The 72,089-nt window shown below is 40.3% G+C and overlaps 1 protein-coding gene, 1 long non-coding RNA gene and 1 other non-coding gene across 5 annotated transcripts; all 3 read left to right on the top strand.

Annotated features, from left to right (window-relative positions):
* The first annotated feature begins 24,209 nt into the window (after window positions 1-24,209).
* LOC129437308 (uncharacterized) lies at window positions 24,210-27,042 on the top strand. 3 transcript variants are annotated; one of them, XR_012367797.1, is made up of 8 exons: window positions 24,210-24,768; window positions 24,863-25,151; window positions 25,270-25,307; window positions 25,484-25,565; window positions 25,682-25,717; window positions 25,903-25,987; window positions 26,125-26,249; window positions 26,374-27,042. It is a non-coding gene; the product is annotated as an uncharacterized lncRNA (long non-coding RNA). The 3 variants fall into 3 exon arrangements; XR_012367795.1 differs by having other exon boundaries at window positions 24,214-25,151; XR_012367796.1 differs by lacking the exons at window positions 25,484-25,565; window positions 25,682-25,717 and having other exon boundaries at window positions 24,222-25,151.
* A 9,304-nt stretch (window positions 27,043-36,346) lies between these two features.
* LOC141361652 (uncharacterized) lies at window positions 36,347-42,891 on the top strand. Its single transcript, XM_073863236.1, has 7 exons — window positions 36,347-36,714; window positions 37,234-39,055; window positions 39,143-39,349; window positions 39,547-40,016; window positions 40,508-40,761; window positions 40,849-41,094; window positions 41,315-42,891. Exons 2-7 carry the CDS (start codon window positions 37,570-37,572, stop codon window positions 41,961-41,963), a joined length of 3,312 nt encoding a protein of 1,103 aa, XP_073719337.1. The 5' UTR covers window positions 36,347-36,714; window positions 37,234-37,569; the 3' UTR covers window positions 41,964-42,891.
* A 1,709-nt stretch (window positions 42,892-44,600) lies between these two features.
* On the top strand, window positions 44,601-44,674 carry trnan-guu (transfer RNA asparagine (anticodon GUU)). The gene has a single exon. It is a non-coding gene; the product is annotated as a tRNA-Asn (tRNA).
* The last annotated feature ends 27,415 nt before the right edge of the window (window positions 44,675-72,089 follow it).

Genomic DNA, 72,089 nt, shown 5'->3' with positions numbered 1-72,089 from the left:
ATATAACAGTTCTTTTGGGACAGAATCACTTTCGTCCTTCAGTTGGTGATGCTGCTGAGTAAGAACTTGAACTTCAGCTTGAGCAGCTTGCAAGTGGTTTTTGTAGACCTTGGACTTGGCATCATGTTCTTTCTGTTCTGCCTTGGCTCTTACCAGAAGACTTTCGGCCTGCAGGAGCTTTCCCCACAGCTCCTCTTTGGCAGTCTTTTCCTGCTGCTCTCTGTGCTCGGTGTCTGTGTGGAGTTGTGACATGGCCTTGTGAAGTTGTCTCGCCTCGTTCTTTATCCTCTTGTGTTCCTCCTCAATCAGCTGCTGCTGATCCTTGGATTCCTGTGTCAGCCAATCTAGACGAGTCTGCGCGTCCTCCTGAGTACTCCAGGCTTCCTTTGCTTGGAGCTTTAGGGTTGCTGCATCCGGTTCCAGTTGAGCGACGTTCCTTTCGTCCTGCTTAAGCTGGATGATGAGGTTGTGAACAATGGCACCTGTGATCCTTCCCATCTCCTTGTGGCTGTGTTGAATCACGGGCTATGATCTTGTCCAGGTTGCCATCCCGTTGCTCTCGGTCTCAGCGTTGCAGATCGTTGGCAACATTGGGCAGGAGGTCAGATGTCAGATCGCTGAGCCATGACTCCAGCTGGTCACAGTGTTTGGCAGGGCTGGGTGATCTGGACACGGCGCACTGGTGGGTGACAGAACACAAAGAGCCAATACAAGTCCGCACAATTTTAACAAGCTAAAAAAAATTAAAATATGGGCAATGCGGGTCTAACTGACGTGATCAGCTAGTGGCACAAAATAAAAACTATTATCAGGGTCTTGCTGCGGCGGCGCAGATAATTAGTGTGGGCAAAAAGGGAAAAAGTTTAGTGAATGGACAATGTGTTTTAACCTATTGGTCGCTTCAGACATTTGGTTAATCGGTCACATTACTAATACATTTTCTCATGAAACTGAACTGAAAATAACTGAAAATAAAATAAGACAGCCAAACAGACAAAGTCAGAAGGCTGAAAAATGAAAAGGATAGGAGATGAAAATAGAGATGAGAAAGGGTTCCCTGTTTCAGCTTAGCAGGTTCTCTACCCTAGATTTAATGACAGGGCCTTACAGGGAGAGGGCACTATGGAGTCATGCATGCTAGGGGAGTGGCTTAGCTAGAGTGGCTGGGCTAGACCCAATCTGAGAGGGATCTGGTGCCTCTAGTGGCTACAGAGGGGAGAAAAGTGCATCTCTTTGCACTACACTTGTTGACTATTTAAGACAACCCAGGGTGGAACACAGAGACAAGGCGCTTCCCTGATCACGCAGCCAAGAGTGCCGGGCCTTCTGCCCTCCCCACCTCGACTGCTCAACAGTCACACCCTTCACACCGCCGGGCGGCACTCAAAGGTGTCACCCACCAAGTGGCACTGCCACTAGGGCTTTTATGTGTCAGCTGGCATGGTTAGCGATTGGAGTGCCCGATGGCAGAGGTCGTGCTGCGTCTTGCTGCCTAAGGTGCTAAAGGAGGGAGCTACCACAGCACCTCGACTGTAACACACTCGAGTCAGTTCAGCGGGACCGGTCTCTTGTAGAACTCACCGCTGGCGAAGCCTCTGATTTATCTATCAAGGGGCTTATCACATTGCAACAGTTAAAAACATAAATTAATTCACTGAGAATGGGACTTATGGGGCTGGATTATATTCACAGTAGAGAATTGATTCAATTAAAATTTAAAAATAAATCAAACTGCATTAAATTTAAAATCAAACTTAATTAAAAATGCAATCACTACAATAGAAAAGAGAATAAGAGGTAGTAAGGAGAGAGAGAGAACAGCAAAAATGAAATAAAATAAAATAATAAACACAAATTAAATAAAGAAATAATACATTCATAAAGCCACAGCAATATTAATTATTATTATAATTTAAGACCATAACATTTAATATGTAGGAAATCAAACTAGCAAGTAGTATGATAGCCTAGTTATTAAAGTAAGATCAAAATAGAGGTAAGCAAATCAGGCTTGACTCCTACATCCCCAAAAGAATGTATGAGGACCAAACAAGATTTTCCCACCAGATGGCGATATTTCGCCCAACAAACAAAGAAAGCGGAAGTCAGGCGTAAAGTGAGAGAGAAGGAGAAGTGTTAGACACTCAAGACTGAGAACTAGGTAGTACGCTTTAAACTGACAAAGATTCGCTTCCATACAATAATTACATCGGTGACTGCTGCGTTGCTAAGACGATGGATGTAATTTGAGCTGTGTTCGTCCGGTGCACGCTGTATTAAAAGTGTTTTTTAATACGACTACCTTAAAGAGTCGGTTACGTCCTGAAAATGATACAGGAAATTACATTTTCATTCATACCAATATAAGAATGGACACAGTTGTCACCCGTCGGGGATGGACCACTAGTGTCCCTCCCCTGAGTTCCACCTCGAGGAGGTCCCCAAAGATACCCCAATGATCGACACACGAGAGAGGATAAGTATTTTAAAACAAACTTTATTTAATTTACTTAAAATATTCTTGGGAAGGGGGAAGGGGAATCTAAAATGACGTCTCCTTGGTGTCTTTGCAGGCAGGAAGGGCCCGGGTACCAGGGGCAACGTGCCCACAGGAGAAAGTGGGGGAGGGGACTTAGAGCCCCTTTGTTACCACGGCTGGTAAGTATATCCTCCTGGGGCCTCTTGGCCTCCTCCAGGTGATGTTGATGCGTGGCGCCCTCCTCTTCTCCTGGAGGCAAAGACACAAACATACTATGAGTGTATGGAACGAGTATGAGCTGCTACCTACAACCAGGCGAGGACGATATTCCTGAAGTCAAGGTTGGGAATAATTTTGTCCCTCTTCTCCTCTCCACAGGCTCCCTGGGTGGCGTCTCTTTCTCCAGGGACTGAAGATGGCCACCACACACTACAGCTGAAGCCGTGTTTCACTGGGCACGCCGTTCTGGGCTTTACAGGGCTTTCAAGGTAAGTTTAGCGTTAGCTCGGTTCAGTTACTTTCGGGTCTCACTGGGCGTGCTGTTCTGGGCTTTACAGGGCTTTCGAGGTAGGTATAGCGTTAGCTCGGTTCAGTTACCCTTGGGTCTCACTGGGCGTGCTGTTCTGGGCTTTACAGGGCTTTCGAGGTAGGTATAGCGTTAGCTCGGTTCAGTTACTCTGGGGTCTCACTGGGCGTGCTGTTCTGGGCTTTACAGGGCTTTCAAGGTAGGTATAGCGTTAGCTTGGTTCAGTTACTCTGGGGTCTCAATGGGCGTGTTGTTCTGGGCTTTACAAGGTTTTCGAGGTAGGTATAGCGTTAGCTCGGTTCAGTTACTCTGGGGTCTCACTGGGCGTGCTGTTCTGGGCTTTACAGGGCTTTCGACGTAGGTATAGCGTTAGCTCGGTTCAGTTACTCTGGGGTCTCACTGGGCGGGCTGTTCTGGGCTTTACAGGGCTTTCGAGGTAGGTATAGCGTTAGCTTGGTTCAGTTAATTTCGGGTCTCACTGGGCGTGCTGTTCTGGGCTTTACGGGGCCTTCGAGATAAGTATGACTTTTTGCTTCACTATGGACAGTGTCTTGCTTCAATTGCTATATCTGTATTTCTGGACTACACAGGTGGGTATTTTACAAGGAAAACCATACATCACCTTGGCTTCGTTCAAGGGCTGGGGAGGGCAGGCGATTACCAGCTTCACACAGCGGGCAATTTTAAGTTCTCTCTCTTGCAATACTCAACACAATATTCACAGCAGTTCCTTACTTCGTATAGTCGCCACGCCGCCACCGGCGGGGGAAGGAGATTAATGAATCGCAGTCGGGTATATATAAGTATAACAGCCGCCCTGCTTCACCAGTTCACTTCTTCTAATACAGGGCTTTCTTGGCAACCTAGGGAGTGATCACTGACAACACTGGCACAGCACAACACTACAATTTCTCAGGTGTCTACACGTCAAAAGACTCACTGCACTCCACACACTAGAATAGTCCTGGTTAGTGAAAGGGCCGGTGCAGAGGATGACCAGGTAAGTACGTCGAGACTACGACCTTTCAGCACACTCCGTCCTCTTCTCGTTGGGTTCCAGCTCACCCACCGTACCTCAACACGGGTGGGGCCGCTCACACACTGATTGATTACTCAAAGGATACACTGGGGTGCAGTATTAGCAAAGGTATGACTGACAAGGCAACACAAGATGAACTCAAATGTAACCTCCTGCACTTAATACTTCCCTCTTTCTTCCAGATGTCTGTTGCATCCGAAGCAGGTTATACACAGTTCCTCCACTCCTTTCCCTTCGGTCTTCCTTTCAACATGCACAATCTTTTCAGAATAAACAATCACATCAGCACAAATACTTCAGACAGGATATTCAACCACTTATCTCTATCCTTTTTCAGCCCAAATCCTTTGCTTCGATTTCGCTCAGCCTGCAATGTCCACGTTAATGCACCTCTCCAACACACCAAACACTTCTGTCTCACCCGCAGCATTGCCGGAATAAACTTCTCTCTTCCTGTTTTCCTGATGCTCTATTTATACTACTCCTCCTCTCAGTAATGTCCAATCGTCCATTGCCACGTTCGCCTTGCATACCTGTTTAGAATAATCCCAGATTTGTTTGCCAGGAGTTGCCAGAACTGGCTGTGTGTTTCAGGGACAATGGTCCGGGTGGAACTATTTCTGCCATTTTTAGGTTCCGCTGCATAAAGTCACTCCGTGACATTATCGTCTCAGTGGCATGTGGATGATCACATACAACGTGTTCTTATATTTTAATTAGTGCACTTGCAACATAATTTACTCCCCTACCTGACATTACCTTTGTGCACAAAACACAGTGGCTTTGTGTAGTAAGATTATACAAGTTAAGTTTTCACATATAAAGTTGATCCTGATTGGTCATCTTCTGTGCATTCGAAAGCGCTCATGCAGATAGAACCTTATAGAGCCAAGTTAGAGTTCGAACCTTTTTGTTTTTTTCAATAAAATTCCCAAAATCTACATTACTTTAAAAAACCATCACATAATGCAAATAAGTTGTCACAGAATAAGAATATGTGAATAACTCAATTTTTACAAAAATGTCAGATATAACCTTATAATTCCAAGGGGATGACCTAAACCTTAAGGGTGGAAGGAGTTAACCCAGCAGAGAATTGCTCCTCAGCACCACGTCGACGGGGCAGTTGACTGGGTCTGTCAGGTGAGCTGAACACCAAAAGGTGAAGTTTCTCTACTTTAGGGCATAAGCTTCCTCGTTGAGGGAGCTCTGAAGTAATCATCTGGTTCCCACAACCTCATTTGGGAGCATGAGGTCCTTCCAAAGGAGTATGGTAGGCAGAGACTGCTGCCATCTAGACGGTTTAGGGTTAGATTTGGTGTTTGCGTTAGTATGTCACTTTAAATTTTGGTTTATAGTATTTTTTCTGATTTATTCTTTTATATTTTCTAAACTTTAAACAATTGTTGCCTGGCGTTGGGGTTAGAGTTTGGTTTGGGTAGGGATGTCATTTCATGTAAATCTAACCCTAAACCGAAGCGAAAATGGCAAGAAAATAGGACAAAACAGTTGAGCAACCAATCCGTGAGAACGCCACGGAACAGACAGTCCGCAGCAGGGCCACGGAAAAACGCGGAGATCCATGAGAATGCCACGGAAAAATTAGCACAAAATTCCGTGACTATGCCACGGAAATTCGTGAGATCAGGTTGACTCTCTAGTTCGTCCTCTTTATTTCTTGTCTCCGGCTGACTCATCACATGTCTCGCTGTTTTAATGCATCACATATTAGATATAGTGCACACACGCATTCATTTGAAGCTTTAAAAATAGAAAAAATTCAAGCACATAAACAAAATAAATAAACACCTATAATATAAAACACACATAGGGTAAGTGAGGCGTTGACACTGGGTTGATTCCATGCTGCACGCCTTGCTTTTTTAATGCACTGCACACTAGTTGACAAACAAATGCTTGAGTATAATGATGAAAGGAATAAAAACAACACAGGCTAAGCGGAGCATGTGTGTGGGTCGGACTGGGGATGGATTTTGGGGCCCTGTGCCCCGCAGCACCACACCTTGATAGCTTGTTAGAAAATGACAATGGCGGGGGTATATCCTATGCCATGGCCATGAGGGGGGTCAGAGGCAGTTTTATAACACCTTATTATTAATATCTGCAATAATATTATCATTAATGTACAATTATTAATACCATTGTCAATACTATCTGTAATATACTGTGATATTTTAAAGAAGAAAGTAGACAGACACGCTTATTGCAATGTTACTTAGTTCTTTACTGAAAACTTCCGGGTGAGCGGGGAAACCTCGTACACAACAAATGGGAGTTGCCAAACGTGCCAATCACTCAGCACATCTATTATACTATCATTATTAATATTATTACTATCATCATCCCTATTTCAACTACTATTATCATTATTATTATTGGATGTATTAAGATTACCATTATCAATATTACTATTATTTTTATGAATATTATTATTGCTATTACTACTACTATTACTTATTATTTATATGATTCATTTTTTTATCTTCTTCCTGATCCTTCACGCTCCCTCTAAGTGCAGATGAAATTAGTATTTTTGTTAATTTGTTTATCATCACTATTATTGCTATCTGTCATTTCATATTAATATAATTTTTCATTATTATTATTGTTAATAATATTCCTATTATTATTATTATTGGTATTATCACCCTCTTGATCAATTTTGTTTATTTACTTACCCTTTAATTATGTCTGTTGTACTTTTGCTCCTTTATTCATTTCACTTCTAATCTGTAAATATTGTAATTGTCTGTTTGCAAAAAATAAATAAAAAAAATAAACCACTGATGTGATGTCTGTCTGGACAAGCACATGATGGCTCCTCAGGTCTGGAAGAAATTGGGAGTCCAATCATCCACCATCATTCCCAGGCAATTTAAGTCCCATAGCCGATGATGAGTTTTCCCAGCGATTTTGACCCTCTTGGCTTGCCATAATCGCACCAACCTGTGAGGGACGCTCTTGTTTTCAGCGTCACATGTTTACAACGCACACCCAACACAGGACCTTGGGACCGTGAGCTGGGTTGTCTGCGCAGCAGAGACCAGGGAGGTGGCAGTAAGCAGCAGTGAAGCCAAGCCAGAGGAAGCTGCAGGCGGCTGAAGAGCTGAGGATTCCTTCTTCCTCTTCTTTTTCCTTGGACGCAGTGCAGAGAGTGTGGCAGAAGAGGTGGGAGCCGCGGTGGGAGCGACAGGCTCCGTGGAGGACCACTTGGATGCCGCCATCCACGAGGTCCTCCACTCACGCTTACCCCGGAGGCTGACAGGCTGAGCAGAGCTTTCGGGAGCCAAGCTGGTGAGTGCCGGATCCTCCCGCATCACCACACCAATGACTTGGCCCTATAGGATCGAGGACATTGGGGCTGGGGATGCGGCTATGGCTCAATAGAGGAGATCCATGGGGTCAGTGTACACTCCCTGACAAAAGTCTTGTCGCTTGTGTACAAATTGACCTGAAGTGCCGCTAAAATTTCAAGAAATGGCTCATTTTAATCCCAACAGCTTTTGCAATAATGTTTCAGTGCAAAACAAAACTGTCAAAAAGTATTTAAATAATCACAGCTTGGTAAAGCCCATTGAATCAATTTTTGCAAAGACAGAAGTGTTGTCGCCTTGTCATATGAGCTTCATCTGTGACTAATAATGGATCAATTAGGTCTCAGGTGTGCATAAAAAGAGTACACTAGACCTTCGCATCAACTGCAACTAGACCTCTGCAAACATGCCTAAGAGACATGAACTCAAAGTTTTGATTATCAAGAGGCTGAAGACCAGATCCACTGCTGATGTGGCAGACACCTTCAATGTGTCTCAGCATCAAGTACAGAGGATAAAAAAAGATTTGAAGAGACTGGAGACATTTTTGACAAGCCCAGGTCAGGCAGACCCCGGAAGATTAATAGTTAATACCAGGTGTTTCTACATAATAGATAAGCGACAAAACTTTTGTCAGGGAATGTAGTTAGATTTGCCAACTGGACACAAGCTGGGGTCTGATCAGTCACATTTGGATCACCTGGATGAGGGTGTATGATGTTGAAAGACCCAAAATACCCAACGATTCCAGGAACATCACTAACCAGTAGCATCAGTAAATGTATTTGCACAAGGATCACTTTTGTCCTCCGTATCTCCTGTGTAACGACTGAGCTAGATCAGACACAATAACTACTTATATTTTATAAATATAACAAGACCCTCACCCAACCAGCAGGCCAGGGACCAGGGGTATCTAACACTACCCCCAAACTGCTTTTAACACCCAGAAGCAGAACCAGGTCTCTGTGGCAACACATGGCAACACATCAAGATTAAAGTTTTACGACCACAAAAGAATGTGGGAGATTTTGAGACAGACAGAGAAACTTTCTACTTAGTTATGCATATATTACCTTATAAATGTATAAGGGAAATGTCTTAAATATTTTTAATCTCATCATGGATTATGTTCTTGGTGTTTATGTTATATCAGTATATTAACCCATACTAGTTCAAAATGAATGTTTAGTATTACTTACTTAATCCAAATCATATCCAGACCATGTTTTGTATCTTTGTGTTCCTTTTTTTGATTTTCTGAATGATAATATGCATTATGTTTTGGAAGCTCTTCTTCATATTAATATTATGAAACTCTTTAACATTTCCACATCAGGCCTTGTCTTTTCATTGACCAAGGATCATCTGCATCAAACTGGTTTTCTCTCTCATCAATCCTTTCAGCCAAGATCAACTGAAGCCATATCCAACTACATCAGGACATTTTCTTTTAATGGGCAAGATATGCAAGTATCATACTTAGTCTTATTCACTGATGCATCACGCATCATTACCCCCTTTTAACTAAGGTGCATTTGCATTAAGTAACTGATGGTTCGTTTTAGATTTTGACCTGCTGAATTACAAATACTACCATAACTTCATTCTTTATTCTTTTCTCTATTCTTTCTTTATTCTTTTCTCTTTTTGGAACCGCTGAAATTCCACAAGGGGGCGTATTTGTTCCTTAGATGTTGCACAATAAACATGACGCTTGAATATATCATTATAAATCGCGAATAAAAAGTGATAATCAAATGAATGTCCGGTATAGTGAACTAATTGTTTACAGTATTTATATCCTAAATTGCTCGATTTCCTTGGACTTTTAGGGATTTATGAACAATTTGTTTTGAATAATTTCACCGAAGCAGATAAAGGGAAGATTTTAAAGGTAAGTAAATATCCTAAATCGGCGCCGCCTGGTTCAGGTAACTAACAACTACATTACAGTTTTATGACTGCTCTAAATCATATTATGCTTTGTGTGTGCGCTTAATGGAATCCTGAGAGTCTAAGCATTCAATCAATGTGCCGCATGACTGTATATTTTGAAGATTTAATGCTTCAAAGTTGCCAGAGATTGTGTTTGTCTGTCCCATAGATTGGATCAAGGAGGATACCATCCCAGACACTCAAAATGTTCGGCCGGGTTGTCCAGCTGATCATAAGTATGTACCCATACAACATAGAACACTGCTTATTACCAAAGCTCATGTCTCCCCAGGCACTAGTTACCCCGGCATCCAACAAACCCTCTTACAGCTGAAACATTGCTTCTGGTGGCCCAACATGGCAGAGGACATCAGAAGGATCGTGAGGGGGTGTCAGAAGTGTGGCGAAAACACCTTGACAATTGCTCTGTGAAAAACTTCATCCTCTTCCTATTCCCTGCCATCCCTGGTCACATTTTGGAGTAGACTTTGCTACAGATTTGCCTCCATCCCAAGGAAACACCATTTTTGTGGTTTTGGATGCTGAGATTAATACCCTTTAAGGGTTTGCAGATTGCCATTGAAAGTGCTCCTTTTCTACATGTGTTCAGAGACTGCAGCATCACTGAAGACACTGTATCTGACAGAGGTCCACAATTCATCTCTCAGGTATGGATGTCATTTTTTAAACTCCTTGATGTGACCATTAGTTTGTCCTCTGGTTATAGCCCCCAGACCAACGGCCAGACCGAGCGGAAGATCCAAGAGGTGGGTCGCTTCCTCCGAACCTTCTTCCACAACCATTAGAACTCCTGGGAACTCCTTACCCCCTTTCACTGCGTGCTTGGCTACCAGCCACCCATGTTTCCATAGACTGAGGAACCCTGCGAAGTACCATCTGTGCAGCACTGGTTCCAGGAGAGCGAGAGGATCTGTGACTCAGCTCACCACCATCTACAGGCAGCTGTGAGATGCCACCAGCAGCAGGCGGATGCCAGACGAGCCCCAGCGCCTAAGATCAAAGTGGGGAATCAGGAAATCTACTCTGTAAGAAGCTGAGTCCCAGGTTCATCGGCCCCTTTATTGTCACAAGTGAGGTCAATCTGGTAGCGTTTCAGCATCTTGAACCTCACTACCAGATCCACTCTGTCTTTCATGTTTCACAACCCTATCCATATCACTCACCTGTCCCTTCTGTTTCCCCCACAGGACCTGGTGAAGAAGCCCCCCTCTCAACAAGGAAGCCACTGTCTACACTGTCCAGCAGCTCCTGGATTCCAGGCGTCAGGGTGGGCGGCTGGAGAACCTGGTGGACTGGGAGGGTTTCGTCCTGAGGAGCGCTCCTGGGTGGCCCAAAACAACATCCTCGACCCAGAGCTCCTGCGGGACTTTCACCTCGCCCAACTTGGTAAACCCACTCCAAGACCCAGAGGCCGACCTCCTCGGCATCAAAAGTCCCAAAGGTCCTCAGGAGCGGACCCTCAGGGGGGTACTGTCATGGATTTGCCAGGTCCTTCCTCACTCACCACCCAAGCTCAATGATCATTCACCTGAATACTGATTTGCACCTGTTACCCCTCATCACGCCACCACTACATAACAAAGCCACACACGGTGGTCCGGTTCTATGCAACTGCTGTGTATGCTTTGTACAGGACTATTTTCGGGCTCTGCGTAATATCATTGCGCCTACTGCAGCCATGGTACAGCAGCAAAGTCCTTGATTTTTACGCCAGAAAAAGAGTATTTTGCTTATTTTTGAGTGTGAGAGATTTAATGGATTGTGCTAAGCTATGCTAAAAGTGGTGCTGCCAGATTTGGAGATCAGCTGATCAAATGTCAAAACTCAAGGAGAGCTGAAAATTTGCATTTTTTTTTTAAGAAGTGGAGTGTCCCTTTGAGCAACAAAAATGAATATGGAATAAACGGGATAATGGTAACACTTTACAATAAGGGTGCACTAATAATCATGAATTCATGCTTAACTAATGCACAGATATTACTGAATTAATGTATTACTAATAATTATCTAAGTTATTCATTAGCTATTCATTAATGATTGCCTCATTAGCAACTAATGAAGAGTCTTTCTGATTAATATATTAGTTCATATATGAATTGTTATTAATAAAATATGTAATTGTGGATTAATTTCAACATCACTTCTTTTATGAACTAAGAGTGTTAATTAATTTGTTAATTACCACAATGAGCCAAAGCCTTATATTTCGACTTCCAGATAATACAGGTAAACTAATATGCACGAACACATCACCAATTACAGCACTAGTAGTGTGTTAATTAATACTATTACTAAATAATGAGTTAATAATGATGTGCCTCAACAAGTAGTCACAACATAATGATATATTTGCAAACCATTAGCTAATTATTAACTAATAATTAATGACCATCACTAGAGTCTATAAAAGCCATCCACTAAACACTGTCTCCAAAAACATTGCCAAAAACACATCTCCACAACACACCACATTCAAACACAACATCAAAACATTTACAAAAACAATATAAAATGAAATAATACAAAAAGAAGACTGATAAAAATTAGACAACACGTCAAACAGCGGATCCTGAACAGACCCATGTCAGCTCCTCAGACGCGCCTTTACTGAACGGTTGAACCATGCACAACTGTTAATTGAGACTTTGTTTGCTTTAACACGGTTGAGCTGAACCGTCTTTTGAGTAAGTATTGATTTATTGATGCAATTGTGCCAGTAAACAATGTTTTTTTAATCATCCTGTATACTAATGATTGGAATGACGTTGATATTGTAACAGATGGTTAGATAGATTCACAACACATACACAGCTCATTCACTGAACATCCATTTATTTCTTATTCACTTACTTTCGATACATTCACTATATAAATCTTACTGAACTGGTGTGCCCTCTAGTGTCATGGAGGTTCCACTACATCCCCTCCTTTTAGTCTAAACATCTCTTTATATTAATCTGCATACTTATATACATATAGTTGCATTATTATTTTTCTTTAGCTAGAACAACAATTTCACACATATAACATTGAACTTTCTTTTCCTAAGCTGGAAGCCAGGGTAGACTACCTGGACATTCCTGACACCGCTGAAGGGATTATTCTGCTTTTTTCTTGACAGCAGGTCTTTCCTATTCTAATTTTTAATTATAAGTCCAGTCTTTCTGGTGGACGGGAAATCCTACCCGACTTTGTAACTGTTCCCTGGACATCTTGATGAGTTGGTCCTGGAAGAACTGTAAGATGAGTCTTTTCTTCTGAACACTTTCAGATCTGGCCATTTTGGTGTGAGAGATTTAGGTGGAACTGGGACCGTTGACCTTATTCTCCTCCCCATCAAAAGTTCAGCTGGCGAGATTCCATGAGCTAATGGAGTCGATCTGTAGGCCAAAAGAGCTCTCTGAGGGTCTAGGTTCTTTTTCAGCAGCTGTTTCACAGTTCGCACCGCCCTCTCTGCCTCACCATTACTTTGAGGGTAACGTGGACTACTTGAGACATGTTCAAAATCGTAGTCTTGAGCAAACTCTGCAAACTCAGATGAAGTAATCAATCACGACCAGATAATGGCCTCCGTCCCATTGAAAGATATCTGCAGCCACCCATTGCCAGGGTCTCGCTGGTAGCGGTGTCGGCATCAACTGCTCTGTTTTCTGCAGCGAATGCTGACAGCAGATGTCACATCTCTCCACCAACTCCCTTACATCTCTTATTACACCAGGCCACCATATAGATCGCTGTGCTCTCGCAATGCATTTCGTCATGCCTTGGTGACCATGATGAATTCTCTCTAACATCTCAGCCTGCATGGATTTCGGAATCACAAGGCGTTCACCTTTTAGTAGAATCCCATCGGCGACATGGATATCCGCTCTATGAGACCAATATGGCATGAGATGCTCCGGCACTGACTTGCGATGTGCTGGCCAGCCTTTTAATGTATACCGTCTCAATTGTTGGCATATTAGATCTTCGTCCTGCTTTTCCTGAATCTGTTTCAGTTTTGTCGTAGGGATTTGTTGAACAACTGCAAACACACACTTGTTGTTCAGCGTCAGTCCTGCTTTTTCAAACTTCCTCAGCACCTCACACAGTCTCTTATTGTGTTCGTTCTCATCCTTTCCAAACACTAGGATATCATCTGCATGGCAAAGAGTTCCAGTCGTCCCTGCGACGATCTGTGCGATCCTGAGCTGGAAGTGCTCCGGGGCCGAAGATATCCCGAAAGGAAGACGCCGAAAACAATATCTCCCTAAGGGTGTAATAAATGTTGTTAACGGCTCTGAGTCTTCGATTAAGGGTATCGGCCATAACCCAGATGTGGCATCTAATTTTGAAAACACAGCTGCTCCCTCTAGCTGCGCTAAAGTCTCATCCACAGCTGGCAGTATGTGTCTTTCTCTGCAAACGTGTTTGTTCAGCCTTGTGAAATCCACGCAAATCCTGATATTGCCGTTCGGTTTTGGTACGACTACCATTCCTGCACACCATGAGGTAGGCTCTTCGATTCGTCGAATGACTCCCATCTCTTCCATTCTGTGGAGTTCCATTTTCACTCGCTCCATAAGTGGCAGTGGTACACGTCGTGGGGCTGATAGTGCATATGGAACAGCTTCATCTGCCAGTTTGATCTTGTAGCTGCCCTCCAATTTCCCGAGACCCGAGAAGACCTTAGGGAACATTGTTTTGTACTGCTCTCTCGTGTATGTTGGCTACCTGCTGTAGTAACTGTAATCCTTGGATTGCAGGTAATCCCAATAATGGCATCACTAAATCCATTACAACATAGATATCCTGCTGAATCTTCTTTTTGTCCTTTTGCAGACACGCGCTGAATTTACCCATCACCTTCAAAGGAGTATTGTTAGGGCCTAAGATCATCTTTTTAGAATCTTTGAGTTTCCCTTGCTTTTCAGCTGAATACATAGAAGCTGGAATCGCTGTGACTGCGGCTCCTGTATCGATTTTGAAGGTGATTTGTTCTGTATTCACCAGGATTTCCTGTTGCCACATATTTTCTTGTTTTTGAGTCTGATTTGCTCCTAAAAAAGCAGACTCATAAGAGCTATCAACTATCGTTTCAAGTCTTGGAGCTGACCGGCAAACTGCAGCAAAATGTCCTTTTTTCCTGCATTTTCTGCATTCTGCTTCTCTGGCTGGACACATTTTCCACGAGTGCTGTGGACTTTTCCCACATCTTTTGCAGGCATCCATCTGTTTAATTTTCTGAGCTGCATCATATGTACTCTGTGTTCTTTGTGCTGTCCCCTCTGCTCTCATTGTTTTCATTCTTGTTTTAGATGTTCTCTTTGTCATGACTGCATCCACATTTACTTCTTTCACATCAGACTTTTCACGTCTAATTACTGGCTGCTGGCGTTTTATTTCTTCATTTTGTCTGACTTGGGTTATCGTTTTGTCCAATGTCAAATTTGGATCAAGTTGCAGTTTTTCTGAGAGCTTTGCGTCTCTTATGCCCACTATAATACGGTCTCTGATCATTTCCTCATGTAAATCACCATATTTGCAGTGTTCCGCAAGTTTATACACGTCCGTGATAAAACTCTCTACTGCTTCGCCAGGCTGTTGAAATCTGCTATTGAATTTCGCTCTCTCGTAGATTACGTTATGTCTGCCAACAAAGTGCTCACTTAAAGCCTTCTTGACTTCTTCATAACTCTTTTTCTCTTCCTCACTTAGGGGTAACGTATTCAAAATATCATCACTCTTCTCCCCCATAATGTAAAGAAGCGAGTTTACCTGGTAGTCAGAGGGTTTATCTGCGAGTCCCGATGCTACGCGGAATCGCTCAAAACGGCGCATCCACTGTGGCCATGCACTGGGCTCGTCAAAATTGAAGCTTCCCGGAGGCGTCAGCGAAAATATCTGATCCATATTTTTACTGTTGACTCACGCTTAATCCCAGGCGCTTGCTTCTTGTTCCGTCTTTTCAGGGTTTGAAAAACACTTCTGACACCATGTAACAGATGGTTAGATAGATTCACAACACATACACAGCTCATTCACTGAACATCCATTTATTTCTTATTCACTTACTTTCGATACATTCACTATATAAATCTTACTGAACTGGTGTGCCCTCTAGTGTCATGGAGGTTCCACTACAGATATTAGATAAACTTTAGCATGTTCACTCGTGGTTAATGGTTTAGCGCTAACGTTAGCTAGCTGTGCATTATTAAGTTTGCATGTTGGGAATTTTGGTATAGTGTAGGACAGGCTATATCTGCCATCCTCTTTATAATGAATATTAAGCTTTGGCAATTGAATCACTGTTTGAGTCGGTTCAGACTTACGGTCACACTGCAAGATGTCATGTGACCTAATCAGTGGCTAAATGAATGCAGGTGTTTTTCTGTCTTAATAAAAATCCCCCAGTCAGAGCAACTGTGTGGTTGGTAAAGACAAAAATCTTCTCGTCTGTTATTTTGAGCGTACTCTGTTAACAGGGTGATTTAACCAGAGGTGTGTAGTAACAAATTACATTTACAGTTTTGGGTAACTAGTACTTTTAGAGTGATTTTTAAGGTTACACTTTCTCAAGTACATTTCTAGTGAAAAAAATTTACTTTTACTTCGCTACATTTGGTGGCGTTACTACGCCAAGCATACTTGGCTTTGGATGCTACATACTATAAACATAAACATCTGTCTGTTTGATTTCAGGTGCTGTGAGAAAAACAGGGTGACACAATCAGCCACGTTTTCAACCTGGCAACAGATCGGGCAACGAGGAGACATGTCCCGCCTCCCTCCACACAAACTGAGTAATGGGAGAAATTATGATATAATAAAAAATGTTTGTTGAACTTCTTGTCTTTCTCCAGTTATTCATTGTCAGATATTTTAACTGTGCATAGTGCAGCATTCCATTGATGTTGTAGCCTAATAGATTAAGTATTTAACTTGGGCCTATAACGCACTAGGTTTTTACCACAAAAATAACATTTTTACCAAAAACATAATATGCTATAACCTATAACTGTCCATAAATACATACATTTTATATTTCCATTGAGTAGTAATTACTTTTGTACAGTAAATTGATATCTTTTAGTGAAAATGTTCTTTTAGTAGTGATGGTCAACCCGGATCTTTTTAAGGATTCGGGTTATTCTGAGTCACTCACTAATATGATCCGGGTTGTGCGAGTCACTTGAGTCACTTGAATCACTTGGTCAAAATCTCCCAGTTCAAATCGCTAATACTAATGCAACCAAGCAACTCAGATCACGCATACAGCTAAGTTACGAGTCTACGACTCCTCTGCTTGCAAAAAGGGCTCATGTGACCTGAGGAACTTGTAAAAAAAGCATGCATGTCCGTGGTAACATTATCAATAACATAATTGTAAAAGTTCGGTGTGTGTGTTTAGTTTCATTTCATAACGACTACCACGTTTAAAAGATGTGAGGCTTTGTTGAATTGGGACGTGAGAGGAACGTGTCCTGTTTCAGATTGACTAACAAGATCCACGATAGGCTTCCGTTAATGCAGCCACACAGTCACTCATCCGCGCAAGAACATGATCTTGTGAGTGAGTCCCAGACAGAGCCGCTCGCCCGCTCCTGCACGGGTCCTGTGAGTGAACCACTCACGTCACTCTGAGTGACTCAGTCAACAAGAGGAGCCGTGTACGTCCGTCGGTGGCAGATCTTTACAGCAGCACTGCTGCGACAGTCCTCGAATTTAAAAATTTTAAACATTTGCAGATCCTACACAAAACATTGTGCCAGTCAAATATTGCAACAGATTAGCCTACATGAGTCAGTGGGTTAATAACACGAGCAAGGTCTTGTTTCTCCTAGTCCAGGATTCAAGCTCTATGAGTTGAGTCACTCTCTGTGTGAATCCCGGAGCCGCCGACCAACTCATTGTCGCGCGCACGCATCCCTGTGTACTTGGACTCGGAGCTGCAGAAAATTACGAGTGAGCTTTTGGCTCACTCGGTACCCCCAGTCGACATTTGGTGATGTAAATTACCTCATTGTTGCAAGTTATAGAACATATGGCAGCTTATGTAGAGTTATGTGTTGTAATTCTGTTGTAAACACTTGAAGAGCTTTGTGTTTGATCCAATTTCTCATTTTTAAAGCAAAATCTGAGAGGACTCAACTGACTCGGGTTAATGGGCACTAAGGACTCATGGTTCTCGAGTCATTTTAGGGATCGGGTTAAATGATCCGAGTTTCAAGTGACTCGCTCATCACTATCTTTTAGGCCTATTTACAATATTGTTCGGTTAAAAATACAAGGCAATGCAGATTTAAAGGTTCTCTAAGCGAATTCACACGTTTTAGACAATAAAACATTTTTTGTTACATACAGCAAACATCTCCTCACTATCTGCTTGCTTCCTGTCCGCTGACCAAACTGTAAAAAACGCGATCTCTGTAGACACACCAGCCTCCACAAACGGCAATAATAACAAACTGGCCAAACCTACCCCAGAAACCATAACAAAGTGTTCTAACCAATAAACGCCAAGAAGGATTTGGGGGGTGGGGGTGGGCGCGTTCATGAAAGCACGGAAAAGAGGGGGAGGAGTTAACTACACTCAGTTTGTTTGAAAACACATTTCAAAAATCAACACACAGATTCGGGGGGGATCCAAGATGGCGGCTTAGAGAACGGTCGCGTTTGTCCGGTTGCGCTGATCATTGCTCTTATTTTTAACGGAGGAGTGCATTATTGTATGCTGTGCTTACTGTACAGTTTGCTATGAATCTAGACTCCTATTTTTTGAGACAGCCGAACAACATGCCTCACAGGAGCACCAAAAACTCAAGCAAATTTGAGCAGTCGCATGGCTCTCAAGATACTGCTGCTGCTGCTGCTAGCACAGAGGCTAACGCGAATGTTACCGACCCTGCTTTGCGTCAAGTTATTGCGAAGATTACGGACAATATTTCAAAGTTAATCGATGAAAAGTTAAGTCCACTGTCACAGCTGTTGCATCAACATAAGGAAAAACTAGATGACCATGAAAAACGAATCACCGAAACTGAATGCCGAATTTCCGCGGTGGAAGAAGCTGCTGTGCCGGTTGAAGGCAAAGTTGAGATGCTGGAGAGACAAGTTCGGGAACTAACAGATCACTTAGATGATCTGGAAAACAGAGGGAGAAGAAAGAACGTACGTATTGTTGGACTACCTGAGAATGCAGAAGGTGATCACCCCGTCAAGTTCTTTGAATCGTGGCTACCGGATGTTCTTGGCATTCAAACAAAATCGGCCCGTGTGAAGATTGAGAGGGCTCATCGCGTTCCAGGCGGACCTGTCAGGAACGTGTCTTCATACCCAAGGGCAGTTTTGGTCAGATTTCATAACTATGCGGACAAGGAACGGGTCATTATTGCAGCGAGAGTCATGGGTAACGGGGAGCAGTCTCTGATGTTTGGAGGTTCTAAGGTGAAAATTTTCCAGGATTTCTCTGCTGCCATTCTACGTAAACGCAAACTATTTAATGAGGTCAAGAAACGTCTGAGGGCGACCGGGGCCACTTATGCACAGCTTTATCCTGCAACTCTCAAAGTCACCAATCGGGGAAATACTAAGTTGTTTCAAGATCCATCTGAAGTGGACAAGTACCTGTCGTCACTAGAGGGGACATCCCCATCTGTTTGATGATGAATACGTGTCCACGTTATACAATCATGCTGTGTACGCTTATGGTCTGCGTGCCTGTAAGCGCAACATGTTAAGTTTCTTTTATCGTTCAGGAACCCCCTTGCACGGAACCGTGTAATACCTTATACTCCAGAGAAATGACTGACGTAAGTTCTAATGCAGTTTCCATTACCCCTTGTATTATAGTTTTGTGTTCCCGAATTGTTCTTGTCACCTTTCAGCTCACTTTTGATGTAGATGGTATCATTATGGCATTATATCTTAATATAGAATACATCTTGTCAGGAATCTTCTTGCATTTTTTATGAAACATGACAACGAATAGACTTAAGTTTTGTTCATGGAACGTTAATGGGATACATACGCCTGTAAAGAGAAAATCAGTCCTCACATTTCTTAAAAAGGAAAACATCAATATAGCCCTGCTACAAGAAACTCATCTTGATGATAAAGAACATCTTAAGTTGCAACAGATGGGCTTCAGTAATGTTTTCTTTTCTTCATTCACGTCGAGGAGTCGTGTAGTGGCAATTTTATTTAAAAAATCTATACATTTCAGGTTGTTAAATTGTATTAAAGATAAAAATGGATGTTATGTGATTGTGAAGGGTATGTTAAATGGGGAAGAAGTTGTTATTATGAGTGTCTATTTTCCCCCTGGTCATCAATGTGACTTTCTGACTACTAGTGCATTTGCCAAAGTATTGGAATGTAAGGTTACCCGTTCTATTGTGGCGGAGATTTTAATTGTCAGTTGAACCCACTTATGGACAAACTTCCCTCAGGTAATTTAACTTCCTCATTTCAGGCTAAATTTGTTAATTCCTTATGTGGGGATTTAGATTATGTGGATGTGTGGCGGGCACAGCACCCTGCTGACAAAGAATTTTCTTTTTTTCTCTAAACAACACGGTTGCCATACAAGAATAGATTATTTTTTTGTTCCTAAGGGGTTGCTACAATTTATAGATAGCAGTTCCATTGGAAATATTAAAATATCGGATCATGCTGCTATTTTCTTGGACTTAAAATCACAGGGCCCTTCAAACCAATCTAGGTACTGGGGATTCAATCCTTTAATTCTCAAAGATCGCAATTTTACCTCCTACTTTAGGTTAGAATTCCAATTATTTTTTGCTATCAACTCCTCATCTACAGAAGATACATCGCTATTATGGGAGACAGTAAAGGCTTTCTCAAGGGGTCTTATAATTTCTTATACATCTAGTAAAAGGCGTAGGCAAGCTGAACAAAAGGATATTTTAGAAGCAAAACTTAAACGAGTAGAACGGGATTATGTCCAGAATCCAAGGCCAGCCAGATTAAAGGAGATAACTGCTTTGCGTTCTGCTTTAGATTCCTTGCATGTAAAATCAGCTGAGAAAAAAATTAGGTTTGCGAAGCAAAGGCTTTATGAAAACGGGTCCAAAACGGACCCGGCCCTAATAGCAATAAGCTCCGGGGCGGATCCGTGACGGAACCGCTCCGAAGTCAGTAGCTCCGATCTGAATCCGCCCTTGAACTTGAGTCAGACTTTTAATGAGTCCGTTGCGGGTCCACGGCGGATATATGAATCGATTTGCACCGCGGATGCAGTGTGGACCCAGACAGCAGACGACTCTGGGCCGGATCCGGCCCAGAGTCGTCTGCTGTCTGGGGAGCCACGGCGGGTCCGTGATCCGCCTTTGTTGCGGATCCGTCACTGCGCGCAAGTGGACGCCAACACGTGTCCGTTTCACGGGTTTGTTCCGGAAGCCCCGATACCTCCGTGGCTCATCCGCCACGGAGTCCTTTTGCTGTGTGCGATGCTTTTTAAAGAATTCTGGGAAAATGTATTTCAATGCTTACTGAGTCCTTATGGCGAGAAAGGGAAATGTAACTTTATATACATTATAGATCCCTTTACTGATGTGTCTGATCTAAGATTTACCAACAGTGTCTACCAGGCTGTGTATGCAGTTGCTTGTGCACTAGACAATTTATTCTCATGTTAGCAACAAAAAAGTGTCATTTACTAATGGCACCTGTGCACATAAAATGACAATACAACCATGGAAAGTGAGACTGCATGATCTAAATGTAATTATTAAATAAATTACTATTAAATGCTTTTATAAAGTTAGTCAGCCTGTGACGTTATTTTATTTTTTCTGATACATTAAATTTTTTTGTTGTTGTTTAAAAATGTCTTTAAAAATAATTTTGGCATTTCAAGTTTTACATTATCTGCAAACCGTTAATTTCAGCACAAATGGGGGAGAAGTGATGTTTTTTTTGACAGCAAGGGAGACTCCTCTGCAAGATATGATTGTGTAAACTTACAAAAGGCACCATGGATGTAGCAACAATTGGCTATTATGATGCAACCCAATCCAAAGGCCAACAATTTACCATGAACCCTGACAATATCACCTGGAAAGGAAGCCTAAAGAGTGTAAGAGTCACATTAACTTTCGGATCAAAACATGTTAGTGCACTGATGCATTGTAACGGCATAAATCAACAAGACAAGCCTGCGTAAACATGTGCAAACATGTCACCATGCATATTATTTTCATACACCTTTTCCCTGATGTGTGGTAGGTGCCTGTGCGCTGTGAGAGTTGTCCTCCAGGCACTAGGAAAGCTGTGAAGCAAGGAAGACCCATCTGCTGTTATGATTGTAGTCAGTGTCCTCCTGGAGAAATTAGAAGCACAACAGGTAACATTTGCTTAATTGCTCTTTTCACACTTTACTTTTCAAACGGACAATGATCAAATGGAGAGGTTAAGAAGTTGTTCTCTAATCTAAATGATCATACACGATTAATGCAATTGTCATTAAAACCTCATATAAATATTCTTAAGGAGCTGTTTTAGACTAGATAAAGCTTCAATGACATAACAGGCTTATTTCTATTGCAATTGCATTTTCATCCACACTAGATGCGTCTGATTGTGTGCCCTTTTGGATATTGGTCCAATACCAGAAGTGATGAGTGTCTCATAAAGACAGTGGAATTCCCGTCATTCACCTAAATCATGGGTATTATTTTGATTATGTTTGGGTTACTTGGGTTATTTCGAACATTTGTAGTTTTCTTTCAAAACAGAGACACTGTCATTGTAAAAGCCAACAATTCAGAGCTGAGCTTCCTGTTGCTCTTCTCATGTGTTTTTTCTGATCACTTACTTTCATTGGTTGCCCCACTGAGTGGTCCTGTATGTTGCATCACACAGCATTTGGGATCACTTTTGTCCTCTGTATTTCCTGTGTTCCGGGGAAAACAACAGTGGTGTAAATGGCATTCAAGGCAATTAACGTCATGTAATGGTTTGGGCCTGTTCAACAGAGATTGCCTTAACATTTATACAAGTTCTTATCTGTTTGCTTTGGCTAACAATATATCTTCCTTTTCCATATACAGTATAACATGAACTACTAGAAGGTCATTCTAGAATGCCATTAGGCTCTGCTGTTGGTTTCTGGTCTGTGCTGGGTTATATTGGCATATTAGCCATATTGTATTTCATTCTGGCTTTTCTGGCCATTCAGTATGCTCATATTTTGTTGATCACATTTATCTCAGCTTATTTAAGCACACCTGGAAAGTTTACCAGTAGCTGTGGAGATGTTTGCCATTCTAGCTTCCAGTTATAGTTTATTGCTCTGAATGTCATGTTATGTCATCCTTTTGAGACCAGGGCTGCGTTTCCCGACAACGTTGTCTCTTAGCGCGCTACGAAGACTCTTAAGTTAAACCTTAACTACAGGTTTACCTTTTCTAGGCGTGTTTCCCGAACTGTAACTTAGCGGGTTTCATAAGGTTTTCCTTCTTACGTACGACGTTACCAGGTGCTGTCCACGGCGATGGTGCTGAATAGGTTGATATCGATTGCTCGACAATCAATTATTCACTTTATGTAATAGGTTTCGCTGTGTTATGAGATAGCGGTGTTGTTGATTAAAGAAACATTTCAGAAATAGTTCAAGTTAAATTTATTAGGAATATCTTTTAAAAAATATTTCAAATTGCAAACAACTAAATTCAACCTTTTATTTTATATCAAACCCGTGCAAAACCCGCAATTCATTTCCAAACGTATCATGCATAAACTGCTCCAATGGATCCATTATGCCTTCACTTTAAAGGTTAATTTATATTAGGGGTTTCCAATAAATGCGTTGCACAGGGGAATAAGGTGGGTCGTGCAAGTCACCTGGCTTGGCTGTGCATTACACTTAAAATATATAAAATCAAATTGTGGTTCATTAATTCACGCGTTTATTGTGCTTGGACAATGGATGCGCAAGCAGCGCGTTTACAATGCGGATAACGCTTAATGGACGCATTTCTGGAGCCGCGCCTGTCTGTTTTTACCTTAAACATAACATAAAAATATATATTATATGATATATAAATATATATTATGATTGCTTTACATTTTAGCTTTGATTAGTTTTAATGTGGAAAATTTGTTGACCTTATACAAGCAGTAATCAAGTGGAGCAGTTTATTTTGAATGTTTTTAAAGAATATGACATGCAGCTGCCTCAAAGTTAGAAAACATTAAAAAAACTTCGATGCAACGTCGAATTAACATCAATAATAATATTTAGGAAAATCAACAATTATGATTTCGTGATGAATGTGCTCCCGTGGCATGCGATTTTACTTGATTCGTTTTATTGCAGCTAAAATAGCCGGTAAACTAAACTGCCCTACAAAGCGAAAGCGCAGTAACTACGCATTTGGTCAAAATTGAGTTAAGGGTTAAAATGGGCTTTGTGAGATCTGTTGTGTCTTGTGACAAAGTCTCCTGGTTAAATTTTGTCCCATTTCAGAGAAATGTGTGTGCCAAAATTGCAGTAACATGTTTGACTGGCTGGTGTAAAAAACTTTAAAGCCATTTTTCTCAGTTTCAGTGTTTGCGTAGATACTGCACGTAGCCTTTGGAGGGCAGTAAAGATATAACGGATTTGAAATGCACAAATGAACTACTAAGATTCGCTGTGTAGCTGCCTGCCATAGTTTCACCAACTCCTCCACCCAAACTCTTTTTTTAATAGTTTCTTAAGCCTCTAATAATAGTTCGAAGCTGATATTCCTTTGAAAAAAATAATTAAAAATCTAACAACCATCAGTGTAATAATGTCTAATTATCTGAATATTTTATTCTTTAAATTAAAAAAAATGCCTTATTTAACACGGAGTGTACTTAAATTTTTTTTACAGATATTTAGTTATATAGACTGCAACAGGGACGTACTGGGACTGAAATTCAGCCCGGGACTTTAAGATGGAGAGGCCTTTTACGCGAGTGCCCATGGTGCACGAGCAGGATTTTTTGCACATTTAATTCTAATAGTGTTTTTATAGTATAAAGAGAATCAGATTATGCTGAAGACCTTAAAGAAACTTTAGGATAACACCTGCCTCCTCAGGTTGTATAAGCAAGTCACCACTGAACTAAACACAACCAGGTCAGCAAAACCTAATCTCGAACACATAAGTCACAGTATACTGCTAACTACCAGCATGTCATATGTACACTCTTATGAAAAATGGTTCTTCAAAGGTTCTGAAATGATGGTATAGGTTCTATATAGAACCATAGCTTACTGAAGAACCCTTTTTGCTGAAATGGTTCTTTGTCTTGGCAAAAGGGTTCTTTTTTTCGCCTCCTGTTTTGATTTTAAATTTAGTCAGTTATTTTCAAGCTGCCTCTTGATTATTTTCACCTGTAAAAGCCCTGAATCATCAGTCCTGCTGAACTGCCTGCAGACTAACATCACAAACAGGTAAGAGAGGAAAATAATCATCATTTACTGTTAAAATCATTTTGAAAATTGAAGTTTTGTGTGTTCTTATTGTAATTTATTTATTTTATTACAGGTAAGCTTTATACTGAAAGCTTCATTCCCTTTAAAGCAGGTAAGCTTTATATTGTTTTAGGAGACTCTGCTTTAACAATGACTTAGGATAATGATTTGTTAAAGTGTTCAAAATATACATGTATATTTTACATTAAGTTTATTAAACTTATTATGAAAAGAATGTGGTACAGCATGTTTTTAGTTTTTTTATTGATATTTCAGAGTTTTTTTTATTTGAGGTAATCTTGCTGGGAGTGAAGGCAGTGCGTATGATCGCTTGATATGAGACACACATACTGTATTTAAAGGTGATGTATGCATGTTACTTTCAATGCTGACATTAAAATAATAGTTATTTACTGTTAAAAACATTTTGAAAATTGAAGTTTTGTGTGTTCTTATTGTACTTTATATCGTTTATAACAGGTCAACTTTATACGTAAGCTTCATTCCATTTATAACAGGTAAGCTTCATATTGTTTTAAATGATATATTTAGGGGACTCTACTTTAACAATGACTTAGGATAATGATTTGTTAAAGTGTTATAAAGCATATACATGTGTACATTAAGTTTATTAAACTAATTATTAGAAAGTATGTGGTACAACATGTGTTTAGTTTTTTTATTGATATTTCAGAGTTTTCATATGCGAGGTAATCTTGCTGCGAGTGAAGGCAGTGCGTATGACCACTTGATATAGACACATTCTATTTTTAAAGGTGATGTATGCATGTTACTTTCAATCCTGGCATTAAAATAATAATATTTACTGTTTAAACATTAAGTAAATTGAGGTTTTGTGTGTTTTTGATGTACTTTATTTCTTTTATAACAGGTCAACATACTGTAAGCTTCATTCCCTTTAAAGCAGGTAATCTTCATATTGTTTTAAATGATATATTTCAGGGACTCTGCTTTAACAATGACTTAGGATAATGATTTGTTATAGTGTTTGTTATCAAGCATATACATGTATATTTTACATTAAGTTTATTAAACTAATTATGAAAAGAATGTAGTACAACATGTGTTTAGTTTTTTTTATTGATATTTCAGAGTTTTCATATGTGAGGTAATCTTACTGGGAGTGAAGGCAGTGCAAATGAACCCTTGATATGAAAGACACATCCTGTTTTTAAAGGTGATGTATGCATGTTACTTTCAATGCTGGCATTAAAATAATAGTTATTTACTGTTTAAACATTTTGGAGATTGTGTGTGTGATCTTGTGGCACATTTACTTGTGATAACAGAATTATTTTTGTCTATCTGTTGTAGGTGGATCATGAGTGAAGCTCTGCAGGTCTGCCATTAGCTTGATAACAGTGGTTTATGTGAATTGAGTGAATTCAATTTATAAATAAATCTTTCACCAAGCATTCACCTATTTACGGACAAAACAGGTATCTTGAGCAGAGTCATATTAAAACTGTCAAATCATGTTTTACATACAGTATGTAAGAAAACTCCAGGCTAATATTAACTTGTTTTGTCTCCATGTCTTATCCTTTCTCCCATCTCCAACAGATCCAAATCTTGTTCAGCCTGATGCTCAACCTTGTATGATGATGACCACAGCCAGGTGATGGAGATCTGTTTTAATCACAGCCTGCGTCTCAAGATCAACATGACAATAGCAGACCATTTCTTATCTTACTCTTATCTGACTAAATGTTCAGCATCCATTGCAACAAAACAAAGAACATTAGATGGAGTATTGGATGATCCCGTAAAGAAAATAATATGGACTTTTTTGGTGAGATTCTACAAAGATTGACACAATCCTATTGACTTTTATTTTTACAGTTAATAATGCATTATAAACATCCCATTCATTTGTATTCTATGTCATCGATCTGTTTGTGCTAAAATGTATACATCTGAATATAATGTCAATAATATGTTAATATTCAGGATTTATTATCATTTGCATGTTTTGATGTTGCATATTATGATTTTATTGATTTCATGTAATTGTTGTCTATTTAAAATTATTTTAATTGCCAATTTTTTTTTTTACTTTATTTAATATTGAAGCTGTTATTTAACATCCATATCTTATTTGAGTAGTGATTTGTTATTTGCATAATAATTCATATATTTATTCTGATTGTGATTTTAATGCAAATATTTATTATTGTATGACACCTCATGTAATGAAAAAGTGAAAATAAAAGTATGTTCTGATGTCTTGTAATTCTGTTTTTAAACTGTTAAACCTTATAAAGTGCTGTAAATAAGAAAAAAACTAATAAAAAATAATCCTTCTGACTGCTGATAAATGAAAGGGTTCTTTATAGCACCACTGAGGTTCTATTTAGCACTTTTTCAAGGCAAGGTTCTATATAGAACCATCTAAAAAAGGGTTCTATATAGTACCAGAAAGGGTGCTGCTATTGTTACAAGCTGAAGAACCCTTATTTGGTACTATATAGAACCATTTTTCTTAAGAGTGTACAGTCAGTCGGAGTGATACAATTGTTACAAATACTCACACATACCCACTCAGATACTCAAAAAATACAATAAAGTCCCATAAATAGAGATTGTGTGTGTACTCACTTACAACTCTCCCTGGCTTAGCTTCCCCTGTGCTGGACCTTGCCTCTGCTGGATCCTGCTCTGCTTACTGATTGTACAGCTACATATGCATGAGAAGAACATCAGTAATAAATATGACTAAGAATAATTCCTTTTTTAATTCAATCTGTGCTTCAGTCAGGTTATTACCTAGTATGTGAAACTATTGCATTTTATCCTATATGTAAATATGTAATATTGTGCTGTATTTTTTATTTGTGTGTGTCCTTAAAGGTGCAGCGTGTACATTTTAGCGACATCTAGTGGTGAGGTAGCGAATTCCAACCAACAGCTCAGTCCACTGCTCACCCCTTGCTTTTGAAACGCATAGAGAAGCTACAGTAGCTGCCACCAGACAAACATGTCATTGACAGAGACAACTTAGCAAAAAAAGTTGTCCATTAAGGGCTTCTGTAGAAACATGGTGGCACAAAATGGCGACTTCCACGTAAGGGGACCTTCTGTGTTTGTAGATAAAAACGTCACATTCTAAGGTAATAAAAACATAACGGGTCATTATGAAAAGGTCTTCATACACCCCTGATTATATAGTTTTGTATATTATTTTGACAAGAGATCCTTTTAAAAATCACACACTGCACCTTTAATAAAGCTTTGATTAATTGATATGCCTACCCTGCTGAAAAAAAACAGCATCAAACCAGCATGGGAATTATGCGGGTCTATGCTGTTTTTTCCAGCAGGGTAATATGATTGCCTACCCAGCCCTGCACACTGCCCCTGTACCTATCACTGTTTTTGTATTGGTTCCATTCTCCTCCTCCTCTTGCTCTCCTTCCTCCTCCTCCTCATCAATATGATTGCAGGGATCATCATCAACCTGTCCCTCTCCATCACTGACCTTAACAGCTAATATACAGACATACAGGGATTCCTTAGACCATTTTACTGTTTGTACACAATGATGACGTGGCAATATGCGCGTGCATATTGGCAATGGAAGTATGGCAAGAATCAGCAGTGAAGCAACCCAGACAGAGAAAGTTATTTTAAAAAGTTGACTTTATCAACTTTTTCAACACAGCTACCAGATCCATGTACTAGTAGTGAAGTGGATAGAAGACGTTAGCAGATGGCCAAACATAAAGTGACCAAATAGATATATACGTATATAGTATATTATTAGTGCAACCAAACGCAATAACCAGACATTTTGATGCTGGGAAACCGTTTTGATAAACTTTTTCTGAGTTGCTAAAACGTTAGAACAACACCACTTCTGTTGCCAAAATGCACGCGCAGGCTATTTGATCAAGTGGGCTGTAAAAGGGTCTATAGACATTATGTAGCTAAGCCCCTTTTCAGCGCTGCGCTAGTTGTCTTTAAAATACATATTTTGTTTCAAATTATTGATTTATTTGGTAGGTAGCAATGTAATAAGCGGGATAATGTAGAGCGAGGCGGTTCTTATAGCGAATACAACCCCGGCCCGTAAGGCTGATTCAAGCTCTGCTTTGCGTGGGGTCCTGATAAGCCTGTCGGGCTTGTATTCGCTATAACAACCGCCTCGCTCTATCCCTTATATATGCCTATATTTAAATGCAAATATAAATGATTTTAGTGTATAATAAATGCATAACTAATCGTGCACCTGCCCTGTCCATGCTGCTGGTCCTTCCTCATCTGCATCTCCAGCCAAAGCAGCCTTTTGACTGCGAAAAAGGTCTGTTAATTTGGCGCATTTAGCTGCCTCTTGTGCCAACATTTTAACTTTTCGGCCCCACCCATTCCTTTCTCTTCTTTACTTGTTTTCGCAATTTTTACCATCTGTCTATATAAAATTCACACACAAAACCAAACTTGACCAAAAGTAAACTCTTTTGATCGGCGCCTTTGAGCCAATCGGATGTCAGGAAAAACGAGGATCAGTCTAAGTTGGGAGGGGCCGCTCGTATCCCCCCACAAGATTGGAAGTATTGGTTTGGCCCGGCCTGAAACACAACACACACAAACACAGCGTGCCGCTGTAGCTGAGCGGCCGGTCAGGCAGGTACAGTAGCGCAACGTAAAAAAAAAAAACTTTTTGACCTCCGGCCGGTTCGGCCTGAAATGGACCGGCCGTTCGGGATTGCTCCCGAAATTCCCGATGGCCAGTCCGCCCCTGGACTGCAATCTACACAAGCTTTTATTACAGTCATGGCCCCTAGCGGAGTCAAGTGGGATAAGGTATAGCTAAGAGTGCTCCAGACCAACCTTCCGAACGAATCACTTACAGAAGTGATATGTAACTAAGAACGTTTCGGGAAACACGTATTAACGATAAGGTAAAGCTTAAGGTAGGGGTGGGCGGATCGATCTAAATATCGATAGTATCGATGCCAACACTGGTATTGGTATCAGATCGATACAATTGTAATTGAATCGATACTTCAATTTAAATATCTCTCTCATACGTTCATTATACTTTGCTCGTGTCTTCTACCTCTAAAATCCTGAGCAAACGCTCCTTTCACATAGAGACAGAGCGCCGTTATGCAAATTTGAAAACCACGCCCACCGGGGGGGAATTCAATCCAACCGTCTCCATTGACTTTGTATTGCGAGAAGCCGCCTCCTTGTAATTTCTGGCTTATAACAAAAAACTGAATAATGCCTTAAAGCTGCTTTGGGACAATATGTACAGCTAACAAGCCAAAGAACCCAGAAATAAGTTTTTATAAGCTGTCGAGCCGTAAAACCCAGCCTTTAAGGAGAATAAAGTGGATCGCCGACTGCGTTTCCCCCTGGTGGACGCGGTTCTACTAATAGAAGTACTATGAAAAAGTTGCCTGTGTCCATGTTTGTGTCTTTAAGCGCTCGTTTTTTGGGGTCGACAGCTTATAAAAACTTATTTACAGATTAAACTTAAAAACAGAATAATACCTAAAAGCTGCTGTGTGACAAGGTGTACATCTAACACGCAAAAAAAAAATAATAATATTTTTTTATAATCCGTCGACTTCAAAGAACGAGCGTTTAGACACAGAAATGGAAACGGCAACTTTTCATAGTACTCCTATTATTAAAACTGCGTCCAATGGGGGGAACGTAATCGGCGATTCACTTTATTCTCCTTAAAGACTGGGTTTTACGGCTCGACAGCTTATAAAAACTTATTTCTGTGTTCTTTGGCTTGTTAGCTGTACATATTGTCCCAAAGCAGCTTTTAGGCATTATTCAGTTTTTTGTTATAAGCCAGAAATGACAAGGAGGCGGCCTTTTGCAATACAAAGTCAATGGAGACTGTTGGATTGCTTTCCCCCCCGGTGGGCGTGGTTTTCAGGTTGTGACGCGCTGCGCTCTGTCTCTATCCTGGCCCACTTTGCTACTCCTCCCCCTCCTGCTGCTCTGCTGTGATTTGTTGTTGTGTCGTCACGTGACTCACTGACACAACGCGCCGATTAGCAGCGAACTGAGTGAGAGATCAGGATGACCGAGAGGAAGAGAAGTGTTGTGTGGAGCTATTTTACGGCTCTAAATAATAATACTGTTACTTCATGCGTGTAAAAAGTAAAAATTGTGTGCACTTTATTTCATTTGCTTTTAAAACCAGAAAAAAAGGGAGAGAATTTTGTTATTCTTTATTTTTTTTAAAAGAGGTTGTAACAAATTAATTCTACAGTTTCTAATAACTAATTATTTTGTGGACTTCAATACTTTAATAAAAAAAGCCTAAAGAATTTATCATTCATTCACCTCAGAAATAATGACATACTGCTCTCCCCTACACAAAAGTATTTTTTTAAGTAAAAAGTATCGGATTGGTATCCGAATCGGCAAAACTGACCCTATATGTATTTGGTATCGGATCGATACCAAATGTTGCAGTATCGCCCACCACTAGCTTAAGGTACAACTTAAGAACGACGTAGAGCTAAGAAGGTTTCGGGGAACGCAGCCCAGATGCCAATGCTAAAAAGCATCTACTAGAAAAAAATACCACATTAACTATAACTTTAAAAAACAGCACATATTGAAACTTATTAAAAACCAATAGAATACATGTAACATATCAGGCCAAATGTTTAATTAATTACAAAAATATCATACATAGAAAATGGTAAAAGCTGTAAAGACACAGGAGTCCAGTTGTGGAAAAACTAAAACTACTGAGAACCACGTAAAATCAAATTATCTCCCTCTAGTGGATCTTTATCAGATCCTTACATGTGAATATGAGAATAAGTGGTGACTTTGCAGTTGAAATCTGCATGGCCACTGTCAATCTTTTAAGCTGTAACATGAGATCTTAGTTTCAGTTTCGGTTTATTTCACAATATCACAATTTCACACACAGCATTTGTTGCTATGTCTGAAACAGTGTTGGAGGTATTAATTTACTAATTGAAAATAATTACCCAATTTCTCAGCTACATTTTTAAAACACAATAAATTATACAGTACACAACACAATACATTTCAATGCAGCAGCTACTACTTTAATGCTATTGTGAAAAATGGACTCCCAAAAATAATCGTCTATTTTTGATTGACAATAAAAGTTTTGTCACGATTAAAAAACACTCTCCTTGTGTTTTGCTTTGCTATATTATCATTACAACCTTTTGGAGTGGAAAGAAGACGTTAGCAGATGGCCAAAAATAAAGTTGCCATATACATATATATGTATTTTAGTATATTATATTAGAGTAACCAAACGCAACAACCAGACATTTTGATGCTGGAAAACAGTTTTAATAAACTTTCTGAGTTGCTAACACGTTAGAAACAATGGGGAATAACACCACTTCTGGGGGCGTATTACAGAAAAGTCCTAACTTTAAAATCTTATCTTAACTGTTTGGTAACCATGGTTATTTCAGTTAGGACCTCATTTAAGACAAAAGCTATTACAAAATGATGTTCCTAAATGCATTATCTTATCTTAACTGCAGATAGGAAAGTGGTATTACAGAAGCATCCTAACTTGACAAAACATCCTAAAAACGGTCTTAACTTTAGGGTAACCTCAAAGGTGTCCTAACTTAAAACTTTAATGAGAGCCAGCTGAAACAATCACATTATGATAGAGCTGCGGGAGAATGAGGCTATGTTTACACGTGGGCGGCTATTTTCATAAACGGACATTTCAACCTCTCCGGTTTCAAAAATAATATCGTGCACACATGTCAGTTTTCAGAAAAGTGTTTATGTACACGTACCCGTGCATATATGCCGTCAAGAGAAGCTCAAGCCCACGTAAGCCAATCACCGGCAGCGCTGGTGGTGACGCGAAATGGTTCTTCATGTTGGAGGGAGGAGCTGTTGCAGTAGGTGATCGATGACGTCAAATTACCGTGAGAGCGAGTTGAGGAATCACACGTAGAGGTCTAATTTTGAATTGCTCTCGCGGTACTTTGACATCATCCGTCTGTCGGTTTTTGCAGCGCCGCATGAAGTCAAACACGCGTAAAATTGCTGACCTCCGAGCACTCGTGTCTGCTCCTCAACATAATGGAGCAGCTGTATTTGCAAATACAAACACACGAAACGAGTTTGCAAGAACATAAATGTGATCTTGGAAGCGTTCAGAGTAGCAGTCACATGTAAACATAGGTCGCACTATTGACGTAGGTGCGAGCTCTGGCGCATACTCTGTGACATTAGGCTTGTTTGAGATGAGCACATTCTGCGCAGAATCGATCACCGGTGATCGGCGCAAGATGCATGCCAGTCAGAAAAGTTTCCGAGTTACGTCCGACTTGCTCTGATGTCACACTGACGTGTGCCAAAAAACTCTCGCGAAAGAGAGGCGGCCGCTCGTCGGATTCTACAGCCGAGCGCAGTTGCTCTCCACCGACTGCGTTGACGAAAAGCACGATGGGAAAAGACTTGCTGATGACACAGCTTAATGCTCATTGGCCAGGTTATGTCAGATGATGATTTGTTAATTCGAAAAACTCTAATTCCTGTAGTAGTTTTTATATTAATTCAATTGTTCTTTACTATGACATTTATACTTTTTATGAATTCCTGTAAACTTCTGTATTGGTGTTGATTTATTTGTACTGTGAGCTGTTTATATTTCACACAACAGAAACGAATTTGTATTACCACTAGATTTATTCATCCCAACATTTACTAAGTAACCTTTTCCAGTAACGAACAGTTCACCTTCGTTGATTCTCCTTATAAACATCTTTATGTAAATGAATTTATTGGTATTTAAGTTGCATCTATTTAATCCGCGATAAAATACGCGAACGTGATCTCTGCCTATGCTGACGTTTGTAGTCGACTGGACTGCGAGATTGGTGAAGTGTCTTACTTAAAAGCTCTTTTTTCACTCCTCCCCTCACTGCAGCCGTCTGCTCTCGTCTGAATTTCAGGCAAGGCAAGCTGCATCTCAAACAAGCCTATTGCCTGCTTAAACATCCGTTTGTCTCAGTTGCATGTAAAGTGAGACAAACGGATGTTTAGGCAGGCAACGTCACAGAGTATGCGCCAGAGCTCGCACCTACGTCAAAAGTGCGACCCATGTTTACATGTGACTGCTACTCTGAATGCTTCCAAGATCACATTTATGTTCGTGCAAACTCGTTTAGTGTGTTTGTATTTGCAAATACAGCTGCTCCATTATGTTGAGGAGCAGAGACGAGTGCTCGGAGGTCAGCAATTTTACGCGTGTTTGACTTCATGTGGCGCTGAAAGAACCGACGGACGGATGATGTCAAAGTACCGCGAGAGCGATTCTTGTCATGTCATGTCTCTAGCAAATGTTGAAATGTACAATAGTATCCTAGCACTTAGGAAGAATAATTTTTTTAATTTTTGTAAGTCACATTTGCTAAATGTTTAAATTGAATGGTAACTGATAGATGATGTGCTAAAACACTAATAAAAAAACACAGACTATGATTACTATAAATTTAATAAAATGTCTTTTTCTGCCCCATTGAAATTAAAAGGACAATTCTTTTGTTTACTATAGCAGCAGCTCACACATTGCTGGTTGCTTGGTAACAGACATGACAGTTGATAACCAAACATGATTAAGCGATTTGGGATTTCCTAACTAGAGATGAGATAAGATTTGGTGAGATAAGATGAGAATCCTAAATCAATTTAAGATTTGCTTCTGTAATATGAATTTGTGAAAAATCTTAACTTAACACATCATATCTTAAGTTAAGACCTAAGATAGAAAGTTTTTGTAATACACCCCCAGATGCCCAAAGTCACGCGCAGGCTATTTGATCATGTGAGCTGTAAAAGGGTCTATGGCATAGCAGAAATCATTTGAAAATATGTTTATTATTTTTGTGATTTTTACTGACAAAAAACAAATTTACAACATTATGTAAAAACATTAATTTTGAGCAACACCGGGATTCAAACCGGCAAACTTGTGATCAACCTTACTACCATACAAATGTGGGAAAGAAACATAGAAAACTGAGTAATTTATTGTAGACGCAGACATTACTGTTGAAGGAGAAAATCATAAAAATCCCTTTCTTCTCCTTTTTCCTTTTTTTCTCTCTTTTTTCCTCTTTTCCCCTCTTCTTCCCTCTCCTTCCTTTCCCGCCCCCCTTGACAGACTACTGTTCCGCATCTTCCAGCTTTGTTGCAATCGGTTAGTGTGTTTGGCTGTTAACCGAAGGATTGGTAGTTTGATCCCACCCAGGGATGCTGGAAGCTTTTCAGGACAGGGATAGCGCCACAGCATCGTGTCGTTGTTGTAGCAGTTGAGGCAACCATGCTGTCGGTAATTGTTGTTCCACTGCGCTGATTTTTTTGTAGGATTTATTTGCAGAACTGTCTGATCACAGTGTTAAAGCTCGATGACCTGGAATAGCAAAAAAGTTTAAAGATATACCTCGGTGACATCCACCTTGCGATCAGCCAGCCAACAGACGACACGACGTTAGGCCTGGCTGGCGCTCACAGCAACCTGTCAGACGAACTAATTTCTGGTAGTGACTACCAGAAATTAGCCAATCGTTGTTCATCGCGCTTCGAGAATTCTTCGGAGAATTGACCAATGAGAAAAGTTGGCCCGTGACGTCACTAGAACGTCACTAGAAAGTTTATCCTTGATTCTTGTAAGTTAACTACATAATAATTCTTTTTCGACCGGCACATTTGCATTAACGATCATTTTCAGCGACTGTTATAAGATTGTCGCTGCAGTTACAGTACGTTTTTCTGTTAATATACAGTCGACGCCGTAGAAACTGAGGTAAGTGTAACGTTATATTATTTCATTATACACAGGGCATGCATTGTTTTTTCGCGATAAATTTGTTTGTTTGTTGTATAGTTGTAGTTTTCTGGTGTATTTGTGTACTTTTTGGGATATTTCATGCAGTGAAACCATTCACTTTACAATTAAGCAATTGTAAACAAACTTATATTTTGGTGCAAAACAAAAACAAATGCATCCTGTTTAATTTAAGTCACCTTTATTTCTATATTGCTGTATACAAAACATGTTGTTTCAAAGCTTAATGGAACACATTCACATTCTGCTGTAAAACAACTCTAACAAGACAATAGTGTCAATAAACAGCTCATGTCAGATTGATAACAGTGTAAAGTTCATCAATTGTCCATACATACAATTACACATAATAATAATAATAATAAAGTGTATTATTTGTGCTTAAACGTACATGCTACTGTCTATATTTAGTTTTCCATGTATAATGGCTATTTGATGTATTTATTTGATGTTTGCATGTAAATAATGTGTGTTTTTAATTTGTTTATTTTATAGAATGGAGCCTAAATTCAGGAGGAAACCTGATAGGAGCCTTAATATGTGTGACTCTTTGGTTGCTCTAAAGGTGAAGGAAGAGAACAAAAAGAAACCCTGGTCTCGGGCTCTCTCCCCCGAAAAGGTTTTGGAAGCTGCAAGGCGAGCTGTGGTGCAACAACATGGAGACCCAAGCAAAAAATCGCACATTCTTGGCCAACATACGATGCAGTTTGGGGTCTTCAGAGGTCAATCCTTTAAGTGGGTTGCTGAAAATGCTCTGGGATATGCTGGGTATCTGGTGGCAAGCATGAGGAGGGAATCAACTGAAGTGAAAGACTCAAAAAACAACCATGCAAATAAAGCAGCCTTTGCAGACTATATTGGGCTTTTCCCAGAGGGTCGTGAGGCCATCCGTATTAAGGGTGAAAATATGGATTCCACAGGCTCCCGGCAGAAGTCTTCCAGTGCCTCACAGACCATACCTTCAGTCTCATCTGTCCGCTCCCTTCTGATTGGCAAATCACAAGATCCCCACAGCCTTGACAGAGCTGTCAAAAAGATGTTAAGATCACCTGTAGTCCAACCAGGTAAGAGTCTTTAGAAATATGTTGTTTTTCTTAATCTGTTAGTACGTTAAAGGGATAGTTCACCCCAAAATGAAAATTCTCTCATTATTTACTCTCTTTCATGTTGTTACAAATGTATGTATTGAAGTAAATGGGGTCCAGAAACAAACATTTACAAACATTTCTCAAAATATTTCCTTTGTGTTTATCAAAATAATGAGAGAATTTTCATTTTTGGGTGAACTTTCCCTTTAAGTGTTTATTAGAGTAAAGTGCATTATAATGTGCATAGTTTTATGAAAGATTTTAATGTTTTTCCAAAGAAGTCATTTATGTTCTGCAAGCTTGCATTTATTTGGTTTAAAAATACAGTGAAAAGAGTACAATTGTGAATTATCATTATTTTGTATGCAATTTAAAATACATGTTTCTATTAATATACATGTATTTATATTCTAAATTACAGTGATTGTTATCCCACAGTAATGTGCAGCAAAATTGTGTAGTATGTGTAATTTCTTTTGAATCTGTATTCTTCAGCTTTAATTGAAAGATCTACAAAGAGATCACAACCAGCTGTGTCAGTGCCTGAAGAATCTACAAGGTTGGACTCATTTGCATCATCTGAGCAGGATGACCATGAGCTGGTTGTACATGCAGACTTGCTGGAATCGCAAGTGTCCAGTAAGTCCCTGAACATCTGAAAGATATTTTATTTTATTTTGTAAGGTAACGTATTAAAAATGTATTTTCTGTTTATTTTGCAAAGGTAAACAAGTGTGCCTCCCAGTGGGCTGGACTCACACATTGCCACTTGCTGATCAGCTGTGGATCTCAAAGGCTTTGTTTAAGTTTTCATCCCACAACCAACCTGAAATGGACTTTGCCAGAATAGACAGGATGTGGTGGTACCCTCCACAACAGCACTTTGCAGTTACTGGAGTACCAGGGACAGAACGCTACTTTGGCCACCCCTTCTTTCTTTGGATGCCAAGAAAGCTGTGGAGAGTTCGACTAACATGTCCACATTCAGACTGTGTGAAGGAGGAGCTCACGTCAGCAGGACTGCACCAGAAAATCAGACAGGTAGTTGATGTTAAAACGTCCTACTTTATGGCGTCCGAATACCTGTCTTGTAGGAAATGCAAGAGGAAAGTGATCAGCTGGAGCTATGACATCATTTCACAACTTGATGTCAGTCATAGGCTTCACTTTCCCTGCATTCTCACCTCGAAGTTGGCATGTGACATGGCAGTGGTCCGCCTTCTGCGTCAGAGGGGTCTGGGAAACAGCAGCAGTCAAGTGCAGAAGAAGCTTGAGGAGCAGCATTCTGAGATCTGGCTGGAGAAGGTTGTCCAGTATCTGACAGATTGCCAGAGTTTCCGCAAGGGGATCACCTCAGGTCTTGTAATGCCTGTGACTTTCCAACACCCACCTGATATGCTCCCTGTACCCAAGCACCGCTGGCTGATGCAAGTGTATGCTCAGGATGTCCTCCAAAGACTAGATGAGGTCAAAGCCAGCATCACATCACTGTTTGGAAGAGTGCTAAAAATGGATTCCACCAAGAAGGTTGCACGCAAGCTTGCTGGTCACAGCGCTGGAACAGCCACATGGGTGACAAATGTCGGAAACGAACATGGTCAGGTCATCACGTCTGTTCTGACAGCAAGTGAAGGCTTTGGGTTGGCGCAGATGGTTGCTGGCATCATTAAAAGGTACAGAGATGCTGCAGTGCCTCCACCTGTACTGCTGTATGTTGACCGTGACTGTTGTGGGGCTACTCACCTCAAAAAGATGTTTTCAGAATGGAAGGACTTGAAAATCAGACTCGACATCTGGCATTTTATGAGACGAATTTCTGTGGGGTGCACAACAGATTCACATCAGCTGTATTCTTCCTTCATGGCTCACCTCAGCCGCTGTATTTTCTCCTGGGACCAGGAGGACGTGGACAGGCTTATAGCGGCAAAGCGTGCAGAGTTGGAAGCACAGCTCATGCAACCTTCAGATGCTGATGTTTTGCGTCGCCTCAGCAAGAGTGAACTGGCCCTTCACTGCAAAAGAACCACACGTGGCACAAGAGAGACTGTGGATCTGATCATCCAGCTAATCAAGTCCTTTGAAGGGGAGAGGGGACGTGACACTTTGGGTGTCCCTCTGATCAATTCAGCACGAATGGCAGAGATATTAAAATCTCAGATGAAACACGTGGCCTGCATTCAAGATCCCCCTGGTTTACAGCTATATGTGCAGACAGGAACCCTGAAAAAGGGAGGGCACACTCTGCCCACATTTAGGTGTGCCAGGGGTTCAACTTCATTGGAATCTTTCCACCTACATCTAAATAGGTTCATTCCAGGTAAAGTAATCTTGTAAGCCTTTTAAAGTAAGTTCATTATGGTTGTAAATAACGTTATATTAAAGTGTTCTTTTCTTTAAATTTTAGGGACGTTGGCCAGTGATACATTTTTCCAAGCCTACCTGTTGGATGGATTAGCCCGGTGGAATGAGGACAGAGCAGATGCTGCAACCTCTCAAGGCGTGCAGAAGCACCATTCATACAGTGGCCTCCTTCGTCATGCTGCTAATGTGCTGGGAGATGATGTTCTTGGACAGAAGATAGTGCCATATGTTACTCCACATCAATATACTGGTATGTTCATTACATCAAGTGTTCTTTGCTAGTGCACTTATGGCCTGTTTAGACCACGCGCTTAGATCATTAAAAAAGGGCCCTTAATCAAAAACAATTATTGTCAACTGAACAGGGTTCATATGCAGTTTGAAAAATTGTGGAATTTTGGAATGGAAAATGTGTAGGAACTTTTCCCCCCTCTTGTTGTGTTTTAGGTGAACTGCTCGGTGTAGAGTATCTATACCAGCAGACTGGCGAGGTTCCAAAGGTCTACAAGTCTGCAATTCAGGAATTGGAGACTGCTGATGTGTCTATTGTAGAAGATGAGGGCTATGTGGAACCTGTGGACTTTGATGATTTGACCCTCTCTGCCTTGGATGAAGAACCGCATCCTTGTGTGTTACCCTCTACGTCATGTGTTGTCCCATCAGAGGATCCACACACGTTGTCTTCTACATCATCCACATCACCCTCAGAGGATCCATATGAGTTGCCCTCTACACCATCCAAATCACCCTCAGAAGATCCACACGTGTTGCCCCCTACATCTCATGCAGTCACCTCACCTTCTTTTGGTCCCTTGCAAACTCCACCTGCCACACAGTCTTCGCCAACTCTAGAATGGACACACAGAAACCTGTCCAGTGATGTGTCTTCCTGTGCAATGCCATCTGCTTTTCCTGATGTAAGCATCCTGACTTGCATTCATTTTATGTTCTGGGTTGTTTAAACAAAGGTATAATTGAAGACCTCAGGTGCAAAAGCCTCTAAGTCTGTCTGACGTTTTTCTGTCTAAAATTTGCATTTTTTTTTTAAGACTTCTACGTTTATGTTCAGTTATTTCACTTTAATGGCAAGGAAAATGGCTTATTCTAATTTTTATATTATATTCTTATTACCTATTGTCTCGGTTTATGTATATATTTATACATTTATTTATATATCTAAATTCCATGTATATAATGTGTATTTGTTTATATGTGCTGGTGTTCAAAATATGTTTTTATTTGAAAGAAGCCTGCATTTAATTAATAATAATTAATTAAATATATAGGTAAAAATATACAGTATAAAGTAAAAATAAATAAAGTTATTTTAAAAGTGTAACATTTTTAAAATGTAATTTATTTCTGTGATAGCAAAACTGAGTTTTTAACGGACACATTTTTTTTGTAGGATTCAGTTGGACCTGACAACATCAAAGGTTTTGCTGCAGTCCAGAACTTAGCAGAGACATTGGTTGAACTCAGGGAACACAGTTTTGCATTGACAAGAGAAGAATCCGCACAAATTATTACTTTGTGGCAAGGACTAGCAGATTATGACAAAGAAAAGACTGTGTACTCTCCACGCCACAAATCTTCTCTGAAGACTGGCCGGTTTAGGGCAACCAAAAAAATTGTGGCACCAGGGGTAGAGAGTACAAGGAGGTAAGATCTTTTGAATCATATTTTGTCTGAATGTTTCTTGAATACTATAACTACATAACAGCTTGAATTCTCTCTCCACATTTTCAGGTGCTTTGTTGGAGCAAACAGTCCCGCACAGTGGCCTGACTGCAACAGAATTGTTGAGGCAGTTTTTGTGAAACTGTGCGCTCTCTATCCCAACCCTGTGCGTAAAGATGGAGTTAAAATCTCTCGATTTAACCTAATTGCACAGGCCTACAAGCACATAAGGGAATGCATCTTGAGCAATGCAGAAGTGATGCAGAAGACCACCCTCCAGTTACCTGAGGTCAATACAGCTACACTTACACAGTGGTGAGTTTATACACTTACGTTTTTGCTCCATTAGGATTTGTAATCAATGCATGAAGAAAGGGAGTGAATCGTTACACCCCTATTTAACACTAATTTATTTCATTAATTATATACAACACATGCATGCTTCCATACTTGATAAAAGACCAGTAGTACTTTCATATTGGTTAGTGTACAGTTTCTTATCAAACTGATCTATGGTACTATTTGTCATTTCTAGGTACAGCAGACGCACTAGAAGCAATGAGAGGGGCATTTTGACGCAGGGACTCCATGCACCAGATGCCCCAATGACAGCACCAGATAAACTTCCACCAGCACTACAAAAAGAACAGAATCTGCAGCGTGGCGGTAATGACAAACCTCATATTTTCCATTTGCCACCAAACACAACTGGGACGGCCAAAATCAGATCTGGGCCACCAATACCTCGGGTGGTGCTGCCACCACCACTTGCACCGACTCCACCCATGTCAGGGCAGCCATCTAGACCACTCCCATATAGACCACTCCCAGCTATCCCATCTTCTGCGGTTTCCTTTCAACCTATAATGTACATTGTAGCACCACCTGGACAAACTATGCCAGCAGCAGCAGCGGCAAAGCCTTCTGTACCATACACCACTGAGTATTACAGGAGGAAAAAGGAGGAAAGGGAGCAGATGGGCATGAAGGCAAGAAAATATGTCCGGAAAACAGAAGTAACCCTTTGCAAGAAGTGTAGCAAGGAGAGAAAACCCCCATCTCATCTCCAGTATTTTGGTAATTGGTACTGTGTGGAGACAGCCACTGAATTATTCGTCGACTGGAAGGCAGCACTGCAGACACGAGGATATGGCAAGAAGAGACCAAGAAGTGGGGAGCAGTGAAACGTGGAACAATTTGGAACATTCCACAGTTAAAGACATGACTTAACTGCACCACACTATTTGCACATATTGTCTGACATATTATATTAACCTATATTCTTTCTTATTTTAGAATGATGTCAACATTGCACTGTAGTAAATGTTTGCTTTGCTTTACTGTTTATTCTTTTAGATTGATGTCAACATTGCCCTTTAGTAAATTTTTGTTTTGGTTTACTGTTTATTCCTTTAGTTTGATGTCATCATTGCACTGCAGTAAATGTTTGTTTTGGTTTACTGTTTATTCTTTTTGAATGAGGTCAACATTGCAGTGCTGTTTAAAATATTTTTATTGACTTCTATGCAAAAAAATATATGCAAATAAAAAGGGTTCTTCATCTTTGCCTTCACTTCAATGTCATTCTGCCTATTTGTTTTCTCACAATATTTGTTCCTGAAAACACTTTTCTATTTAATTGCTTGGTTTTCAAAAACAATATTCCAGTATAAATTACAGAATAAAAAAGCTATTACTATTATGTTTGTGTACCTTTTATATTTATATATACATATATATACATACATACGTACATACATGCATACATAATACATACAGTTTTAAATAAATCCATTTTAAAGTTTCTACACTGTATTCGAAGCTGTCAATTTTCACTGCATTATTTTAAATACTTTTGTTATTCGTTTGTCCATATAAGGGATTTCCTGGAGCGTCATAAGTTTGTACTTCTACGAGACAACCCCACGTTCTGCGAGAGAGAGAGCGCCCCCTGGCGTCCAGTATGAACGAAACGTACATAGCGTGAGCGTGTAAGTGCCCGAATTAAAGTGCGGGGACAAATTTGCCTTTCAATAAAGTTCGGGGGACAATTATAATTACACACGTGTACACCAACAATACACTCGTAGCGTTATAAGGACAAATTCCACAAATTCCATCACTCGTCAGACCGGGCCTCGAACCCACGTTCCTATGTATGTTCTGGTAAGTCAAGCACGACTAACACGCGCCGGCCTACATTGTAGCACCACCTGGACAAACTATGCCAGCAGCAGCAGCGGCAAAGCCTTCTGTACCATACACCACTGAGTATTACAGGAGGAAAAAGGAGGAAAGGGAGCAGATGGGCATGAAGGCAAGAAAATATGTCCGGAAAACAGAAGTAACCCTTTGCAAGAAGTGTAGCAAGGAGAGAAAACCCCCATCTCATCTCCAGTATTTTGGTAATTGGTACTGTGTGGAGACAGCCACTGAATTATTCGTCGACTGGAAGGCAGCACTGCAGACACGAGGATATGGCAAGAAGAGACCAAGAAGTGGGGAGCAGTGAAACGTGGAACAATTTGGAACATTCCACAGTTAAAGACATGACTTAACTGCACCACACTATTTGCACATATTGTCTGACATATTATATTAACCTATATTCTTTCTTATTTTAGAATGATGTCAACATTGCACTGTAGTAAATGTTTGCTTTGCTTTACTGTTTATTCTTTTAGATTGATGTCAACATTGCCCTTTAGTAAATTTTTGTTTTGGTTTACTGTTTATTCCTTTAGTTTGATGTCATCATTGCACTGCAGTAAATGTTTGTTTTGGTTTACTGTTTATTCTTTTTGAATGAGGTCAACATTGCAGTGCTGTTTAAAATATTTTTATTGACTTCTATGCAAAAAAATATATGCAAATAAAAAGGGTTCTTCATCTTTGCCTTCACTTCAATGTCATTCTGCCTATTTGTTTTCTCACAATATTTGTTCCTGAAAACACTTTTCTATTTAATTGCTTGGTTTTCAAAAACAATATTCCAGTATAAATTACAGAATAAAAAAGCTATTACTATTATGTTTGTGTACCTTTTATATTTATATATACATATATATACATACATACGTACATACATGCATACATAATACATACAGTTTTAAATAAATCCATTTTAAAGTTTCTACACTGTATTCGAAGCTGTCAATTTTCACTGCATTATTTTAAATACTTTTGTTATTCGTTTGTCCATATAAGGGATTTCCTGGAGCGTCATAAGTTTGTACTTCTACGAGACAACCCCACGTTCTGCGAGAGAGAGAGCGCCCCCTGGCGTCCAGTATGAACGAAACGTACATAGCGTGAGCGTGTAAGTGCCCGAATTAAAGTGCGGGGACAAATTTGCCTTTCAATAAAGTTCGGGGGACAATTATAATTACACACGTGTACACCAACAATACACTCGTAGCGTTATAAGGACAAATTCCACAAATTCCATCACTCGTCAGACCGGGCCTCGAACCCACGTTCCTATGTATGTTCTGGTAAGTCAAGCACGACTAACACGCGCCGGCCTTGGCGCAGTCGGTAGAGCATGAGACTCTTAATCTCAGGGTCGTGGGTTCGATCCCCACGTTGGGCGTGTAAGCTGTTTTTCTCTTTGGAGCTTTACATTGCAGCCCCAGGCCAAGTGACCTTTATAAAAATCCTTACCGAGGCGTCTCTTTGCATTTCTGTTGTAATTGTTGGTTCCCAGGAAATATGCTCTCCAATGTACACCGTTAGGCCTCCATTATTTGCTTTATCCTTGCCGGTCGCTGTCAAACAGCCCTCTGATCCGTCCTCCGCCATCCCACACTGCTCTTTTGTCTGTCTCTGTGGCGCAATCGGTTAGCGTGTTCGGCTGTTAACCGAAAGGTTGGTGGTTTGAGCCCACCCAGGGACGCTAAAAGCTTTTCAGAGACAAGGAGTGCTCCAAAGCATCGTGTCATTGTTGTAGCCGTTGAGGTAACCCTGCTGTCGGTAGCTGTTGTTCCACTGTGCTGATTTTTTGTAGGATTTATTTACAGAACTGTCTGATCACACCGTTAAAGCTCGATGACCTGGAATAGCAAGACAGTTTAAAGACATACCTCTGTGCCATCCAAAGGACAACATCCAAGCCTAAGCCGAAAGCCAATTGTACGCGTGACTGAAAGAGGATATTGTCTTATCGAAAGCTCACGCTACAGGAATGTAAGACTAACTGAAGTGCTGTGGCGCTCACACAACAAGGGTCTTGTCATCTGTCATTTTTAACGTCGTTGTGCGCATGCTACACAACACACCGCTTACGAGGTGCAAAAACTGAAAGACCAATGGTGAAGAGGCAGTCACGACCAATGGACAAAAACGTTTCCTCATGAACTCATGCGAGAACTTGATCGATCTTTCTCCGTTTATACCGTCGACACCGTGATTAGCTGGACCCACTTCAAGATCAACTGGCAAGAATATTAAACAGGTCTGAAAAAATAGCAGCATCTGTGACTGCTCGAGATGTGCCCGGGTCGCATCGATGGTCTGCTCAAAAACAACAAGCATCCGCATCTGCAATGAACACAGACTCGCCTGCGAGCAAGAGGTTTTGCAGCGGACCTGAATTATTCTGCCTGCTATAGAAAACTCCAGCCAGAAGCCACGTAGCCTGAGCTTCCCTTTACCCGTGCAACATGCAAGGCATCTGTTTGTGCTGTTTCTTCATGAAGGGAACGCCTTGCGATCAGCCAGCCAACAAACGACACAACATTAGGCCTGGCGAGCTCAGTCGGTAGAGCATGAGACTCTTAATCTCAGGGTCGTGGGTTCGAGCCCGACGTTGGGCGTGTAAGCTGTTTTTCTCTTTGGAGCTTTACATCGCAGCCCCAGGCCAAGTGACCTTTATAAAAAATCCTGACCGAGGCGTCTCTTTGCATTTCTGTTGTAATTGTTGGTTGCCAGGAAATAGGCTCTCCTGTGTACACCGTTAGGACTCCATTATTCGCGTTATCTTTGTCGCTCGCTGTCAAACAGCCCTCTGATCCGTACTCCGCCAACCCACACTACTCTCTTGTCCGTCTCTGTGGTGCAATCGGTTAGGGCTTTCGGCTGTTAACTGAAAGGTTGGTGGTTCGAGCCCACCAAGGGACGCTGGAAGCTTTTCAGAGACAGGGAGTACACCAAAGCATTGTTGTAGCCGTTGAGGTAACCCTGCCGTCGGTAGCTGTTGTTCCACTGTGCTGATTTTTTGTAGGATTTATTTACAGAACTGTCTGATCACAGCGTTAAAGCTCGATGACCTGGAATAGCAAGACAGTTTAAAGACATACCTCGGTGCCATCCAAAGGACAACATCCAAGCCTAAGCCGAAAGCCAATTGTACGCGTGACTGAAAGAGGATATTGTCTTATCGAAAGCTCACGCTACAGGAATGTAAGACTAACTGAAGTGCTGTGGCGCTCACACAACAAGGGTCTTGTCATCTGTCATTTTTAACGTGGTTGTGCGCATGCTACACAACACACCGCTTACGAGGCGCACAAACTGAAAGACCAATGGTGAAGAGGCAGTCACGACCAATGGACAAAAACGTTTCCTCATGAACTCATGCGAGAACTTGGTCGATCTTTCTCCGTTTATACCGTCGACACTGTGATTAGCTGGACCAACTTCAAGATCAACTGGCAAGAATATTAAACAGGTCTGAAAAAATAGCAGCATCTGTGACTGCTCGAGATGTGCCCGGGTCGCATCGATGGTCTGCTCAAAAACAACAAGCATCAGCATCTGCAACGAACACAGACTCGCCTGCGAGCAAGAGGTTTTGCAGCGGACCTTAATTATTCTGCCTGCTATAGAAAACTCCAGCCAGAAGCCACGTAGCCTGAGCTTGCCTTTACCCGTGCAACATGCAAGGCATCTGTTTGTGCTGTTTCTTCAAGAAGGGAACGCCTTGCGATCAGCCAGCCAACAGACGACACAACGTTAGGCCTGGCTAGCGCTCCCTGCCACCTGTAAGTCGTGGTTATTCTTGGTTATGACAGCCAATCACGTTCCCCGCTGAAACCAAGATTTGCAAGCAACGGCCAATCAGCGTTCCCGGATGAAACCAAGATTCGCAAGCAACGGCCAATCAGCGTTCCCGGCTGAAACCAAGATTTGCAAGCAACGGCCAATCAGCGTTCCCGGCTGAAACCAAGATTTGCAAGCAATGGCCAATCAGCGCTCCTGGCTGAAACCAAGATTCGCATGCAATGACCAATCAGCGCTCGTATCGCTATCATGAACCTGTCTGCTAGTAACAACCAAGAATTGACCAATCAACGTCAAGAGCCCCCCAGAGCTTGCGGATTACGACCGGAGAAACATCTTCAGGTAAGTCACTTGTCAACAAAAATAAAGTAGCAAATATTTTAAATTGTTTTAAACGAAAAACCTCTAGCACAGACTAGCTTTGTAATTTAGGTAATTAATCCAAACTAATAATTAAACGTCAATTGTTATTTTATATATATGTATATATATATGTGTGTGTGTGTTGTTGTAATCGTTATAACGTTACTGTAATCAAACTTATATGTTTTATAGATTTGCCGAGTAATCAAAATAAAGTATAACGTTACAGTTTACTACATCTTTACTACAACTTCGTACACAGTAAGTTACATGCTTCTATTTTTAGTACAGTAGCAAATTTTTAATTGTTTTAAACGAAACACCTGTACCGTTAGCCAGGCTAAAATTAGCTTTGTTGTAATTTAGGTCATTAATACAAACTTTTAATTAAACATCAATTGTTATTTTATATGTTGTTGTTATAATTGTTATACTGTAAGTTAATATGTAAGTTACTACAGCTTTACCACAGCTTCGTACACAGTAAGTTACATGCTTCTATTTTTAGAACCTTTAAGTGTATTTTGATGCTAAACTTACTTGTTTTAGCTAAATCAATTGTAAATGCATGATTTAACGTTAAATGCTTTACTTTTAACGTTATTAGAGCTTACTCTGGAATATAATGCTGATATGTAAGTTAACATTTTGAATCTGTTGGAAAAATATACATATTTATATACATAGAATAATAAAAAGCAACACTGTAAGGTGATCATGAGTAAATATATGCAATTTCTGCGTTATTAATGTGATTTTTTTTTGTCAAAACATGAAATATAAATAGTCAGAGTCAATATGTTTGTTATCAGACATCAAAATAATATAAATCTATGCACAAGTTTTCTATTTTAGATGAGGGACTGTTATGAATGTTATGGAAGTGAAAAAAAGACACACGTTTTTGAGAGAAAACATTTGTAGGATTTCAGTGAATTATTATGCACAAACCAGAAGCCAAAAACAAAACAAATGGAGAAGGGATGACCCTTTTTTAGAACAAAAACAATGCATTTAAATGTAATTTTCATGTGTGCATTAAAGAGGAATATGTACTGTTATGGATGTGACAGTTCTGAAATGGTTTTTATATGATTATGAAAAAGACATACTTAAAATGCTTTAAAATCTTTAAGAAAGAGACCTCACACGGGTATAAAAACCACAAATTTTTTACATCTAAGCAATAAATGCAGTGAAAGTCTTTGGTAAAAAATGTTTCATGGTAAGGTTAGCATTTGTAAGGAATTGCCCATATAGTAATGTAATTTACACAGCTGGATTACCAAATGTGTTTTCTTTTTCTCTGTAATATTTATATCTTCATTTTTTAATTCAGATGGAGCCTCGCTTCAGGAGACGGGCTGATGGCAGCCTGAATCTTTCGGACACACTGGAAGCAGCAAAGGTGAAGGAAGCCAACAAAGGAAAGCCTTACACAAGACCCCTGTCCCCGGAGGCTGTGCTGGACAAGGCCAAGAAAAGCTTAAGTCAGCACCATGGAGATCCAGCTAACAGAAAGCACCTGCTGGGTTTCTTTGAAATCCAGTTTGGTATCTTTCGTGGGCAAACATTCAGGTGGGTTGCAGAAAATGCACTAGGGTATGCTGCTTACCTGGTTGCATCTATGAAGAGGGACCACACAAAGAAACAGTGGATCTTTAGACGAGCGGCCGGTAACAGAACACTTTGACTGGGGTTGGTGAGAGGGGCACCTCAGCCGATTAGGGCAGAAGGGCAGTTGCTCTAGCCACCGGGCCACCCCCCTGTGCACGGCCCTGATATATCCGGGTCGCGCACTCGCGCGTCTGTGTGCACGCGCTTCAGATATCAGTCAGTCAGCGTGAGGGGATCGCTTTTGAGTCTTGTCGCTCTTAATAACTCTTTAACATTAATCAGGTACCGAACTTTATCTCTTTTAATGACTCTTTTAACATCAAGCAAGTCCTGCAGTCTATTTTCTAAGTCATGCATAAAAGCGAAACCAAAATGAATTGAGCCGCATCTTTGTATTAGATTAAGCATTAGGAGGACGGTAACGTTACACCTCTCAGACGTATAAATAAAGATCATATCAGATGTCCAACAAGCATTTAGAGCATTGGATTTGGTAGACAATTTGCTTAATGTTCTTATTTCTATGAAAACCTTTTACTCATTTAGAGAGAGTCACATTTGTCTGCGTCTCTGTTCATTCAACTATGGGCTGGACCAAGGGTCAAACAGAAATTGCGCGTTGCGTTAATCACCGTTAATAAAATTAGTGGCGTTAAAATGAATTTGCGTTAACGCGTTATTAACGCGTTAATTTTGACAGCCCTAATATATATATATATATATATATATATATATATATATATATATATATATATATATATATATATATATATATATATATATATATACAGTGTTGGGGGTAACGCATTACAAGTAACTTGAGTTACGTAATAATATTACTTTCTGAAGTAACGAGTAAAGTAACGCATTACTTTTTAAATGTACACATTAATATTTGAGTTACTTTTTCAAAAAAGTAACTCAAGTTACTTTTTTAGTTTAATTAATTTGATTGAAAATATGTACTGAATTAAACTAAACGTATGCACTCTCTGTGCCTGTGTGGAAACATTTTGAGTCAGAAACTGAGATGGCAGGCCAGAGCTAAACATTTTTGTGATGAAATATGCAATTTCTGAATCCAGAACTTTTCAGTCATAAAAACACCTGCAAGGCCTGAAAGAGATCAAGCTTTAGCCAAGAAAAAGTAACGCAAAAGTAACTAAAAGTAACGTAAGCATTACTTTCCATGAAAAGTAACTAAGTAATGCAATTAGTTACTTTTTTTGGGAGTAACTTAATATTGTAATGCATTACTTTTAAAAGTAACTTTCCCCAACACTGTATATATATATATATATATATATATATATATATATATATATATATATATATATATATATATATTTAAGCAATATCGCTCGAGTAGGAGTTAGGCCAGAGGCACGAGGCCGCAGGCGATATTGCTTTTATACAACAGTTTGACGGCACACGTTTGAAAAACGAAAACTAGAAAACAACAACGGAGTTATTTTAAAAGCCTCTTTGTTTGAGAACTACTTCTTGAGGGCGGCCAGAATGACAGGTAAAACTTTCGGCTGCTTTGAAGCTCATAACAACTCAATAGACGGAAAAGCCGTTACTTTATATTACCGTTTCTTGGTCACAAAGTGTAGTTTTAAGATTAGTTCAGTCGAGAATGTATATGTATTATATTTAAATCTGCAGTCGATTAGTAAAGATAGCGCCTGTTTGAACGTTTGCTTAGTGAGATTTGGTACGAATTAGAACCAAAGCATGAGCGGACTTCAGTGTTCACTCGCCCCGCTGACCACCGCCCTCTCTGGGCTACATCTCTGACAGGGATTCCCCGGCTCTCATGTTGGCCTTGTTTGTTTATGATCGTCAAAATGAGATCAAATCAGCAGTATTTGGTGTCATGATCAAACTATTACTTGTTTTTTTATTCATATTTAGTGTCTTTTGTGTTGTTTTTGTTTTGGCGCGAGGTAAAAGTTAATAAAACTATACTTGTATAACGTTACTATTGCTTTCTCATTTATTCTTAACGCAATACGAGCACTCGATTATTATTATTAAACTTTGTTCTTGTCAATACTATACAAAACGGTTTTTTATAAGTTTCAGAGATATGTTTTTGCATGCTGCTTATAAATATACCAGTGGCGATATCTCATAACATGTTTTAATAGTCACGTCACGATAAAGTAAATGATCAATGTCCACATTTAAAAGCTGCGGTGCTTACCTGCAGTTCCACGGTGTTTTCGCGTTCTGATAAGAAATATAGCTCCAGAAAAAAACGAGTGTCTATATTCCTCTTTCCAAGTGTTAATCGTCCACACGATGTGACAAGACATTTCTCCCATTAACTTTAACGTAACATCCAAGAGCGCTGATCTTTGACGGAATAATAACTTCCGATTGGAATTTCACAGACTGATTTATGAGCTAGTAAACTCATGAGACACACGGAGAGTGATTCAAACAGCGCGTCTGTGTTTTTCCATTCAGAGATGAGCCTGCTTAGGACCTCCATTCACTAGGTGGTGGAATAATTCGAAAGTTGAAGCGGTTACAGTGCCGTTATCAGCACAATATCGTATAGCTCTTAGCCAATCAGATTCGAGAACCAGAAAGAACTGTTGTATATATATATATATATATATATATATATATATATATATATATATATATATATATATATAAAGTTGCCTATTTTAAACTATTTTCATAGTTGTTGATGTATTATAGATGTTATTTTGACATTTTCTATCTGTCTATTGTTTGCAATAAAGTGTTTTCATACATATCAAATGGTATTTGTCTTTTTCCAGGTATGTACTGATATTGAAACACAAACACCTTTATTTGATAAAAAACAAAATAGCTTTTTATTTACTCAAATATATCAAAATCTTTGAATGTGCAAGTCATAACAAACCAAATATTGCACTTTAATAAATAAAAAGAATCTGTAAATAATCATAACGTATAGAACAGCATATACACAATTAAAATTTCAGAAACAATGTAAACAACAGAACAACATGGAGTTATCCAAGAAAACAGTAGTGCAAATTTTAAAACTAAGAACTTTTAAAGAACTGTGCAAAATGTAAACGGGTATAAAAGACAACTATAATTTATCTATCATTTTTTCAAATAGATCCAAAAACCTCACAGTTTTGGCCTCACTCTCTTCGTGGCGTTTCTGTTCCTTGATTGACTCTTCAGTTAAAAAATTGCCTGACATGCACGGAACAGAATTTTGAAAAAAATAATCCCTGAAATAAAGACTTTAAGTTTATAATACGCCCTCTTCAAAGACCCCACCCCTTTTTAAACCTTGAGCTATCTAAATCCATAATTATTTAATAAGAAACCCATCAGAAATGATTGACACATTATGAGACGGGAGGGAGCGGGACACAGGAACAGAGGGAGAGCACTGGAGAAATATATATGTGGATATATATGTTAGACTAAACCTGTACTATCTCTTTTAATTATAATCACTTTCTTATCAACTATATTTGAGTTTTAAAAATCCACATAATTACATACCATATGAGCCTCTGGAGACGACTGTTGGACAAAGAACCTTGACATTGCTCCATCCTGTGCCCGCAGCCTCTCGCTCCTCTTGTGATTATCTCCTCATGCGTGCTGCTTTATATCACACACTCCGCCGTGACAAACAGAAAAAACGCGACGGCATATGGTACAATTGGCCTTGTATTCATTGCCCCTCACGCATTTCAGCCACGGGTAGTCATTTTCCCATTCAATTCTATATTTTTGTTCTCGTTTCTTTTTCGCCGGCTGCTCGGATGCAGTCATTTTTACATTTCCCGCTGTTGTCACTTGTCGTCATCGTTGCTATGATACGTGACATCACAATGACTGAAACGACCAATTAAAAGGGCATTCCTGTCACGGTGATCCGTGATTACGTCACCTGGACATTCACGGACTGATTCATCACACCTGTTCCCTGTTAAGTGTTGTGTATTTATACTGCTGTCTGTTTCTCACCTGTCGCCGGATCATTGTCATTGCCATTACGTTCATGTCTGTTCCTGTTCCTTCTGTTGGATGTTCCTGTGTTTACCCGCCTGTTGTTTTATTTCCGTTCTGTTAATAAATGTTATTTATTTCATGGTGAACCCAGCACTTGCGTCCTCACTCCTGTTACCAGTCGTGACAGAATGATCCGGCCAGACTGGACGCAGCGGGTTCACGGAGGGCGGCTCCCCCAGGAGTTTCGTCGAGGGGGAGTAGTGACATCGGGGTTCATTCCCCATCAGCCCCGATGTCTCTTGGGGACCACCGTGAGCGATCGCTCGCTCCTGCGAGCATGCGGGAGGAGGATCGGCCCAGGCGGTCCCCCAACGGTTGAGTCGTCGTCGACGGTCCCTCGGAGAACCACCATCCTGCTCGCAGGGGGATCCGGAACGGACCACGCCCGATCATTTCCCCGGGGTGGCTACCGTGAGAGGGTCTCCGTTTCCGCGAGGGGATGGGAGATGACTTCCGGGGGCAGCTGATCGTCGGCGATTCCCAGGAGGGGGGTAATTCGTCTGCCTCGGTTCTCGGAGCGATCGCTCCGGTTCTCCTGGCGCAGTCCGGCCTACCGTTCCTGTTGGTCTCATCCCGGCGGCTGCCGGCTTCGCCAGGGTCCCCAAGCCCTCCACCCCTCCTTTGGACTCTCGCTACCAGACTTTTGTGTTTGTTTTGTTTAGGTGAGTGTCTGGTAGCCACTCTTAGAGGGAGGGGTCATGTCACGGTGACCCGTGTCATGTTTTGTTTGTCTCTCCGATTACGTCACCTGGACATTCACGGACTGATTCATCACACCTGTTCCCTGTTAAGTGTTGTGTATTTATACTGCTGTCTGTTTCTCACCTGTCGCCGGATCATTGTCATTGCCATTACGTTCATGTCTGTTCCTGTTCCTTCTGTTGGATGTTCCTGTGTTTACCCGCCTGTTGTTTTATTTCCGTTCTGTTAATAAATGTTATTTATTTCATGGTGAACCCAGCACTTGCGTCCTCACTCCTGTTACCAGTCGTGACAATTCCCTGATGGGGCTGCAAGATGTTAAAACGCTATACGCTGATAGACAAACAGAGGGAGAAATTACTGCACCGTCAGGGTTTTCTTATACAAATGACGCGGCCTTCGTTCATGGCTGACATATTATAAGCTATGTGTCTGTCATGTATTTGCTCTGAATTAATTTTCATAAAATACGGAACAAACTGCGTCCAGTATCAGTTCAATAAGGAACAAGAATTTTATGTGTCAAATACGTGACGATTACGTATTATACGGAACGGTTGGCAACCCTAGCCTTATACTAACTTTATTTCTTGATCCACACTCATTATTCACAGAACATTAACAATGTTTCTTTTGTAGGGCGATAAACATCAACATATCTGATCATGATAAAATTTATGGCAATTGTGATGATAAGCTCTGGACATTTTTACTCAATGTAGATTAATCTAACAGCCAATCACACACAATTATATTACGATATTTATATATCACCCAGCCATTAGAGGGGCTCTACATAGGGAGTTTTGTAATGTTTAATTGTGTTAATGTGGCGCACTGCACGTGTTCTGACAATGTATATTTTGTCTGTCCACATAATATGCATTCAAATGTACTACATTGTTTTTAAGTTGCACAAACAACAATGCAAGGCTATAAAGCACTATTCATATTGGCTGTTTTTGTAAAATATGACTTAATGTGTTTTATACTTTTATACTTTGTTGCATTAAATGTATTACTTTTGATAGATCATTTATTTCATGAAACAGCACTGGGAAATTCAATCTAAACCCTTTAACAAGTTTAATCACCTTATTGATAAATGTAATACATAGTAAAGTCAATAGTTTGTAAACAAAAACACATCGGGACCGCACATTCTACCAGAAAGACTCGAAGATAGGTTAAGACTTGATATATGAGTTTATTTAACAGTAGTTAGCAACCAAGGTTAGAATGTAACACAGTATAGTTCTTTGGCGTAGGCCCCGACCATAGTTCAAATCCGGGGGTCACGGATTCTTGCGGTTCCCGTCTGAAGATGAAGACAGGCCACAATCTAATCCCCAAAAATTGATCGCAATGATCTGTACCCACCAGTGTTTCTTTGAGGTTCCTGAAACAGATAAGAGAAATTGTTATCTACTGACATTGAAGAATGCCATAAGAGGCCATGGGATTACCGCTTAGGCCATAGAAGGCAGCGATATGCCCCAGAGAGATAGGCTGGAGAGATAGCCCGCATAGGCCGTAGAAGGCAACGATATGCCTAGTGGGAAAAGCCACATAGGCTTTAGAAGGCAACGATATGCCAGACAGAGATAGGCCGCACAGGCCACAGAAAGCAACGATATGCCTAGTGGGAAAAGGCCGCGTAGGCCTTTGGAAGGCAACGGTATGCCAGAGAAATAGGCCGCGTAGGCCACAGCAGGCAGCGATATGCCATATAGAGATAGGCCGCGTAGGCCGTAGAAGGCAACAATATGCCTAGTAGAAAAATGCTGCGTAGGCTTTTGAAGGCAACGATATGCCAGACAGAGATAGGCCGCGTAGGCCATAGAAAGCAACGATATGCCTAATGAGAAAAGGCCGCGTAGACCTTTGAAAGGCAACGATATGCCAGAGTAAGAAATTATATAAATGGCAAAGGCCATGATTTAGCAAGGTTAAATACACCACCATCACCAGTAATTTGCTTAAACATACCTTGATTATTGCTTGCCATTATTGAATTGAATGTCATAGTGTTTTCCTGCATACAGTGAAATTAGGAGCGCGGCTCCTGATGAAGAGAGACAATTGACGTATACATGCTTTTATATTGTCATTATAAAAGTAGGGAGAAGATTAGATGGTTATAAACAAATCTGACTGATGCTAAACATTGCACGGTGTCTGTCGTGTCTTGGGTTTCCCCAGTCTTGTACTCTTTATTTGAAGTTCTGTAATGTCATCCGTGACTGTAGTTCTTGTAGTTCTTGTAGTTATTTGGTCCTTGTTCTAGATTGTTTCCCAGGTGTGTCTTGATATCTTGTTTACCCACATGAATATATACAGTCCTTGTGTTTCAGTTGTCCTTTGTCGATTATGTTAGCTGTCAATCACTTTTAAGTCCTGTATTCTGGTCTTCATTCTGGTTCTGCTTTGTGCACTTTTGGTTTTAAGAAATAACCCATTGCCTTGTCTTGCTTGCTTCGCCATGACACACAGATGATTATATACAATTCTCCGTATACGATGTAAATTAAGACCCCCCAAAAACTGAGGCGCGGTACCAGTAGGGTTGTGCAGTTGATAGATGGACGTACTCCTAATGTAATAGCCTTCTAGATGAAAGTTTACAGCTTAAATTTTGACTAACCATAATAGCATGATTAAACATAACAGTTTTGTGCAAATAGTCTTACATGATATGCACTTAAGAAGTTCTGAATTATTTGTTGAAAGATCCTCCGCCACAGCAACGATCGAAGCCGCACCATACACGACTGCAGACGTGAAACGTGACAACCTGCGTGCACGCGGCAAGTATGCACGGCCAAATACTAACGAAAGCTAATTTCTTGTACATGTAGCAATTATGCATGTCAAATCCTTGCAGCCGTTTGTAATAAGAGTTTGTGGAAGTCGATAAGGAGGCCTGATGGTAATGCAGGCACTGAAAATAAAGCACTTATAGAACTGCATGTCCGTAGTCTGAGTAAAAACATGTATATAGTTTTAAAATAACTTGCCTCATGTATGCAGCCGTGCTGTTATAATATTTTAAATCCTAGCAGCCGGTGTAATGTGGTTATATGGAAAGTTCATGCATGTTTTGCTATTTACTTGAGGATGCAGAATAAGTGGATTGTATGCACCTAATTCCAGACAAAGTTCCTTGTAAAGTTATTGTCACCGGGTGACTATGATAGGGCGGAACCAAAAGTGGTGAAGAAAGGTTCCGCCTAAAGATGGCTTCCGCCCGGGCCCGATTTTTAACTGCACCATTTTATTTCCTGGTCTCCCTAGCAACATAGATTACGGACAAACGAGCAACAGGTGTGACAAATCAAGCTGAGAACTTATGATTGGAGGATGGAACAGAGACAACACACATAAAAAGGCCCAAAGAAGCCCAAACAGGAAGAAGTCGTTTCGGGCACGAGTGTTTTACTGCCTAGGGCAGACCCGATCACACGCTCCGTCCTTAGAGGAGCCGGAGGGCGCCGTTGATCCACGGAAGTGCTTATAGCACATGGAAAGAGTGCGGCAGCCAGGAAGGGCGAAAAGGACGGAGCGGTGGATTTTAAAGGAGCACTGCACCGGAACGTGCTTGTGGTGTACTTTGTATACGCTGTGTTGCTGCTTTGCAGACGGACCACGCTGGCTGGTTCGCTCTCCTGGGGAAGAGAGAAAGGGGCAGTTAGCTGACGAAGGAATATTGTGGAGTTTCATTGAGAAAGAGCGTACACAGAGCCATCAAGAGTGCAGTTAATAGCTGTTGTTGACAACGAAGTGTGAGTAACAGCTGTGGTACTTATCTGTGCAATACTTGTACAAAGAGTGTTTGGTGTGTTCCTTTGTGTTTTTGAGGTCCCTGGCCCCACTGGAGAGGGAAGCGTGGGTGAGCTGTGGTTTGACCGGAAGCACGGACGAAGCACTTGGTAGGAAGCATTGTTCACCAGTAGAATAGTGGCCCTGTGGGAAAAAGGAAGCACAGGTGAGCCAGAGGAGGATAATCAACACGCCGGGCCTGTGAATAACACACATCTCACTCTCATCAGCGGTCCAGCGATCGCCCAACCATCCTCTCGAGGTCGTCGTAGCCAGGTGGCAAGAGCAATCTAAAAACCACGTGAAGTTGTATAAGAGTGCTGTGGGTGAGTTTCACTGATTGATGGTGTTTACGCTTTACTTGCTGTGTGTATGCTGTGCTTGTAGCGTTCAAACCGCCTAGCCCTGACGAGTCACGAGACGGCGACATCCGTTGTGGCCTGGGTCCTAAGGAGAGCGAGAAAATTTGAGCCCTGTGCCCGGGGTGTGTCAACGAGAGCTTCGGTTGTCCATAGAGCAGACAGTGGTGAAACCCAGTGAGTATTATCAAGAGTGTACCGTGCGGACTGTGGGTTGTAACGGTGTGTGTACTGACCTCTCCAACAGAAGCTCGTGGTGAGCGGAGCCCCGACGAAAGTTCGCCCCAACTCGTGACCCCGGTCGTGGAAGAAGGAGGGGGAGTTTGGGAAGCGTTCGGCTCCGTGTCATCGGGCCCACTAGTCCCTACGACGCCCGGACAGCCGGAGTGAATGGGCGAAGGAATACGGTGCACCGACACTGTAGCGAAAATCCACTGTTTGCAGCAATTACCTACCTGTACAAGTGAAGCTCTGTGTGCATGAAGATCCCCAGTGCTGTGAGCAACGTAACCTGTGAAGTAAACCTGTTCTGTGCTTATAGCAATTACATACCTGTACAAGTGAAGCTCTGTGTGAGTGAAGATCCCCAGTGCTGGGAGTAACGTAACCTGTAAAGTAAACCTGTTCTGTGCTTATAGCAATTACCTACCTGTACAAGTGAAGCTCTGTGTGAGTGAAGATCCCCAGTGCTGTGAGTAACGTAACCTGTGAAGTAAACCTGTTCTGTGCTTATAGCAATTACCTACCTGTACAAGTGAAGGCTCCGTGTGAAGCGAAGGTCCCCAGTCCCTGTCCCAAGTGGCCCTGGAGGCGAGCAGAAGAACTATTAGTTTTAAATTACCCTTTCCCCTTTCCCCTCTCCTTTTAAATATTTAATAAAGTTTGTTTTAATTGTAGTATACTCATCTGTCTGGTCATTGGGGTGGTCTTGGGAACCTCCTCGAGGTGGAAGAACTGAGAGGGGTGTGACCTTTAGTTTATTCGGGTCCGCCCCCGGCCGTGACATTATCATTTAGAATCATAACTGCATGATTTTTGGCTTTCCCGGACGAAGATTTCCATCGTGAAACAATCATCACGATTTCTATGATCGTGGCTCTTCGGTGGTAAAGTGTCGTACGGTGGGAGAAGTTCAAAGATGGACGTTTTCCTGGTCTTGTGTCCAAGATAGCCTACAATAGTTTTCTGACAGTGTCAGAAATTCAGCATGATCACCGCACAATGCATTTGCTGTTACAATCTTGTCAGAGTGCAAAAATCCTGCGGTGTATTCCAGGCTTTAAACAGAACATAGAATTAAATTAGAAACAAGTTATTTCAGATGCATTCCCATTCTCCAGTCATGTTGGACGTCATTAAAACAGCATGAGACAATTGAAATTAAATAGTTGAAACACATAAGATAATCGAACACCACCATATTCAAACATAACACCACTCAAAGAAATATTTAGACATTATTTTCATTGGGTTCCATTTTAAAACAAGAAGGAAATTGTGTTTGTATTCTGTGTTTACAGCTGGTGGCACCACCATTTCGGGCGAAACATACGTTACCAACGTTCAACAGCACTTTAAATTGGGATTACGTGCTGTGATATAAAAGCTAGCAGTCACATTACATCTTCAAACCAGTGTCCAGACATCCGCTGTAGCCTACCCATGCTCATGCTCTGGGTGCCTACATCGCAAACAAAGCACAATGCGCTTAAATGGTTCAAACTGATGCAACCTGTCGTGTTCTTAAAGCAGCGAGGCGCGCGTTTTTCAACTGTGAAGTCTACTGCATAACAAACAAACTTAACATGGTGTACAGGCTCAACTTATGTTGAGACGTCCGCAGAATGCACACCGATCAAAACAACGGCAAGCCCTCAGGAATAACACAAATGCACGTTTTAATTGTATTAAATACACCACACAATCTCAGCTCCGTCTCCATATTGCCTGTAAGACATAGTCATTGCCATCTTTCGGTTGTAAAAGCATGTACTGTGCACTATCAGCCAATCCAGCATAATGAATAAGAGAGCTTACCGTAGGAGAAGATAATCCAGATAAATAGATGGGATGTTCAACGCGACTGAGCTCGGATAAGAAGTTGACTGAGATCTGGAATAAAGTCTCATTTGAAAAGTACAATTAAAAGTTGATGCATTCTCGTACTTTATACATGTGCATAACTGAAGATCTTAAAGCACAAAGCTTTAAATGGAAACATTTATGTTGAATCCCGTGCTCAATAAAATTGACAATATGCATTACTGTTGCCAGACCACACACACACTTACGATTTGCTCAGCAACAAAAATGTGTGCTTAAACTTTACGCTGTATGACCAGGATTTATTCTCCAATGATATATTAATGGTGTGTCCTACCATAATATTAAAAGTTCGTAAAATAGCGTATCCCCGTATCCTTAAAGTCTGTAATTAGGGTCAGGTGAGTGAAATCTAACGTGAATATTTGCATTTGATATGCAGTTTGCATGAATACTGTTAGGCATTAAGCAACTTGCATTGTAGTACCGTAGCAGGTATAGGACGTTGCAAGAACCTGTTACATGAATAAATAGTACCTTATATTATTGATGTTTTAGGGAAACACTGAAAGGGACAGTTCAGATGAAGCTCGTATACTTTCCGCATTCCTTATTCCAATGAAACACACGAACATTTGACCGCGTCATTTGCCTGTTTGCAGTCATGCATTGCATACACGCCGTATTTAATGTTTGAAATTTTCGCGAGCAATAGTCGTTCATCCAAGTCGATTCCATGTCTTTGCTTCACAAAACATTCGCGTACGGTTTAAAACCAGTGATAAGCGGAGCATTTGGTATTGTAGACGAAAGACAAAGATCCTGTGATGAGGGAGATAACAAGCTTCGGCATTCTTCCAAACCCGTGCAGGTGCAGCGCTTCGCCAATCAATGATGATTACTAACATCTGCTGCGGGCGTTCAGAGTGTGCGACAGTCAATATTAATATTACACTTTACAGATCATCCAAATGTTCCTGCACTGTTCATAAAAAGAAACGGCATGTGGTATCCTTCTCTGTGTACTGCAGGGTTACACACTTAAGGAAGCTTGCAGACTTCCCTTTTTAAGTCTTTAACCTTTTGTGAGAGCTCCTCGCGATGTTGCAGGTGAAACGAAACGAGATGATAAATCCCAGGAAACCAGTTCGAATGCCCGATAAAATCACTCAACATTTGAATCGGCGTAATTCGGGTAACTAACGCTTTAGTTAGCATTAGCAAATGCACTGGACATCGAGCGTGTAAATGCTGGCATCAGTATCTGCGAACGCAAAGACAGGTGAGTACGAGGCTTATATACTCTCAGTATCAGGGGTGATTGATTGCACCTTGTGAAATGAATGACGTAACATTCGAGTTTCCTGGTAGAACTTGCGCAACGCTACGCTAAAGCTATCATTGTCATGTATGATATATGCATAGGGTAGGTGGTTCAGGTGACAACATTGATCCACTTCTGTCAGTCTCCTGGGCGTTGTATATCATCACCATTATGCTTCTTTTGAGATGTGATAAGAGAACTGGGTCTTCAATATCCCTCAATTCCAAAGCCATGGTTCCCAAATGAAGTTAATGTATCCCTAATTGTTTGTGAGTCCACTTTTGCAACAGTAAAGTCTAAAATCAATAAAGAAATGCATTGTTTCATTTAATATTTACCTCCATACTTTCATTTATTTTATTTGATTATTCAAACTAAATTTGAGAATTTATTCCTTGGTTTACAAGCTCTTTCGACTGGTACAAAAGGCAAAGCTGGGGAACGATAGTCTGTTTGGGGAAGGGGAGAAGGAAAAAGAAGGGGAAGAAGGAAAAAAGAGGAACCAGAAGGAAAAAAGACAAAAAAAATGAAGAGAAAAGGAGAAAAATTGAAAAATTAAGCCATACTTTAACATTTTTGTATGATTTTTGTAGTATTGCTGTTTATATTTCTTTAAAAATCACCCTTTTAAGTATTTCACAGGGCAAAACGCTGATGTGAATTGCGTTGGTTCGAGGCCCACCTCTGACAAGTTAGAAATCATCCAGTAGTCTACAAAGAATGCTGATTGTAAATAAAGATTATTTACTTGTCACCCACGTTAATATCTGTGGAATTGAAGATGATATGTTTTTTTACTGGAAAATGCATAAAATGTATTCAAATGTTGTGCGCTTTCATGCCTTAACACTTATTTCATTAAAAGATTTTTTCATTACATGGTATGCATGTTTTATATACATTTATTACAAATAAATAATAAAAGACAAAGGCATAAACTTTATAAAACTATATACATATTAGTATATACATATACACACTTACATTTATAAAACTATGTAAAACCACTGCTGCTTTGTAAGAGTCTCTGTGGCAGGGCAGTAGATTGTCCCTCTATACTGGCTGTGCCCGGTCACTGTGGTTCTAAACTGCCCACACTTCCTACAGGTGTTTGCCTCGACCTTCCTGTGGTACGGACGAGGGGCAGTGGGTTCAGATTGACTGACTGTGGCTGTAGGAGGGAGGACATAACTGTGTTGTGGATTTACATTGAAAGTACCTGGGGCTGTAGGAAGAGGGTTTTGAGGGACAACAATCAGTGTGTAGGTAGGGGTACTGTGGGAGGCAAGTGTGACCGTCGGGCTGGCAAAGACAGGAACTTCTTGTGTGTTGCCAACAGGCCTGGGAATTATTGGCCTTAGGGGTGTCTGCTTAGCTTTAACCACCTCAGTTGCACTGCACGAAGTGCGCCTTTTCAGTTTTGCTTGCCCAGCTGTGCTCTGTGGAAGGTTGTAATTATGTTGTTCTCCCTGGACCTGAGGTGGAGCAACAGCACGAACACTGGCAGGTGGGAGAGCCTCAGCAGCAACACTAAAAGGGTCAGACAGATCAATTCCCTGAAGCAGAAGAGTTTGATCTTGGTTCTTAAACTTCTTATTATGCCAATTGATCAGAGTGGTCTGATTGACTTCTACTAGCTGGAGAGTAGTGTCCTGCATGATGGCGCCATTAGAAAGGATCAGCTGCCGGATCTTGCGGTAGTACTTTAAAATGAGAGACCAGCGACTGCATGAACCTTTTTCGTTCTTCTTTGGACTTTGATGTATGCGACAGAGCCTGATGAAAATTGCCTCGACAAGATGACAGCAGTCTGGCCATTGGGCAGGTGATGCTGTGGACCCCAACACACATCGTTTCACACTGTCTACTCCAGGGATGAAAACGGCCTTCTTTTTTGGGGACCTGAACCTCCCTGTGGTCAGCCTGTCCTGGTATCTGGCAGGAAACGTCACACACTGCTTGTGGTATTCAAGCAGGCTCTGCCACAGGCACACAATGTCATCAACCTGAAGGAATTAAATTAGTAAAAAGGTCATTTAACATATACACCACGTTTATTATTATTATTATTCACATGCCATTTTTGTCTATTTTTCCCATACAGTTATTTTACACATTTTATTTGACCCTTAACAGTTATATGACAGGGAGGACGTTGTTATATTTAAATGAAACAAAAAATGTCGTAAGACACTTTAATACTTTGAAAAATATGCAAAATATGCTGTTCTAAATAATTAAGCAAGGTGTAGTTCTCATTCAATAGTAGTATGAAAAAGATCTTTCTAAAGACAAAAAAGTGTTCATTATCTTAAAAAAAAAATTATTTCCTATAACAATTTATATTTGGTGGCTCTAAATAGAGATCATTGAACTATTAAAAGATTTGTGAGTGATTCACAGTACAGAAACATTTGACTACATAAAGGGTTTTTAAAATATTTTTTAGGAAAATATTAGGAAAAGGCAGCGATAAAAAAGCCACCATTAAGAAGCAAACGTGTATTTCAAACCTGCTGGTGTATAGCCACTAGATTCAAACAAGACTTTAACATTAGGGAGAGGTGGCAGAGTAATGATTTGGAGTGGAATATTGGGAAGCAAGATGGTCAAAAGGACATCTAGAAGATATGTAGAGTTCCTAAAAGATTGGATTTTTATGAGATATAAAAGGAATCATATATTCTGAAATAAATTTACTTTCATGAAGTAAATTCACAAAGTGTGTGTGATCATTCAGACTAGGAGATGACAGGCTGGGATGAGGCAGCAGCAGACTGGGAGATGACAGGCCGGGATGAGGCAGCAGCAGACTGGGAAAAGGCAGGTTGGGATGAGCCAACTGTGGGTGGGTTCCAGTCAGCTTCATCTTCAAAGAGGAAACTCATCATTGGGTCTTCAATGACATCCTCCTCAAATCCCTTATCCTGCTCGTCTACATTCACTTCCTCCAGCAGCTGGTCTGTCTGCTCAGAGTCAGGATCCACTGACTGAAGTGGCTGCCCAGTTTGACTTAGTAAATAGTCTACTCTGATTAGTTCCCCTAAAAATCAGAATGCAGATTAGTTAAAAATTAGCCATTACATTAGCAGAAACCCCTCTGCCTTAGAAAAGATTGTCAGAGTCTTACCAGTGTACTGTGTAGTAGGTTGGAAGGTGGGCACAAGCTTCTCTCCAAAAACAACTAGGCTGTTGTTGTTGATGCTTTGCACCACCTGCCCTGCGTAGGTAAGAAGAGGTGAAGGTTTTGTTTTGATTGCTGCTGCTGCCCGGTCTTGGTTCCACCTGTTCAAGCCTTCCGGGAGATACAACTGAAAATTCAGTGTGTTAGCACTGGTGCCTGTAAAGAAGTGAACAATCAAAAGCATGAAAATGGTATAAGTGACATTATTTCATTGTGTTGAATATGACTATACTGCAATAAAAATGAGCCACAAACCTGGAATGAACCTGTTTAGGTGGCAGTGGAAAGATTCAAGGCAGGTTGAGCCCTTAGCACACCTGTACTTGGTAAGAACTATCCCTCCCTTGGTGGTGGTGGTGCCTGTCTCTGTGTATAGAAACACACTTTACATGCCTCCTCTGAACACGCCAGATGTGCTCCATCCTCACTGTGTCCAGCAGAGGAACTCCCATCAGATCTCTCCCCTTCTCCTTCAGTTCCTGCAAAAGCCTGTCAATGTGGCAGGTTGTGGACTCCACCCCACGGGTCCTCCGACGGCAATGGAGCGCCAGCTCTGTCTTGGTAATACGCCGGTTCACGAGGTCATCTGTGATGAAAGGAAGACCTTCCTGCTGCAGCTGCTCTCTCTTTGCCCGCCGTAACAACGCAACATCATGTGGGTCCCACTCAAAAATGCACGCTGAGACACGTGACATGAATATTGGGTAGAGAGGATGGGCATCAGTGGTGCAGCCCACTGCCAGTCGATGCATGAAATGCCAGATATCTAGCCTGATAATGAGGTCATTATCAACAGCATGAGAGTGAATAAATGATGACAGAATTTTCATTTTTGGGTGAACTGTCCCTTTAAAATGTTCCTGGATATTGAAGATAGTTTTATTAATCAAAATATAAAGGAATCAAGTGTAATCTATTTGAATATAACCAGTTGTATCAATTAGTTTACCATTATATATTTAGGTTATTCTATTACGTGTAACAAGCCAGAACATGAGACTATTGTATTGAGCTTACATATTGTCCGGCTAACAAAAGTCTATCTTTCGAAAATGAAACTCACTGCTTTAGTATTTTATTCTTAAATTACCAAAAAGAAAACCACAACAATATCTGCATAACTGGCCCTTAAAATTACTTTAATACAATTACTGTACATATGGCAGAACAGATAAAAAAACACTTAGATACGTGTGTTACAGTGTGTCTATAACACAGCTGAAAATTACTAGGGAAAATATAATTTCTCTTGTCAAAAATTTTTTTAATAATGTAATGTATTATTAAAATCTATAAAATATATAATATATAAACTAAAATACAACAGTAACTTTATTGAGAAAGTATATTTGTTCTGTACTTTTTGTTGATGTGAAATGTACCCCAATTTATAGATTGAGCCATATATACATGTATAGCATTGTTCAAAATAATAGCAGTACAATGTGACTAACCAGAATAATCAAGGTTTTTAGTATATTTTTTATTGCTACGTGGCAAACAAGTTACCAGTAGGTTCAATTGGCTTTCGGCTTAGGCTTGGATGTTGTCCTTTGGATGGCACCGAGGTATGTCTTTAAACTGTCTTGCTATTCCAGGTCATCGTGCTTTAATGGTGTGATCAGACAGTTCTGTAAATAAATCCTACAAAAAGTCAGCGCAGTGGAACAACAGCAGGGTTACCTTAACGGCTGCAACAATGACACGATGCTTTGGTGCACGGCTTGTCTCTGAAAAGCTTCCAGCGTCCCTGGGTGGGCTCGAACCACCAACCTTTCGGTTAACAGCCGAACGCGCTAACCGATTGCACCAAAGCTGGGGAACAATAGTCTGTTAGGGGGGGAGAAAGGGAAGAAGGGGGAAGAAGGGAAAAGGAGGAAAAAAGAGAGAAAAAAGGGAAAAAAGGGAAAAAAGAAGAAAAAGGGATTTTTTACGACTTTCTCCTCCAACAGTTATGTTTTTGAATGTCTGCGTCTACAATAAATAATTTTAAAAACTTTTTTTCAGTTTTCTATGTTGCTTTCTATGTTTCTAGGTTGATCACAAGGTTGCCGGTTCGAATCCCACTGCTGCCCAAAAAGTTTTTTTTACTTAATGATGTAAATTTGTGTTTTGTCAGTAAAAATCACATAAATAGTGTCCATATTATTGAAATCATTTCTGCTATGCCATTTTGAAATGTAAATAAACATTGTTTTAATGACATATTACCAGTGTCGGCGCCACGAGCGGGCTCTAGGGGGCATGGCCCGGCCACTTGAGTCACTGTGCCCCCTTACTTCTCAAAATAACAATGAACTTAATAATTAAAAAAATGTGCTGCAAATACATTTGGTTATACAATGAATACTGATTAAAATTCGGAGTATAATTAATAAAAAATAATAATTAAAATACTAACCCACAATGCAATGCTAACATAGTCAGCCAGTACATACACGCAGCCACTACATTTGAACAACACAAATTCTTGTGCTTTCCCAGTGTTTTGTCTGCACTGAAAGTTACTGTCACGTTCGGGGGCTCAATCACCATGCGTGAGAACTCATTTTCTGTCTAAATAATGTATACTTGTAAGTCTTGGCTTTTGAGCAAGACGAAGAAATTTCGCGACAAATAAAAGGATCTTCTTAAAAAGTTTTAAAAAGTCCTCTCGTCGCCTGCAGCTCTTCTGAAGGTAAACGCATAGTTCATTCTGGTGTTAGATATGTCAGTAACATTGTTTTCTTTTGCTGTTATTTGGTTATGTACTGGTCTTTATGATTTGCGTGAGTTATCCAGTCTTGCACTTTAACGTCATTATAAGTTATGCTTTTACTATAGGGATTTATTTGCGACAACAACTTGGCTGGCTGTAACAATCCCGCTAATTTCACGGCTAGTTGCTATATGAGTAAATATATAATAGACATAACATTTTGATTTGGTGTCTTTTATTAGCTTATTTTTAAGAAATACAAACCTTCTGGCAAAACGTTTCCAGACGCGTTAAAACAAGTTAAAAGTCAAAAGACAAACATTCGGTTTAATCATTGTAAATACAATCTCATATACATTATTAATTATGCATATTTATTCTGTATTAATTCGTAGGTATTAAACTGTCCCTGTTAACGTGACTCGCTCGCAGTACCCTGAGGCTGTGTTTCAGGCGGTTGTTCAAGGAATAAAATACCTTTGAATGTTGCGACTGGCCAATCAGTACCAAGCATTTTACAGTGCCATGTAGTAATAATAATAATAATAATAACTAGAAAATGCATTTCGGGACGAACTGCAAAAGTGTGCTTGCTCTGGTGCCGCCGATTTAGTTTGTGCATCCTCACATTGGAGTCCCAAGTTCATGTACAAAGTTTGGTTTCAATACGTGAAAGCGTTCCTGAGATAAACTACTTCCTGTTTTGGCGGCGTCGACGCACATTTAGTTTTTGCGGTTAACTTATTTACTCACTTAAGTACACATAACCAAAAGTTTATAAAATGGAATATAACATTGTTTTATGCAGTTTTTTGTCAATGCTAATTATTTCACGACCTCTATTTAAACTATAACCGCCATTTTAATAGCTGGCAAACATTAGGCTAGCTTCTAATAAGAGAAATTATACTTTTAGATTTCGTCAGGGCAGTAAAATCAGGTGTATGTTTGTCAGCGCGATACGCATGCAGTGATGCAGGTGCTGGGCTGTGAGCGATGGGCGATTAACTTACTATCTGTCTGATTATTTAGGCTTCAACGTGGCAAACTCAGCCTAGATTCATGAAGATTTTAACAGAGGTGGAAAGAGTAGCCAAAAACTTTACTGAAGTTAAAGTAAAAGTAACTAAATAAATAATTACTCAAGTAGAAGTAAAAAGTATGCAATGAAAATAATACTCAAGTAGCGAGTTACTAGTTACTCATGAAAAAATAAATCTAGATATATGCACACACACGCACACACACACGCACACACACACACACACACACACACACACACACACACACACACACACACACACACACGCACACACACGCACACATGCACACGCACACGCACGCACACATGCACACACACACGCACACACACACACGCACACACGCACGCACACACACGCAGTGCCCTCCATAAGTATCAGAACAATAAAGACAAGCTTTTTCTGTTTGATGTGGAGACCAGAAATTGGTAAGATAAATATCAGTATGCCAGAAGTTTAGAATGTCACATTTTATTAACCTTTGTTTATGTTTCAACACATACATGCTTTAACAACAAAGAACAACAGCATTAAATGCTGACTTATGTGTATTGTACACAAATGCACATAAGTGAATCAAACTGATCCTACATATTTTATGCTTTTCATGTGTAAACAATCAGGACACAGCTCAGTGCCCATTAAAAAAAATAATGTGACAGATTCTGTACTTTTGTCTCATGTTCATCTTTTAATGTTTAGACATTTCTTGACTCCACAACAAACACTTATGAAGGGCACTTCTACAGTATGTGTAAAACTGCAACATACACCAACAGTACAGAAAAAGAATACAAGCACAGAATAGACAAGCATTTCAAATTAACAAATTAACTTTAGTCTCAATGTTGATGTAGCTTGTAACTAGCTGAAATATCAGACAAGTAAACTGACAGTTTTGTATATGTATGAAGTTGGAATCTCCTAAGATGGTCTGAGGACATTGACAGTTTACACTAAAACAAAACTCATGTTTTCTTACGTTGTCATGTCACGTGTGTTTTGTGAGAATCACTTACATCATACAGTACATTAAACAGCGAATCAGACGTCAATCATCGATGTATTTTCTTCAATCTGTGCTACAGTGTTTCTGGAGGTTGCACGCGTTTAACTGTGTCTGACGACGAACAGGTCGGCGGTCGCGCGTATGTAATGGCGGGTACATGTGTGAAGTTTTGCTTTTAGTTAAAAGATTGGTAAATTCATTTCCACGTCAACCCAACACTGGTTATATTCTGCGTGTTTCTACATAGGTTACGAGTAAAACAGCTTCGGACGATTCCGTGTTTGAAGCGATCTGAACAATTCATTCAAACTGATTCGCAAACCACTTTAAAACATTTGGCCCATTCGCTTTGTGAAGAGTCGACTCAAAAGACTCATTTATTTGCAAAACTTTGTAATGAAAACGACTCAAATGAGTGATTAATCCGCGAATGCGCCAGAAACACAAGATAGCAATTTAAAAATAAAATACAAATTTCGTAATTCATTAAAATACCAATGCCAAACGATCACTGCTACGCGAGGACGCGAAACTGACGTCTTTACAAACTAATACGTTTACAATGTATTACATTGATGAAAAAGGAATTAAACTTGTCGTGCCATATATCACTGAAATAAAAGAAAGGGATTAAAATATGTCTGAATCATATAATTCCTACCTGTATGTGAAAATGCACGGTACTGCCCGAACATTTTAAAGTTTGAACGGTGTCTCTGCGTCAAACGGTCTGGTCGCTAGAGCTGACACAAAAAATCTACCCGGGAATAATAATAAGAATAATAAAACTTAAGAAGAACAATAAGTGTGCTTTTGCAAGCACACTTAATAAAATAATAAGATGAACCAGGTGCCCCCCTACTAAAACAGGAGGCCCGCTCATTCTGTATTCTCTGGCGCCGACACTGCATATTACTGATTCTGGATATTTACATTTCTGAGTTGTGCACTTTTAGTTTTAAATATATTTCTGCTTCAAGTTATATTAATATGCAATTTATCCATTTATTATTTAAGCATCTTGACATTCAAAACTTCTAGGCTCTTGTGAAAAAGGTTGTAATGATAATATAGCAAAGCAAAACACAAGGAGAGTGTTTTTTAATCATGTCCAAACTTTTTATTGTCAATCACAAGCAATTCACATTTTAATTATTTTAGTCATTATTCTGCATGTGCAACAGAACAGACAACAGAACAATACATATAAATTAAAATTTACAGTGTCCGTGGCTCTTGTGCATGTTTTGTAAGTGCAAAGGAACAGAATAACAGTGAACTATACACATAAATAACACTTCACAGTGTATGTGGCTCTTGTGCATTTTATTGTAAGTGCAAAAGAATAGAATAACAGTGAACTTTACACATTAATAACACTTCACAGTGTATCTGGCTCTTGTGCATTCTTTGTAAGTGCAAAGGAACAGAATAACAGTGAACTTTAAACATGTATAACACTTTACAGTGTCTGTGGCTCTTGTGCATTCTTTGTAAGTGCAAAAGAATAGAATAACAGTGAACTTTACACATTAATAACACTTCACAGTGTATCTGGCTCTTGTGCATTCTTTGTAAGTGCAAAGGAACAGAATAACAGTGAACTATACACATAAATAACACTTCACAGTGTATCTGGCTCTTGTGCATTCTTTGTAAGTGCAAAGGAACAGAATAACAGTGAACTTTAAACATAAATAACACTTTACAGTGTCTGTGGCTCTTGTGCATGCTTTGTAAGTGAAAAAGAATAGAATAACAGTGAACTATACACATTAATAACACTTCACAGTGTATGTGGCTCTTGTGCATTCTTTGTAAGTGCAAAGGAACAGAATAACAGTGAACTATACACATAAATAACACTTCACAGTGTATGTGGCTCTAGTGCATTCTTTGTAAGTTCAAAAGAACATAATAACAGTGAACTATACACATAACACTTCACAGTGTCCGTGGCTCTTGTGCATTCTTTGTAAGTGCAAAAGAACATAATAACAGTGAACTATACACATTAATAACACTTCACAGTGTATCTGGCTCTTGTGCATTCTTTGTAAGTGCAAAGGAACAGAATAACAGTGAACTTTAAACATAAATAACACTTTATAGTGTCTGTGGCTCTTGTGCATTCTTTGTAAGTGCAAAAGACCATAATAACAGTGAACTATACACATTAATAACACTTCACAGTGTATGTGGCTCTTGTGCATTCTTTGTAAGTGCAAAAGACCATAATAACAGTGAACTATACACATAAATAACACTTCACAGTGTATGTGGCTCTTGTGCATTCTTTGTAAGTGCAAAAGAACATAATAACAGTGAACTATACACATTAATAACACTTCACAGTGTATGTGGCTCTTGTGCATTCTTTGTAAGTGCAAAAGACCATAATAACAGTGAACTATACACATTAATAACACTTCACAGTGTATGTGGCTCTTGTGCATTCTTTGTAAGTGCAAAAGAACATAATAACAGTGAACTATACACATTAATAACACTTCACAGTGTCCGTGGCTCTTGTGCATTCTTTGTAAGTGCAAAAGAACATAATAACAGTCAACTATATACATTGATAACCTTTTACAGTGTCCATGGCTATCATTAAGTCTTTGCAAGTGCAAAAAAGAAAAAGAACTATATACACACTAAGAGTTTTTATTTTTTTTTATTTCCTCCAACCACTGCTCCTTTGTAACTGTTTCTACAGAGGGGCAGTATATCACCCCCTTGTACTGGCTATGCCCAGTATCAGCTGTTCTGAACTGCCCGCATTTTTTGCATGTGTTGTGTGGCACATGACGGGTCATTTTTCGAGCTGGCGGAGCAGCAGCAGTAGGCGCAGAGGAAAGGCTGACCCTGAGAGCCTGTGGAGCAGCAACCAGGACAGGCCCTGTGAGTCCCTGTGAGACCATTGGCGTCACCATGACCAATTGATGGCCAGGGGGTGGAGCAGGGAAAAGTTGCCGCCGGGTTTGTTGTTGCTCAGCTGGCGTTGTCAACACCACTGGGGCTGAAGGGATTCTCCTTTTTCTCTTCACCTGTGCCTGGCCCACAGTGCTGCTGGGCATGTGGTACTGGTGAGCCGGCCCGGACTGG

Source organism: Misgurnus anguillicaudatus, chromosome 24 (genome assembly GCF_027580225.2).
Source record: "Misgurnus anguillicaudatus chromosome 24, ASM2758022v2, whole genome shotgun sequence".
NCBI lineage: Eukaryota > Metazoa > Chordata > Actinopteri > Cypriniformes > Cobitidae > Misgurnus > Misgurnus anguillicaudatus.
This window is presented reverse-complemented; position numbering and strand designations above follow the sequence as displayed.

Bases quoted from the DNA above. Each gene is read 5' to 3' on its own strand.
- LOC141361652 (XM_073863236.1), top strand. From the start codon at position 37,570: ATGGACTTTGCCAGAATAGACAGGATGTGGTGGTACCCTCCACAACAG. The intron at 39,056-39,142 runs GTAAAGTAATCT...TTTAAATTTTAG, and splicing joins TCTAAATAGGTTCATTCCAG to GGACGTTGGCCAGTGATACA. The intron at 40,762-40,848 runs GTAAGATCTTTT...CCACATTTTCAG, and splicing joins GGGGTAGAGAGTACAAGGAG to GTGCTTTGTTGGAGCAAACA.